This window comes from Lolium perenne, chromosome 1 (genome assembly GCF_019359855.2).
Source record: "Lolium perenne isolate Kyuss_39 chromosome 1, Kyuss_2.0, whole genome shotgun sequence".
NCBI classification, from domain to species: domain Eukaryota; kingdom Viridiplantae; phylum Streptophyta; class Magnoliopsida; order Poales; family Poaceae; genus Lolium; species Lolium perenne.
The window spans coordinates 64438393-64510481 of record NC_067244.2 but is presented as its reverse complement, the minus strand read 5'-3'; positions in this window follow the sequence as shown (position 1 = coordinate 64510481).

Here is a 72089-nt window from a genome sequence, read left to right as displayed (position 1 = left end):
ATTAAGGTTCCACCAAAAGACCAAACATAATTAATGCCGACTCATTTGGAAATGAGTGATGCGTTGAGACGCAAATGAATTACAAAATACATATGTTTCTGAGCGTGTCAGATCCGTTGACTAAAACCTCTCCCGTGAGCAATACATGATAAAGCACCGGAAGGCCAAGGTGTTATATCTTTACAAATGTAAACTAGATTATTGACTCTAGTGCAAGTGGGAGACTGTTGGAGATATGCCCTAGAGGCAATAATAAAGTGGTTATTATTTATATCTTTATGTTTATGATAAATGTTTATATATCATGCTATAATTGTATTAACCGAAACATTAGTACATGTATGATATGTAGACAAACAAAGAGTCCCTAGTATGCCTCTTAACTAGCTTGTTGATTAATGGATGATTAGTTTCATAATCATGAACATTGGATGTTATTAATAACAAGGTTATATCATTGTATGAATGATGTAATGGACACACCCAATTAAGCGTAGCATAAGATCTCGTCATTAAGTTATTTGCTATAAGCTTTCGATACATAGTTACCTAGTCCTTATGACCATGAGATCATATAAATCACTTATACCGGAAAGGTACTTTGATTACACCAAACGCTACTGCGTAAATGGGTGGTTATAAAGGTGGGATTAAGTATCCGGAAAGTATGAGTTGAGGCATATGGATCAACAGTGGGATTTGTCCATCCCGATGACGGATAGATATACTCTGGGCCCTCTCGGTGGAATGTCGTCTAATGTCTTGCAAGCATATGAATAAGTTCATAAGAGACCACATACCACGGTACGAGTAAAGAGTACTTGTCAGGAGACGAGGTTGAACAAGGTATAGAGTGATACCGATGATCAAACCTCGGACAAGTAAAATATCGCGTGACAAAGGGAATTGGTATCGTATGTGAATGGTTCATTCGATCACTGAAGTCATCGTTGAATATGTGGGAGCCATTATGGATCTCCAGATCCCGCTATTGGTTATTGGTCGGAGTGAGTACTCAACCATGTCCGCATAGTTCGCGAACCGTAGGGTGACACACTTAAGGTTTGATGTTGAAATGGTAGAACTTGAATATGGAATGGAGTTCGAATATTTGTTCGGAGTCCCGGATGAGATCCCGGACATCACGAGGAGTTCCGGAATGGTCCGGAGAATAAGATTCATATATAGGAAGTCATATTCCAAGTTTGGAAATGATCCGGTGCATTTATGGCAGGTTCTAGAAGGTTCTAGAAAAGTCCGGAAGAAATCACCATGGAAAGTAGAGTCTCGAAGGGACTCCACCATGCATGACCAGCCAACCCTAAAGGGGAGGAGTCCAAGGTGGACTCCCCTAGGGTGGCCGGCCAACCCCCCTCATGGAAAGGGGGAATCCCACCCCAAGTGGGATTCCCACCTTGGGTAGGTTTTCCTACATATGGGAGGTTTCATTGTTGGGGTCTTATTCGAAGACTTGGATACCAACACTTGGGGATTTCCACCTATATAATGAGGAGGAGAGGGAGGGGGCTGCCTACACTTGGCCGCACCACCTAGGGCTGCCCTTGGCCGGCGCCCTAGCCTCCCCCTCTCTCCCCAAACCCTAGCGGTCTCTCTCCTCCACCACATCCCGCACGCTTAAGCGAAGCTCCGCCGGATTTCTCCACCACCACCGACACCACGCCGTCGTGCTGTCGGATTTAAGAGGAGCTACTACTTCCGCTGCCCGCTGGAACGGGGAGGTGGACGTCGTCTTCATCAACAACCGAACGTGTGACCGAGTACGGAGGTGCTGCCCGTTCGTGGCACCGGAAGCGATCGTGATCAAGATCTTCTACGCGCTTTTGCAAGTGGCAAGTGAACGTCTACTGCAGCAACAAGAGCCTCCTCTTGTAGGCTTTGGAATCTCTTCAAGGGTTAGTCACGTTCATCCCCTCGTTGCTCCCATCTTCTAGATTGCATCTTGGCTTGGATTGCGTGTTCGCGGTAGGAAATTTTTTGTTTTCTATGCTACGAATCCCTACAATAATAACTCCAGTACCAAGAGCCACGATACGGAAAACCTTCCAGAGACGCCGCCGCCACCAATCCCATCTCGGGGGATTCAGGAGATCGCCTCCGGCACCCTGCCGGAGAGGGGAATCATCTCCCGGAGGACTCTACACCGCCATGGTCGCCTCCGGAGTGATGTGTGAGTAGTTCACCCCTGGACTATGGGTCCATAGCAGTAGCTAGATGGTCGTCTTCTCCTAATTGTGCTATCATTGTTGGATCTTGTGAGCTGCCTAACATGATCAAGATCATCTATCTGTAATACTATATGTTGCGTTTGTTGGGATCCGATGAATAGTGAATGCTATGTTATGTTGATTATCAATCTATCATCTATGTGTTGTTTATGATCTTGCATGCTCTCTGTTGCTAGTAGAGGCTCTGGCCAAGTTTTTGCTTGTAACTCCAAGAGGGAGTATTTATGCTCGATAGTGGGTTCATGCCTCCATTAAATGCAGGACGATGTGAGAAAGTTCTAAGGTTGTGGATGTGCTGTTGCCACTAGGGATAAAACATCAATGCTATGTCTAAGGATATATTTATTGATTACATTACACACCATACTTAATGCAATTGTCTGTTGTTTGCAACTTAATACTGGAGGGGGTTCGGATGATAACCTGAAGGTGGACTTTTTAGGCATAGATGCATGCTGGATAGCGGTCTATGTACTTTGTCGTAATGCCAAATTAAATCTCACACTACTCATCATAACATGTATGTGCATGGTCATGCCCTCTCTATTTGTCAATTGCCCAACTGTAATTTGTTCACCCAACATGCTTATTCTTATGGGAGAGACACGTCTAGTGAACTGTGGACCCCGGTCCATTCTTTTACATCGAATACAATCTACTGCAATACTCGTTCTACTGTTCTCTGCAAACATCATCATCCACACTATACATCTAATCCTTTGTTACAGCAAGCCGGTGAGATTGACAACCTCACTGTTACGTTGGGACAAAGTACTTTGGTTGCGTTGTGCAGGTTCCATGTTGGCGCCGGAATCCCTGGTGTTGCGCCGCACTACACTCCTCCGCCATCAACCTTCAACGTGCTTCTTGGCTCCTACTGGTTCGATAAACCTTGGTTTCTTACTGAGGGAAAACTTGCCGCTGTACGCATCACACCTTCCTCTTGGGGTTCCCAACGGGCACGTCGACTGCGTCCTAGCATCAGGTACCCATTATTAGTATACGTGGCTCGGCCCAATATGGAGAAAGGTCCAATATGGAGAAGGGTCAGGAAGGCAACCCGAAGTATTAGTCGACTAGGACTCTTGTAAAACCCTAGGCTGGTTGAATATATAAAGCCAGCCAGGGCACCCGATAGAAGGAGGAGAAAAGAGAGAGAGAGGAGATAGACAACATAACTCCGCTATGGCGGCACCTTGTAAACACACATATGATTATATACTGGATTGCTAGCAGCATGTAGGGATCCTCCACCGAGGGGACCCGAAGCTGGGTACGTCGTGTGCCTAATCTCGCTCCCGGAATCTTCATCGTCGCTCTCTCCCGAAACCCAAGTCTACAATACGTAGGCATTGGCGAGGTGATCCCTCGTCACTCACCGCCATAGTACCTCTTGCAGGTGATGTTCCGGTGATCCCCTGAGAAAAGCGAGACCACCATCGTGATCAATGAGTCGTAGGGGTTCAGAAAGTACTAACCGCGCATCTTAGGGGGGGGGGGGGGGCTAAACCAGCGGCGCAGTCACCGTCTGGCCACCGACGTCAAGCCGCCATCTACTCCCACATGGCAGCCTACGAGTCCACTGGCCCACTGGCCAGCTGCTAGGGTTAGGTCTGTACCGAGTAGGTTTAGTATTTCCATTCATTTAAAATACCAAAAAATATCTGAAACTTTGCAAATGAATATAAAATTCATTTCAACTCAGAAAAATACAAATGAGATATCAAAATTCTCATTAAAATAAACTCTATCCAATGAAAATATAATGTGAATTTTTTTATTTTAAATAAAAATTTAATTGTTTAACCTTTATTATTTACTCCTTTTCTTTTATCCTAAATTCAAATAAAATTCAATAATTAATAAAAAAAATCTAAAATGAATAAAAACATGTTAGTAAATAAATAAAATATTAAATGTAATTCTCTTTCATCATATGAGCTTCAATATTATTATTCTAGAATTTAAAACCCTAATTTGCATTTACTTATTTATGTTTTCTTTTAAATAATAAAAAAGAATATAAATGCCAAAGTCAAAAGTAACTTGAAATCAAGATTTATTTATTAACTCCCATTTTCTCGTCAATTTATTATTTAACATTTTATGAAAAATAGGAAACCCTAATCCATTATTAATAAAACTACAACCTCATAATTTCATGTATAAAACCTTAATTCTATTAGGAACCCTAGGTCCATAATTTCATGTTCAACTTAAAACCCTAGGAACCATGCAATGTAATCATACTACTTTAACATTCATCATAGGTACCTAATTAGTAACTAAGTGCATCTCCATGTTCTCATATGATAATAGAAGCCTTATCACTAATAAGTTTCTATTTCATGTATTCATAAAACCTAGATGATCAAGTAGGATCAATTAAACAAAAACCTTAGTTCCTATTACCAAGGCCATCATCAATAATTATCCATATTTAGTATCACACCATTTTGATGAACTCTAATAGAAACCATGTACAATATTTTGCATTATATGCCCATACTCCACTAAACCCTACAAGTACTAAAGAATTATGAACCCCTATTTAGGAACCAACTACTCCTTAATTATTGGATCCAATAGCTGACCCTAGAGACCATAAGCCTTATTTGAAATACTTCTTATTACTTAAGTAATATGTTCTTCAAAAGTTATTCTTTTGAAGTAAATAAAGAGTAGTCATCAACCCTGCGTAATAGGACCTATGGACCATAGCTATCTATCACCAGTAAGGTATAACCAACCATAATAGTAACCATGTATAATTAATTGCTTAAGATGCTTATGATTAATTAAAACCATAAAAGATCTAGATGCTGATGAATCCAACTTTGTTGTGATCCACCTAATACTTACTCAGGAAACTAAATTGAAACCCATAGTAAACCTTAGAACTCCACAACCCTATTTATCATACTTGTTCTTTATTAAGGAATATGTTCTTCAAAACTTATTCTTTTGAAATATATGATAAGTAATCATTAACCATGCCATATAGTACTAAAACTGACAACTGTTCATTACATGTTAGAATTATACCAAATATTATTATTGTGTGCTAGTAATGTTATTGTTGTGATGTATTACACTACTTGTTTATGCTACCAAGTTAATCCAAACCTTAATAAGAACCTTGCTTATGAACCATCTCTAAAAGTGCAACACACCCAATAGAAATTCTTACAACTCACTAAACCTAAATCATCTGGGTTAGGTCACGTTTAAAGCGATTGCATCTCATACTTATGCATTATAGCATTTTGCCAATCTTTTAAACATTGTCCTTACCAGACGATGATGCTATTTCAGATTTTGGAGTTATTCCGTATCGAAGACCTTGCATGCATAATATTGCAATCAAGAAAGGCAAGTTCATCACTTGCTCATGTCACTTTGAATATTTTTACCAAATTACTTGAAAAGTACTATACTTATCACTCATGCATTAAAAGAAAAGTATTATTTTCACAACTATGAATATGACTATGTGGTGGGCAATGGAACAATAGTATGAGTATGATGGAGGTTCCATTGCAATGGGTTTATATCCATCTAGGATTAACAACAAATGTCGTCCAGTATTTCGTGTGCCGTAATGCTCGTGTTAACCATAATATCTGGAGTGGGACGGAGTAATCAGTTGTATTTCTTCCTTTCGCACATCAACGGATGCGCTTACCGTAGCAGTTGTGTCATGTTGGGAACAACTGGATGGGCGGGGAACCCCTTAAGTCCCCACGGTAATGTGGTCTATGATGGGTTGCAGAAGACCGGCGAAGGTACCGAGGTCGGATGATACCCAATGGGGTATGCTGACCTACGGGGCTATTAGTCGAGGTCGGAACAGACCAGCGACGACCCAAGGTCGGAACTGTAACAAGGGTGGGTGTGCGGGGTCGTGGAGAAATGCAATGATTGGCTAGGACCTTATACCTGGCCTCACACCAAGGAAGTGTGGACGAGAACTAGACTCGGTTGGCAACAAGGATAAGTTCTCTTATGTGTAACGCAATACACCTCTGTAGAGTGTATCAAATCGTGGCTTGTCACTCCCTGTTCTGGGTTTCGGAACTGCGAACGCGGCCGGAAAGGAACTCCATGAAGTTCTAGACATCCAGTGAAGGCTGACGGACATAGTTCTTCAGAATAAAGCAACCTTTTGAAGAAATGTTTACAAAAACTTGCATTGCCTAGGACTTTCTGATCCATGGTTGTAGCTAGTGCATTAAACACATCTTTCCTATAATGAACTTGCTGAGTACTCTCATACTCATCCCTCCTTGAATCCCATGCTTAGATCTGAAGGCATTAAAAGAAGATCTACAGTACAACTCGAAGACTGAGGAGTCAACAACTACTTCAAGAAACAGGACTCTGCCAGACGAGTCAAACACCACATCCACCATGGAGAAAACCTAGATTAGCAGTAGAAGGGAAATAGCTTCCTAATCCTAGCTCCTAATTAGCTAGAATACAATCATAGCCTCTATAGCTAGTCAAATCCTCTATAAATAGAGTTAGTAATAAGTTAGACTACGTGTTGTTCTTCTAGAGTTTATTTGCAGTTTTACCTCATTATAAAGTAGGAGGCGGTGTTGATCTTTTGTAAAGAGTCTGTGTGTAATTCTATAGACATGCCTTGGACCCACTAATGTTTCTGTTGTACCACTCCGAGGGATGTAATACTAGTGAAACGGTGTTTCATTGGTGTTATATCAACGACTTGCATACTACACCATGCAGTGGTATGCTGGGTCACCACACTCCGCCATCCTGGAAGGTGTCGCATGGCCTCAATTGTTGTTGTTGTTGTTGTTGTTGTTGTTGTTGTTGTTGTTCATCCCCGGCTGCCTCCTACTTTGTGGACGTCCGCGTGGCAACCACTGCTTGGACAAAAATGGCAAAGCCTGGCTGTTGCAATGATAGTGCCCGCTGCTGCTTCCTCGGCGCCACCGAGCAAGACACTAACCCGGGCATCAAAAAAATCGACGGGAGAAGGGCCGTCTGTCGTGGCCAATCTGGAGCAGAATGCAATCACCAGTCGCAGCCATCTCCCATGCAACTCCTCTACCTGCCCGACAGCGATGGTCCGCTCCTCGGCGGCATAACAAATGGGCATCACTGACATGGGTATGCCATATCGGGTCCTGAATATTTCCATCCCTGGTACAAAGCTCAAGAAGGAGTAGAAGAAAGCCCACGACGCAATCCAGATGAAGCTAAAGATATCACTTTAGAAAAGTTAATCCCATATCGGGTGACCAGACTTGTAATGTAACTCAACCTCGAGGTGGACTCTGAGACCTAACCCGATATATAAGGGCTGGGAGGAGCCACCGAGAGGGGGGGATTCAATGAGACGAGACACCTTGTAACCCTAGTTTGACCTAATACAATCTCAGTGATTCGACCTTGATCTTAATATTCGTCGGCAACCGGTTTGTTGATTCGCCAGTGTCCTCCTTCCTGGAAATCCAAGTCCATCATCATGGGCATTGACAAAGTTAACCTTTTGTCACTTGTGCAATGTGCAAATTTTCCATTAAATCACTTGTTTTTCGTTCATGCAGTTCTCTAGGTGCTCTGCCATCGCTTGTGACCATGCTGGAGTCGAGTGCTGTAGATATCAAAACCTCCTCATTGCACGCGTTCAACGAGGGGTACGACAGATTTGTCGTCCAACGAGGAGGGCTGATGGGGAATATGGCAATTCCGTAATTCTTATTGCGATGGAAAACAAATGGCCAAAACATGGAGGCTCCGTTGTTGGCCGTGAGGTTTTTTTCGAAATGGGGAAATATCGCCCCAGCTTCTGCATCCAAAGGATGCACACGACTTTTTTTTAGATTATTCACGAAACCTTACAAGAAACAATACAAAAGATCAATCTCGAAGCAACCTTACTATGCCTACAGTGGGATGAAGAGGGTGACAATACACCAACTCACATCATCCAAAACTAAATGCCTTCCCAAACCACCCAATAGCAGGTGAGAAGCACATCCAGTCGAGCAGACTCTCAGCGCACGCCAACGCCCACGCCACAGGAGTTGCTCCCGCCGTCTTCCTCGAGTCCATCTTCAAGAGAGATCAACACATTAACCTTGCAAGACATGCCATCGATGCCACCATGACGCCAGACAGCTCCACCATCCTGCACCTATACATCATCCCGCATCTGTCGTTGATACCCTGCAGCACCATGCCACTGAGACTTAGCGCCAACAATGTGGTAGATGAACACCACTCCACCGAAAACTGCCAACATCCAGCAGCTGCTCCAAAAACGATGCCCCAAGAGGTAGAACGACGCAGGGCGCGTCGCCATCGTCTGATCCGGGAGACCCAGACCTAGGGTTTCCCCCGGAGCAGCACAAGTGAGAGACCGCAGACTGCGACGACGCTGCCTTCAAGAAGGTAGCGGCGCGACACGTCGCCACCGTCCGCCAACCGAGGTTGGAGCACGGTTTTCACCGGCAGTCGCGCATCCGCAACTCGCCGAGTGTAGTGCCAAGATGGGCAAAGATGACACCTTCGACAAGGTAACGACATCGACCGACGCCGCCATCATTCGCCAAGACCGAGGTCGAGGCTCGGTTTTCACCGGCTGCCATGACACCCCGGACTATATCACCATTGCCGGAAACCTTTGTGAGATCCCATGATCCCCCACAAAGGACTACCAGCCTGGCCGACCACCTCCGACGAAGAAGAAGGCCCCCTCCTCCGTCGAACCCGAGGATGCTGCCCCGGGCGTCCTCGTGCCGCGGGAAGATCCCAAGGTCACCACCCCGCACCAGCGAGAAAGGGAGGGGAAGGCGCAGCCCGTCCCCCACCAGCCACCACTGATGTGCCATCGACGGGAGGCGGGGGAGGCCGCGGCTGGCCACCATCGCCCCTCCTTCCTCCGACCGCCACCGCCCAGCCATCACACATGGGCAGGGGGTCTACCGCCGCAGCATGGAGGGGATCCCCCAGCCGTCGTCCTCGCCGCGTCAAGAGGGAAGCCCGACGCCACAGCCACGCCCCGCGGCCTTTGCTCGGTGGCACCAGTGGCGGCGGTGGCGGGAGGCGGCTAGGGTTTCTGGGGTGCGGGAGAGAGGGGGGTGCAGGATTGCCGGTTAGATACTCATGTTGGTGTCATTGGCCGTGAGGTGATTCATAGGAGGAGGCAAGATGGCCACCATCATCTTATGTTGGACTACTTTTGAGTGCCGCATTTTCCTTTGGGTGTATCTTGGACGTACTTTCACCGGTGGTTTAACATGGGCACAGATTTGTTCATCTACATTTTCAATGTGATCACAAAGAAAGACAACCACTGGTAGAAAAAGAGGCTTCCGTCCAGCCCCATTAGTCGCGAAAGTATAGGAACCGGGACTAATGGGGTCTTTAGTCGCGGTTCGGGAGGCGAACCGCGACTAAAGGCCTGGGCCCAGGGCGCTCGGTGGCCAGCTGGTGGACAGGAGGAGCTTTAGTCGCGGTTGGCCTGGCCAACCGCGACTAAAGGTGCCCGAATGCCTTTAGTCGCGGTTGGCCAGGACAACCGCGACTAAAGCCCCACCCCTATATATACCGTTCAGCCCACATCACTTAGCCGTTTGGTGCCACTTCTCTTCACAAACTTCACAAGGGGGTGTAGGTTTGCTTTTGGCTCCTCTTATGCACACAAAGTGTTTGATGAAATGCCCTAAGAGCATGAAACAAACATGATATGAAGTGTCGGAGCCACACTTGAGCTTCCTCATTTATTTTTTCCTCCTCGATCACGGTTAGCAACTTGAACCTTTCATATGTGTCATTGATAAAATATGCATGTGTGTAGTTCATTGTTTAATTTCTATTGTTTATAGCTAGTTAGTTTAACAAATGCATGATGGTTAATTATATATTTTATATTATAATAATGCAGATGAATCGGCAATGGATGTACGGTAACCGACTCTCCGGCGAGTTCACTACGGGTTTGAAAGATTTCCTCGTAGTGGCTAATGCGAACAAGCGAAGGGTTTTGTTATCTCATTCCATGTGTTAAGCGTAAGAATCAGAAGGGTTACTCTTCCTCAAGAGAAGTTCACCTGCACCTGCTTCGGCACGGTTTCATGCCAAGCTATAATTGTTGGACCAAGCATGGAGAAAGAGGGGTTATAATGGAAGAAGATGAAGAAGGGGATGATTTCATCGATGAAAACTATCTTGATTATTTCGGTGATACTTTCATGGAGGATGCTGAAGGTGAAGGGGAAGTTGAAGAAGAGGCACATGATGAGCCCGTTGATGATCTTGGTCGGACCATTGCTGATGCACGGAGACGCTGTGAAACTGAAAAGGAGAGGGAGAATTTGGATCGTATGTTAGAGGATCACAGAAAGGCGCTGTACCCCGGATGCGATAATGGTCTGAAAAAGCTGGGCTGCACACTGGATTTACTGAAATGGAAGGCACAGGCAGGTGTAGCTGACTCGGCATTTGAAAACTTGCTGAAAATGTTGAAGAATATGTTTCCAAAGAATAACGAGTTGCCCGCCAGTACGTACGAAGCAAAGAAGGTTGTCTGCCCTCTAGGTTTAGAGGTTCTGAAGATACATGCATGCATCAACGACTGCATCCTCTACCGCGGTGAATACGAGAATTTGAATGAATGCCCGGTATGCACTGCATTGCATTATAAGATCAGAGGCGATGACCCTGGTGACGATGTTGAGGGCGAGAAACCCAGGAAGAGGGTTCCCGCCAAGGTGATGTGGTATGCTCCTATAATACCACGGTTGAAACGTCTGTTCAGGAACAAAGAGCATGCCAAGTTGTTGCGATGGCACAAAGAGGACCGTAAGTCGGACGGGGAGTTGAGAAACCCCGTAGATGGAACGCAATGGAGAAAGATCGACAGAGAGTTCAAAGATTTTGCAGCTGACGCAAGGAACATAAGATTTGGTCTAAGTACAGATGGCATGAATCCTTTTGGCGAGCAGAGCTCCAGCCATAGCACCTGGCCCGTGACTCTATGCATCTACAACCTTCCTCCTTGGTTGTGCATGAAGCGGAAGTTCATTATGATGCCAGTGCTCATCCAAGGTCCGAAGCAACCCGGCAACGACATCGATGTGTACCTAAGGCCATTAGTTGATGAACTTTTACAGCTGTGGGGCAGACCTGGTGTCTGTGTGTGGGATGAGCACAAAGAAGAGGAATTTGACCTACGAGCGTTGCTTTTCGTAACCATCAACGATTGGCCTGCTCTTAGTAACCTTTCGGGAATGTCAAATAAGGGATACAATGCATGCACACACTGCTTACATGAGACTGAAAGTGTACATTTGCCAAATTGTAAGAAGAACGTGTACCTTGGGCATCGTCGATTTCTTCCGAAAATTCATCCAGTAAGAAAGAAAGGCAAGCATTACAACGGCAAGGCAGATCACCGGCCGAAGCCTGCGGAACGCACTGGTGCTGAGGTATTTGATATGGTCAAGGATTTGAAAGTCATTGATACGTCCAATTTGCATCACTATTTTGTATCATAATTTGCTGTTATTCATTGATATATTTCATGTTTGGACACAATACTTATGTTATTTCATCTATTTTGCATGTTTCATCATTATTGGAGGATCAAGCACCGGAGCCAGGATTCTGCTGGAAAAAGCACCGTCAGAACGCAATATTTCGGAAGATCAACCGTGGAAGGAAATTATACCAAAAATCCTATTTTTCCAGATGACGAAGGAAGCCAGAAAGGGGAGCCAGCTGGACCCAAGGTGGGCCCAGACCATAGGGCGGCGCGGCCCATGGCCTGGCCGCGCCACCTGGTGGTGAGGGGGCCCCACAGCCCCTTTCGCCTCCTTTTCTTCGCGAAATCCTTCGTCCCGAAGACCTAAGCCACAGAGGGTACCTCACAAAGAGTTACAGTCGCCTCTGCGGGGCGGAGAACACCAGAGAGAAAAGAGCTCTCCGGCGGCTGAAATCCACCGGGGAAATTCCCTCCCGGAGGGGGAAATCGACGCCATTGTCACCGTCATCGAGCTGAACATCATCTCCATCGCCATCACCATCATCTCCACCATCATCACCGCCGTCTCCACCGCTGGACATCATCACCGCCGTAGCAATTTGGGTTTGATCTTGATTGTTTGATAGGGGAAACTCTCCCGGTATTGATCTCTACTTGTTATTGATGCTATTGAGTGAAACCATTGGACCAAGGTTTATGTTCAGATTGTTATTCATCATCATATCACCTCTGATCATGTTCCATATGATGTCTCGTGAGTAGTTCGTTTAGTTCTTGAGGACATGGGTGAAGTCTAAATGCTAGTAGTGAACTATGGTTGAATAATATTCAATGCTATGATATTTAAGTTGTGGTGTTATTCTTCTAGTGGTGTCATGTGAACGTCGACTACATGACACTTCACCTTTATGGGCCTATGGGAATGCATCTTGTATTCGTTTGCTAATTGCGGGGTTGCCGGAGTGACAGAAACCTAAACCCCCGTTGGTATATCGATGCAGGAGGGATAGCAGGATCTCAGAATTTAAGGCTGTGGTTAGATTTATCTTAATTACTTTCTTGTAGTTGCGGATGCTTGCAAGGGGTATAATCACAAGTATGTATTAGTCCTAGGAAGGGCGGTACATTAGCATAGGTTCACCCACACAACACTTATTAAAACAATGAAGATTAATTAGCCATATGTAGCGAAAGCAGTAGACTAAAATCCCGCGTGTCCTCGAGAACGTTTGGTCATTATAAGTAAACAACCCAGCTTGTCCTTTGTGCTAAAAAGGATTGGGCCACTCGCTGCAATTGTTACTCTCGCAATTTACTTACTCGTACTTTATTCGCTTGTTACATCAAAACCCCCTGAATACTTGTCGGTGAGCATTTACAGTGAATCCTTCATCAAAACTGCTTGTCAACACCTTCTGCTCCTTGTTGGGATCGACATTCTTACTTATCGAAGATACTACGATACACCCCCTATACTTGTGGGTCATCAAGACTATTTTCTGGCGCCGTTGCCGGGGAGTGAAGCGCTATTGGTAAGTGGAATTGGTAAGGGAAACTTCTACTGTTTGTGCTGATTTTATTTCTGCCTGCTGCCATAATTCATTATGGAGAGATCTCCTTTAGAATGTTTATTTGGGAAATCCACTACTACTGCAAAGGTAGTGGATGAGGCGCCAGGTGAGGAAGAAATACCATACAAAATACCTATGAAAATTATTGAACGCGTAGTGAATAACCGTTATACAGGGGATGGAACTGTCCACCCTGGAGATCATTTACTTTTCTTGCATGAATTATGCGGTTTATTCAAGTGTGCAAGTATTGCTATGGATGAAGTGAGGAAGAAACTATTCTCTATATCACTGTCTGGTAAAGCGGCGCATTGGTATAAATTACTGGATAATGGGGATTCTCTTGAATGGAATGATATTGTGCCCCGGTTTTATTCTAAGTTCTATCCTCCAAGTGAAATTCACAAGGATCGGAACCGCATATATAATTTTTGGCCTCATGATGGAGAGAGTATTGCCCAAGCTTGGGGGAGATTGAAGTCTTTAATGCTCAAATGCCCCATTCATGAGCTTCCTGGTAATGTTATTATTGATAATTTCTATGCAAGACTTTCTTTTGAAGACAAGACCTTGCTGGATACTTCTTGTTCTGGATCATTCACGCGCAATAAGGAAGAGTTTAAAAGGGACCTTCTTAATCGGATCCAGGAAAATACTGAAGGATGGGAGATCGACAAAGATAGAGAATCAGGTATAAATTATGATTACAAATGCATTGAAGCTTTTATGGATACTGATAAATTCCGTAATATGAGTGCTACATATGGTCTTGATTCTCAAGTTGCTGCAAATCTTTATAAAGCTTTTGCCTCTCATTATGAATTGCCTAAGAAGAATTTTGATAAGTATCGTGAACCGTATAAAGATAAAATTGATTCATCTATTAATAAATGCGTTGTAGTTGAAACTGTTGATCATGTTATTCCTGAAGTTTATATTGAAAAAACTCCTTTCCCTGCTAAAATGAAGGAGTACTCTGTTATAAATAGTGCGGTTCATAAAAGTGAAAAGAAACCTATAGAACCTGAAGAACAAATAAAAGTTGAACCTGCTGTTGCAATAGTTAAAGATCTTGTGACTGAAAATGTGGAGGATGGTCATATTATTTTCTGTGAAGATGCTTCTAATATTGTTTCACATCCTAACAAACCCAAACAAGTTAGTGTTCCTATGCTATCTGTTAGAATTGGTGATCATTGTTATTATGGTTTATGTGATATTGGTGCAAGTGTTAGTGCTATTCCTTATGAGCTTTACACGGAGATTATGCACGAAATTGATTCTTGTGAACTTGAAGATATTGATGTGGTTATTCAGCTGGCTAATAGAGAAACTATTTCTCCAATTGGTATTGTTCGAGATGTGGAAGTTCTATGCGGTAAGATTAAATATCCTGCTGACTTCTTGGTACTTGGTTCTGCTGCTAGTGATTATTGTCCTATCATTTTTGGTAGACCTTTTCTAAATACTTGTGGAGCTATTATAGATTGCAAGAAAGAGAAAATTTTGACTAAATTTGCCGGTGAATCTTATGAGTTTAACTTCTCTAAATTTACCAAAACTCCTTATAAAGCTGATTTGCCTAGTAATGATTTTAAAATGGAACAGTGTGCATCTACTGTTCTTGTTCCTAATAATCCCTTGCAGCAACATTTGGAGAATAGCGAGAGTGAAGTCTTTAGGAAAGAAAGAGATGAGCTCGAGGAAATTTTTCTTCGCCAACCTATTCTCAAGCATGATTTACCGGTGGAAGATCTGGGTACAACACCGCCACCAAAGGAAGATCCTGTCTTTGATTTACAACCTTTGCTTGATAATCTTAAATATGCTCATATTGATGATAAGAAAATATATCCTGTTATTATTAGTTATAAGCTTACAGAGTTTGAAGAAGAAAGGCTATTGCAAATATTGAAGAAACACCGAGGTGCTATTGGCTACACTCTTGATGACTTGAAGGGGATTTCTCCCTCTATTTGCCAACATGCCATTAATATGGAAGATGATGTGAAGCCTGTTGTTGAACCTCAGCGTCGTCTAATTCCTAAGATGAAGGATGTGGTAAGAAATGAGGTATTACGACTTCTTGAAGCTGGTATTATATATCCTATTGCTGATAGTAGATGGGTTAGTCCTGTGCATTGTGTTCCTAAGAAAGGAGGAATGACGGTTGTGCCTAATGATAATGATGAGCTCATACCTCAAAGAGTAGTTGTAGGGTATAGAATGTGCATTGATTATCGTAAAGTTAATAAGGTTACTAAAAAAGATCATTACCCTTTGCCTTTTATTGATCAAATGTTAGAAAGGTTATCTAAGAATACTCATTTTTGCTTTCTTGATGGTTATTCTGGGTTTTCACAAATTGCTGTTAAAACTAAGGATCAAGAGAAAACCACTTTCACTTGTCCCTATGGAACTTATGCTTATAGACGTATGCCTTTTGGTTTATGTAATGCTCCTGCTACTTTTCAAAGATGCATGTCTGCTATTTTTCATGGTTTTTGCGAGAGTATTGTAGAGGTATTCATGGATGATTTTTCTGTCTATGGGAATTCTTTTGATAATTGCTTGCGGAACCTTGATAAAGTTTTGCAGAGATGTGAAGAAACTAACCTTGTTCTTAATTGGGAGAAATGCCACTTTATGGTTAATGAAGGAATTGTATTGGGACATAAAATTTCCGAAAGAGGTATTGAAGTTGATAGAGCTAAAGTTGAAGCAATTGAGAAGATGCCCTATCCTAGGGACGTTAAAGGTATTCGTAGTGTTCTTGGTCATGCTGGGTTTTATAGGAGGTTTATTAAAGATTTCTCCAAGATTTCAAAGCCTCTTACTAATCTTCTTCAAAAAGATGTACCATTTGTTTTTGATGATGATTGTAAGGAAACCTTTGAAACTCTAAAGAAAGCCTTAACAACTGCTCCTATAGTTGAACCTCCTGATTGGAACTTACCATTTGAAATTATGTGCGATGCTAGTGATTTTGCTGTGGGCGCTATTCTTGGACATCGAGTAGATAAAAAATTGAATGTTATTCATTATGCTAGTAAAACTCTTGATGCTGCTCAAAGAAATTATGCTACTACTAAAAAAGAATTGTTAGCTGTAGTCTTTGCTTGTGATAAGTTTAGATCTTATATTGTTGATTCAAAAGTTACTATACATACTGATCATGCTGCAATCAGATACCTTATGCAAAAGAAAGATGCTAAGCCAAGGCTTATTAGATGGGTACTTCTGTTGCAAGAATTTGATTTACATATTGTAGATAGGAAAGGTGCTGATAATCCTGTTGCTGATAATTTGTCTAGATTGGAAAATATTGCTTATGATCCTGTTCCTGTTAATGATAGTTTTCCAAATGAACAATTGGCTACGATAAAGGTGAGCTCGCGAGACAGTCCTTGGTATGCTGATTATGCTAACTTTATTGTTTCCAAGTACTTGCCTCCAACCTTTTCAGCTCAGCAAAGGAGGAAATTCTTTTATGATTTGAGGCATTATTTTTGGGATGACCCACACTTATATAAAGAAGGAGTGGATGGTATTCTGCGAAGATGTGTTCCCGAATATGAACAACAAGAGATATTGAGTAAATGTCATGGTAGTGCTTATGGAGGACATCACGCCGGAGAAAGAACCGCGCAAAAAGTTCTACAATCAGGTTTTTATTGGCCAACTCTCTTCAAAGATGCAAGGAAGTTTATTTTATCTTGTGATGAATGCCAAAGGGTTGGTAATATCTCCAGACGCAATGAAATGCCTATGAATTATACTCTTGTTATTGAACCGTTCGATTGTTGGGGATTTGACTTCATGGGACCTTTTCCCTCTTCAGAAGGTAACACTCATATACTTGTTGCTGTTGATTATGTTACTAAATGGGTGGAAGCCATACCTACAAAAAGTGCTGATGGTGAGACCTCTTTAAGAATGCTTTTAGATATTATTTTTCCTAGATTTGGAGTTCCTAGATATATTATAACTGATGGAGGTTCTCATTTTATTCATGGTGGTTTTAGAAAAACTCTGGCTAGATATGGTATTAATCATAGAATTGCTTCCGCTTATCATCCTCAAACTAGTGGGCAAGTAGAATTATCAAATAGAGAGATTAAATCTATCTTGCAAAAGACTGTTAATAAAACTAGAAAGAATTGGGCTAGTAAATTGAAGGATGCACTTTGGGCTTATAGAACTGCTTATAAAAATCCCATGGGAATGTCACCTTATAAAATGGTTTATGGAAAAGCTTGTCATTTACCTTTAGAACTAGAGCACAAAGCTTATTGGGCTGTTAGAGAATTAAATAAAGATCCTAAACTTGCCGGTAATAAGAGGTTGTTGCAATTGAGTTCTCTAGATGAATGGAGAAGTGAAGCTTATGAAAATGCTAAACTCTTTAAAGAGAAAGTTAAAAAATGGCATGATAGAAGGATTATCAAAAGAGAATTTAATATTGGGGATAAAGTCCTATTGTATCGGTCTCGTCTCAGATTCTTTGCAGGGAAATTACTCTCGAAATGGGAAGGACCGTATGTTGTTGAGGAGGTGTATCGTTCAGGAGCAATTAAAATTAGCTCTCTCCAAGGCAATGCCACACAAGTGGTGAATGGACAAAGACTCAAGCATTATATCTCAGGTGATTCCTATAATGTTGATGTTGATATTATCCAAGTGGAAACACCGGAGGCTTTCATTAAAGGACAAATTGACAGTCCGCCAGAACTCGACTTTGAATAGGTAACAGTACTGGTAATGAAAAGTTCGTAATTTACCTTCCGGACAATATTTTTGCTGTTTTTGGAAAATATGAAAAATTACGAGATCGAAACGGAGTGGAAAAGACGCACGAGGGCGTGCCACCATAGGCCGGCGCGGCCTGGCCTGGGCCCGCGCTGCCCTATGAGCTGGCCGCCTCGTCGCCCCTTTCCGACTCTGGTTCGACCTGGTACTTTCCTTTTGTCGTAAATTTTTTTGCTAGATAATCCCCCGGACCCCTGGAGGTCCGTATATCGTTTTCTCGACGTGTTTTGTTTCGAGCTGTTTCTGCCAGGATTTGTTTTCAATCTAGGAGCACCATGGCCTCCAACAACAAGGGCAAGGGGTTTCCGGAGGAGGAAGTGAGAAGGGTGTCGTCAAAACAAGAGCAGCAAGCCGTTGGGAGTAAGAAAATCTTGGTGGGATCTGTTGACACTCGACGTTCTTTCTCTCATAACTTGCAGGGAACCTTACCACCTGCCCTTAGCCTCGACTCTTTCCCCGTGTTGGAAGAAGCTCTGCGGACTACCGATGAGTTTTGTGATCGATACCGGGCTCTAAGAAGAGAAGTGGAGATACTCCAGGAAGAAAATTACCGTCTCCGTAGGATGCTGGAATACTATCCGATCCCCATCACAAGGTCAATATCGACAACTTCAGATAACAATGAACATCTTCGAGTCTTAGTGCAGAATTGCCAAGCTGAGAAACTGAAGCTGAAGGAGATCTGTAAGAAGCGCGGGAGGAGTTCATCACCACCATCGCCGAAGGAGTAATTCATCATCGGTATTGGCATCCCCTTGGTTTGTTCCGAGCTTGGGGGAGTGCCGCGGTATCACATCATCACTACCTTTTACTTTTTACTGTCAAGTAGTGTCATATCATGAGTAGGGAAGTTATCATATAAGATGGGTTGCAGTTTGGAAGTATCTCTCTTTTAGTTGGTTGTCTATGTATCCCTTGGTGTGAGTTATCGTTATGGAATATTAATGAGAAGTCTTATCATTTACATATTGCACATCTTATTTTAGTTTGCAATCTCTGTTATATGATTTATCTTGTTGATAGTATTGGTATCACTTTGGGAGCATTGAATAAATTTATTTGGTTTTGGCAAACTTAGCATTGGTCAATAGCAACAACACCTTGAGGTTTAAATAGAAAAGAGAAATACATGTAGTTGTTTCATTGTCTTTATTTCTTGTTAGCTCATAGCCTATTATTCTGAAGTTAAAATTGTTTGTGCTTACAAGGAAGATGCATGATTGTTTCTATCACATGTATATTTGTCTGTTTCCTTCAACTCCTATGCTTGCTAATTAACCTTGCTAGCCAAAGACCTGTACTGAGAGGGAATACTTCTCGTGCATCCAAACCTTAGCCCAAACCTATGCCATTTGTGTCCACCATACCTACCTACTACATGGTATTTTCTGCCATTCCAAGTAAATACTTCACGTGCTACCTTTAAACAATTCAAAATTTACTATCCCTTATTTGTGTCAATGTTTTATAGCTCATGAGGAAGTATGTGGTGTTTTATCTTTCAATCTTGTTGGGCAACTTTCACCAATGGACTAGTGGCTTCATCCGCTTATCCAATAATTTTGCAAAAAGAGCTGCCAATGGGATTCCCAGTCCCAAATTAACTAAACTAAATAGACACTCCTCCATGGTATGTGATTGATGGACGGCACCCGAGGATTCGGTTAGCCATGGCTTGTGTAAGCAAAGGTTGGGGGGAGTGTCATCATAATAAAACTAAAATAAAAAGGCATTCCTTTATGGTATGAGATTGTTGGCAGGCACCCGAGGATTCGGTTAGCCATGGTTTGTGAAAGAAAGGTTGGAAGGAGTGCCACACAAAATAAAAAATAAAATGGGAGCCGCTCTTTGAAGGTTTGTCTGGCGAGGGGGTTAGAGTACCCGCTACCAGTCGTTGACAACAACAAACACCTCTCAAAATGTTACTTTTATTCTCTTTATATGATTTCAAAACTGAAAAAGCTCTAGCACATGATTTAATCCCTGCTTCCCTCTGCGAAGGGCCTGTCTTTTACTTTATGTTGAGTCAGTAAACCTATTTCCCTCCATCTCAAGCAAGCATTTGAGTAGTTGTGATCAAACCATTATATTGTGATTTGTTTCATCATGTCTTTTACTTTTCCTTGTTTAGTACAAGTTTTATCTGAATGAATATAGCTTTGCAAGTTATCAATGATTATGAGGAGACTATTATGATTGAGTATGCAAGTTGTGCAATATAAACTTTAACATGAGAGCATTGCTCGATAGATAAGTATAATCTGTTAATTGTTCTCTGACCAAGAACGAAGTTTGCCATCACCAACTATGATTTCTTATGCACCTTTATTTGTGATTACCTTATACTTGTTTCAAGTTGAGTTATATAAGGAAGTTGTTTACTAGAATATCTTGTGTGAATGAATATGATGCTTCTTGTCCGTATTTTATTTATCGACTCTTCACTCCATAAACATGTGGTCCTGTTTACTGAGTTCAGTTTCGCTTGGGGACAAGCGAAGTCTAAGCTTGGGGGGAGTTGATACATCCAATTTGCATCACTATTTTGTATCATAATTTGCTATTATTCATTGATATATTTCATGTTTGGACACAATACTTATGTTATTTCATCTATTTTGCATGTTTCATCATTATTGGAGGATCAAGGACCGGAGCCAGGATTCTGCTGGAAAAAGCACCGTCAGAACGCAATATTTCGGAAGATCAACTATGGAGGAAAATTATACCAAAAATCCTATTTTTCCAGATGACGAAGGAAGCCAGAAAGGGGAGCCAGCTGGACCCAAGGTGGGCCCAGACCATAGGGCGGCGCGGCCCATGGCCTGGCCGCGCCACCTGGTGGTGAGGGGGCCCCACAGCCCCTTTCGCCTCCTTTTCTTCGCGAAATCCTTCGTCCCGAAGACCTAAGCCACAGAGGGTACCTCACGAAGAGTTACAGCCGCCTCTGCGGGGCGGAGAACACCAGAGAGAAAAGAGCTCTCCGGCGGCTGAAATCCGTCGGGGAAATTCCCTCCCGGAGGGGGAAATCGACGCCATCGTCACCATCATCGAGCTGGACATCATCTCCATCGCCATCACCATCATCTCCACCATCATCATCGCCGTCTCCACCGCTGGACATCGTCACCGCCGTAGCAATTTGGGTTTGATCTTGATTGTTTGATAGGGGAAACTCTCCCGGTATTGATCTCTACTTGTTATTGATGCTATTGAGTGAAACCATTGGACCAAGGTTTATGTTCAGATTGTTATTCATCATCATATCACCTTTGATCATGTTCCATATGATGTCTCGTGAGTAGTTCGTTTAGTTCTTGAGGACATGGGTGAAGTCTAAATGCTAGTAGTGAACTATGGTTGAATAATATTCAATGCTATGATATTTAAGTTGTGGTGTTATTCTTCTAGTGGTGTCATGTGAACGTCGACTACATGACACTTCACCTTTATGGGCCTAGGGGAATGCATCTTGTATTCGTTTGCTAATTCCGGGGTTGCCGGAGTGACAGAAACCTAAACCCCCGTTGGTATATCGATGCAGGAGGGATAGCAGGATCTCAGAATTTAAGGCTGTGGTTAGATTTATCTTAATTACTTTCTTGTAGTTGCGGATGCTTGCAAGGGGTATAATCACAAGTATGTATTAGTCCTAGGAAGGGCGGTACATTAGCATAGGTTCACCCACACAACACTTACCAAAACAATGAAGATTAATTAGGTATATGTAGCGAAAGCACTAGACTAAAATCCCGTGTGTCCTCGAGAACGTTTGGTCATTATAAGTAAACAACCCGGCTTGTCCTTTGTGCTAAAAAGGATTGGGCCACTCGCTGCAATTGTTACTCTCGCAATTTACTTACTCGTACTTTATTCGCTTGTTACATCAAAACCCCCTGAATACTTGTCTGTGAGCATTTACAGTGAATCCATCATCAAAACTGCTTGTCAACACCTTCTGCTCCTTGTTGGGATCGACATTCTTACTTATCGAAGATACTATGATACACCCCCTATACTTGTGGGTCATCAGTCATCTTTGGAAAGGGTCCTGGCGGACAATTAGTTCCGAAGGGAGCTGACGGGCACGCAGCCATGTGCAAGAAGAAATCTATATTCTGGGAGCCATGAGAGAGTGATGAGAGATTGTAGAGATGTGATAATGCTGGCCAAGCCGGGCTACATATATGTAGTGAGAAATGGCGGGAAAAATGGGAGCGGGAAGAAAGAGGAGGGAAGAAAGTGGCGGGAAGAAAGAAGCGGGAAGAAATTGGCGGGAAGAAAGAGGCGGGAAGACAGGGAAGAAAGAGGCGGAAAGAAAGAGGCGGGAAGACAGGAGAGAAATGGCGGAAAGAAAGAGGCGGGAAGAGGGGCCGGCGGAAAGATAGAGGCGGCCGGGAAGAACTGGTGGAAAGAGGGAGGCGGAAAGATTTTTAAATGAATTAGTTTTATTTTTCTGAATTTTTTGATATATTATTTGTATTTTTAACATTTAGAAATGAATTATTTTTATTTTTATGAATTTTTTGATATATTATTTGTATTTTTAACATTTAGAAATGAATTATTTTTACTTTTCGGAATGTTTTGATATATTATTTGTATTTTTAAGAATTTGAAATGAAATAGTTTTATTTGTCTGAATTTTTTGATATATTATTTGTATTTTTATGATTTTTAAATGAATTAGTTTAATTTTTCTGATTTTTTATATATTATTTGTATTTTTAAGATTTTGAAATGAATTAGTTTTATTTTTCTGATTTTTTTCATATATTATTTGTATTTTGAAGATTTTTAAATGAATTAGTTTTATTTTTCTGAATTTTTTGATATATTATTTGTATTTTTCAGATTTTGAAACTAAAAGGAATTTGAAAAAATACCTTTGGTCGCGGTTGGCCAGGCCAACCGCGACTAAAGGGTGTTTCCGCTGGAACCGCTGAAATTCAGCGAAACGACCTTTAGTCGCGGTTGGTGTGGCAAACCGCGACTAAAGGGTCACCTTTAGTCGCGGTTTGCCACACCAACCGCAACTAAAGGCCCCTGGCTATAAATTCGCGCGCGGCCCTCGCGCGTTTTCACTTCTTCTTCCTCCTCTCGAAACCGCGCCGACGCCTCAGACCCCCGCGCTCATCAACGCCTCCGACGCCTCGTTGCGCCCAACGCCGCCGGAAGACGCCTCCGCGCCGCCTCTCGCCGTGTCGCCTCGCCGTTTCTCGCCGCGCCGCCTCGCCGTACGTCGTCTCCCGCCTCCCGCCGCCGCCCGTACCTCCCGGCCATGTACCACGATGTCGACGACCGCGCGTGTGTCCCAAAAACGACGACGACGACGACCGCGCGCGCCCGCCGCCACCCTGCCAAACGTGCGCCGCCCGCACGCGTGCTTTGCGCCGCCGCCAGACGCGCGCACAGAGAGAGGGAGAGGAAGAATCGAGAGGGCCGGCCGAAAAAACTTTAATTTTTTTTCTTTTTTTTATGTTTTGTTTGTTATTTTGAATTTTAACTATACTTAACAAAAAACTTAAAACTTTGTAATTAACTTCACAAAAACTTTAATTAACTTAAGAAAAAAATTGTATTTCAAAAAACAGTAACTTATAACAAAATTGCTGATTTCACAAAAACTTTAACATATATAACAAAATTTTAAATTAACAAGAAATAACTTAACAAAATTTAACAAAAATAACTTAACAAAATAACTCAAAAGTTTGTATTAACAAGAAATAACTTAAAAAAATAACAAAATAACTTAACATATATAACAAAATTTTAACAAAAGTTTGTCAAAAAAATGAACTAAATTTTCCCTTTTGTATTTTTTCAATTTTAAAAGAACTCAAAAAAATGAACTAAATTTTCACTTTTGTATTTTTTCACTTTTAAAAGAACTCAAAATAACTTAACATATTATTTGTATTTTTTCACTTTTAAAAGAACTCAAAATTTGGCGAGGGTTATGTGTCGTCGGCACCGCCACCGCCCTTTCGCCACCACTTCGCTACCGCCACCGGTCTCTCGGTCACGCGGTCACTGCGAGGTCGATCGTCCGCATATACACATCTAATACACGCGTCCCCCCCTCTCGCCTCCCTCGTCGCCCTCTCTCTTTATATGTAGAAGAGATGTGATAATGCTGGCATATAAACAATTAATTAGTTTTTACTACATGTTTTCAGGACTGACATATGGCGGACGATAGAGCTGACCCGATTATGGCCAGCTATGATCCAGACGCTGAAGACCATATGTTCGGCATCATAAACGGCGATATTCTATATGTGCCGACCGGACAAGAAGAAGATGATATCTCTTCTTATCTGAACCTTGACGGTGAAGATGAAGGGCGCCGTCAGCAAGATGATGCCGAACAAACGTCGATAAACGACGATCTTCAAATGGAAGTAGCAACCACCTCCGGCGCCGAGGTATATATATACATTGAGCCTCTGGTGATACAAACTAACTGATTTGAATAAATATGTGTGTACTAACGCGCGCGACTCTCTTTCTTATTTTAGCCCTCGGCCGGATCGTCGAAACAATCGAGTACGTCGTCAAAGCGTGGCGCAACCAAGACGATGAAACAAGGAGAAACATGCACCATCGAGGTTGTCGACAGTGCAACCGGCAGGCCGCTGGAGCCCCGCAAGAACGCCACCAAGTTTGTCAGCCAATGCGGAGCCGTTGTTAGAGACAACGTCTCGATCACCGTCCAGGAGTGGAATGAGCCAAAGAAGGCACGAATTGGTTTCACTTTTTTCGATAAGAGAACAAAAAAAGATTGCTTCAAGAAGCTTATGAAACATTTCGTTCTACCTCCGGAATACAACAAATTCGATGAGGAGGGTAACAAGATTGAGGAAAACAAGGAGAGGAGGAGGCTAGTCAAACAGTTCGCTCTTCATAAGATGTCTGACGCATTCCGGAAATTCAAGCAAAATCTAGCCCATGACTTTGTCAAGCAGAACAAGACTCCGGATTTCAAAGGACAATATGAGAAACTGAAACATGATTGGCCAGAATTTGTGAAGCAAAAGAAATCGGAGCAGTTCATTCAAATATCGAAAAAATAAGGAAAATGCGGCTAAGAAGGAGTACAATCATATTATGGGGCCAGGAGGGTATCGCCTTTGGGAGCCTAGGTGGGAGAAGATGGAGAACGAGCTGAGAGCGCGAGGAATCCGTCCAGGTATGGAGGGATGGGACCCATGGGCCAAAAGCTGGTGGTACGGACATGGGGGAACGCTGAACCCGGAGACAGGGGAGTGTGTTTACCGGGGCAAAATAATTAAACCCACCCAAGCCCTTATTGACGCAATGAGGGATGCTCAAGAGGGGAAGATCAAGTTCAACAGAGAGAACGACACGCTGACAAAAGCCCTCGGGAATCCTGAACACGGAGGACGTGTACGAGGCATGGGGCACATTCCGTGGAAAATAGGGTTCTCCCAGAACGATGACCCGTACGGTTACAGAAGCCGTAAGAGAAAGATGGATCGGGAAGCAGATGTTGTGGCGTGGTTGGCATCGGAAATGGATGTGATGAAGAAAACCGTGAGTGTACTAGTAGCCGAAAGAGATGCAGCTCGGGCGCAGCATGAAGATCATTCATTGAATCTCGGAAGCCAGTAGCGGAGAAGCAGCGTGGCTTCCACGGAGGCCCCACCGGCTGGTGCACCGACGATCGAAATTACTGCACCGAAGCCTCTGGTGGTCGAAATTACTGCACCGGAGCCTCCTCGCTACCCCGTGGACGATATAAAGGAGATGAAAGAATGTCATCTGTATTATCCTATCGGGAACATGTCCATGAAGGTAGCCATCGGCAGTGCTTTACCATGTTTACCTGGAGCACTCCACCACAACAACCCCATTCCAGATGGCTATGCTCGTGTCACGGTGGAGGACATACTCCAAGGGTTTGAGGACCTGGACATTGACATTGCTACACCTGAAGGGGAGAGAATACTTGGAGATGTCAAGCGCCATTTCATTCTATGGCAAAAGAAGTTTATCAAGTTTCCAGGCGAGGCGCCAAGGACAACAAGTCCACCCCCCTACGGTGGTGGTGGTGGCGGTGGCGGTGGTGGCGGTGGTGGTGCTTCACCTACACCTCCTTCACGTCAGCCGACGCCGCCCCCCAATTCACCTCCGGCGGGTAAGCAGCCGCCGCCCCCTAGTCCGCCCCGGGCGGGTAAGTAGACGCCGCCCCCCAATCCACCTCCGGCGAAGAAGCAGAAGCAGTCCTGGAGTATTAACCCGGACCCTTATGTACCTAAGATAACAAAGGTACCGGAGCCATCACTGAAGCCTCTCCCCACGAGGCCTTGGGAACGTACTGCCGAGGAAGTCGACGCGGCCGCGACTGCTGATTATGAGAAATGGAAGGCGGACTGCAAGAAGAAAAGAGAGCCCGAGCCCAAGACAGTATTTTCTGATGTGCAAAAGAAGTGGGCTAAGTCATTTTTGAACGCACCGTCCCAAGCCGCGAAGAATCTGCCTGACGACTATGCACGTGAACTTCGTAAGCAGGCACTCATGTTGAAGGAGAAGAGAGAGCGGGAGGAGGCCGAGAAAACGGAATTAGAAAGTAAAAAAAAGCGGGAAACGAGTTGCCCAGCTCGGGGAACAAAGTAATCAATCGATTGCCCCGCTTATAGTGAAAGCCGCCGGTCTGGATGCCCCCGATATCATAGAAGCTGCGGCAGCATAGGGATTGATTGTAACGAGTGTCAGAGAACAAGCGGCCAACTTAGGTATTACTCTTCGTGAACTGTTAGGCCTTGATGAGGCGTCAGTGAAGGAGGTAGTAATTACATATGTGAAGAATGGGCCTCTCGTCGAGCCTGCGCAGGAAGAGGATCTACCTCCACAAATGAAAGGTCTGCTGAAATGGTACAAGGGTTACATAAAAAATAAAAACGCCAAAGAATATATTTATGCGGAAGTTAGATATGAGCATCACTTCAAACATTACTATGTACAAATTCATCTGAGTGAATTGTTCCAGCTTTTCAATCTGCGCGAGCTCGACAAATCTATTATCAGTTGCTACGTTCTGTAAGTGATTTATTTCTACCCCATCTCGTTCATATTGCCTGCACTATATATATGTCCTAACTATATTGTTGTGTCCGCTATTATACATGCAGAATGAAGATCTCGGAATGCAGAGTAAGGAACATCCATGATGTTGGGTTCATTGACCCACACATCGTTAATGGATATGTGTTAGAGCATCACCCCGCCGACGTGGAGGCAGACCTGTGGCAGTTTCTTACAAAGCAGGAACTCAAAAGTGATATTCTATTTCCTTACCATTTTGGGTGAGTGTTTCTGTCTTGAGCACATTCTCTTTTGTTTACTCCATGCATGGTATGTGGCCGGCTAATCGATGAGTTATGCATGACGTACTGTGCATGTATCGTGTCCGCAGGTTCCACTGGATTCTGCTAGTAATTAAAGTTGACGCCTCAGAATGTCTCGTCCACGACTCTCTGACTCTGGATTCAAATCTTTGGGGCGGCATGAGAAGAATGCTGCAGAAGTAATTATTTTCATTCATTTGCGCTCTATATCGATCGGCCTATTTCGTTCATTTCCAAAGCTTCAAGTAACTAATAACTCTCTTGTTCATTTAATTTTCTTTGCCTCGTAGGGTTTGGAGACGGTTCTCAGATCAAAAGGTCAGTGATTTCAAAAAATAGCTAGAATTCAAAAAGTCAGTGGCTAAGAATGGTGGCGATATTCAGCCACCGGGGACCAATCTATGTGGATACTATGTCTGTGAGATCATCCGGAGATACACCTCTGAGCGGGTTCCGAGTGATACCAATGCTCAGAGGAATAACCTCCGGAAGATGCTTAGTCCAGAAGCTCGCTTCCGACCACTTCAAGAGGAACTAGCTGGATGGTTCAGGAGGGAAGTCCTCCATCCTAAAGGAGAACACCATTACGATGACGTAGAACTTCGTATGCATTAAATTATGTATGGAAACTTGTTCAAAATTGTATATGGTCATCCGATGATATTGAATATATATTGCATATTCCTCTTGAATTCTTTTTTGTTCTAATTTCAAATTTGTTTGAAATTGTACATTCATATGCATGTATGTAGTACCGTAGAATATGTGAAACTCCTTCAAAATTAAAATAAAGCACAAAATAAATAAAACAATACAAATTAAACAGAAAATAGGTTTAGGGGGGGGGGGGGGGGGCTAAAACCCGCGACTAAAGGTCCTCCGCCCCGACGGCCGTCTGGCGCCCACGTGGACGGGCCTTTAGTCGCGGTTCTTAAGAAACCGCGACTAAAGGGGGGGGGGGGGGGGGGGCGTTTAGTCGCGCCCATTTGGTCGCGGTTGCGCAACCGCGACTAATGGCAGTTGCGAACCGCGACCAAAGGCCCTTTTTCCACCAGTGAACTTGATTTGTTACATTAAATTTGTGTTTCATCGACGAACATTGTGTTGTAATAATTATATACTATTTGTTTCCTTTTCTGAATTGTATTTGAAGCAATTTAAATTTAGGGCTTATTTGGGTAGATAGTTCACTAAATGAGCTAATACGTGTCACAAATGCACAACTACATGATAAAAAGTGAAATTCACTCGTAAATTTATAATAGAATGATTTTGCAAAAACTGTAAATGGAGGCCAAACTACACGTAGGTCTTTATTTCAAAAAGTTGAAAGTTTTATTTATAAGTTTTAAAAAATTCAGAAAACCTTTGTTTAGCCAATGATGTATGCTGCAGGAGTGTAAAATCTCAATGTGATTTTTTTACTATTAATTCTAGGCTACACAAAAATGATAAAATATTGCAAGTTTTATAGTTTTGAAATATGCACTATTCACTATACTCACATCCTTATATTTGTTATTTTCGTGTAGTCTAAAATACAATGAATTCCACATTAAGATTTTACAGGTTAGTAGATTTCATCATTGGCTACATCGAAGATATTCTTTTCTAGATTTTTTAAAATAAAAATGTAATTTCCGAATTTTTAAAAATAAAGATCTACAGCTCGGCCTCCCACGAATTTAATGATATATGCATGATAGAAGAGTAGGTCAAATCTTGCCAGTCTAGTCTTACCAAGTCCGGTTATAGGAAAGGTTGAAAAGCTAAAAGGGTTTTGCCAAACCTTCAATGTTTATGGCTAAAATCAGTTTGGCAATCCAGAATTTGGCAATGCTCCTGAAGATGCTGTTACCGCTCGCATCTCCTCTCCACACAAGTTAGTTCCTTTCTTTTACATTTACTACGGTCGTGCATGGAGTCAGGGCATCTCTAGCGGGGCGATACATTTCGGATGTGCAAACCGACGCGTCGTGTCCGTTTGCGTCAAATGGTCGAAATCGTTCGGGCATCCGTTTGCGTCAGGGTGGTTCCAGCGGCACGACGCATAATTTTTTTTTATTCATGAAGCCATAATTTGCATTAATAAAAAAACATAAAAAAGCAAGAAAGGCGTGGTAAAATTAGGTGCTGCCTACTGGTCGTCGTCGGTGACGAAGTCAATCAACTCCGGCGTCGGCCATGGAAGCTCGTACACCGGTGGCGGAGGAGGTACTGCCGCATGGGCAGGAGGCTGTGGCCAGGGATCCCAGCGTAGACTCACGGAGCTGGATTGCGAGCCCGTCCCACAAAGCGAGCTCGTTGAGCTCGTCCTTCTCGCTGTTGGCCAGTGCCATGGCAATGGCCTCCTCCTCAGAAATGTCCGGCGGCTGGGTCTTCGGATCCCACGCCGGCCCGCCGTGGTCGTGGTCATACTGTGCCATGGTCACGTCCTCGTCCTCGTCCTCGTCCTCGTCGTCGTCCTCGTCCTCGTCCTCCTGGTCGTTCTCTTCTTCTTCTGCGGCGATCCCGCGCTCGAAGTAGTCTACGTCGGCGAGGTAGCCAGCGCGGCGGCGCGCGTCGAACTCTGACGACCCGAATGAAATCCAGTTGTAGGAGTTCAGCGCGTACACCGGATCCTCCCGCAGAGGATCCGGCGGCAAGATCGATCTGCTGCGGCGCACCTCGTCCCGCCGCTCTCGTCCCTCGCGCGGCACGGGGGAACCGGCACGCATCTCGAGTTGAGGTACCAGCCCCCTCTCGGCAAGTTCGCGTCCGGCCATGATATCGACCGGTTTTCCTCCCATAGCTGCCGCGCGAAGTTGACGCGGACGTACCGGCCGACCCGTGCCTTCTTGCCGGACCGCGAGCCGCTAGACTCGTGGTCGTTCTTGGTCTTGCGGAACGGCCAGCATTTCTTCCCCATGGCGTCGGTGGAGTGGATACCGTGGGATGTGGCAATGGTTTGGTCGGGGAAATGGCCGCCGGCAGCGTCCCTTTAAGAGGCTCGGACACCATCTCGCCTTCAATGGCCTGCCACTGCAACGCTCGCACGCTCGCGGAAACCAAGGCACGCCATTAATGCGGCCCTGCAAAGGCTGCAGCGCGCCGCTCGCAAGTAATGCCGCGGAAGACGATGCAGTTGTGTCCCTGCCAGGCGGGCCCGTGCGATGACCGAGCGGACATTTTGCGCGTCCGCCGAGCGTCCGCAGAGACGCAAACCTGGCGCATATTTGGGCCAGGTTTGCGTCTCCGCGGACGGCCCGGTCACTATGCGTCGCCCCGCTGGAGGTAGTGCCAGACGCATTTCCGGTCACGCCGGACATAAACGGTCGCTCATCGTCCGTTTACGTTGTGCCGAGATGCCCTCATGGAGATATTACTTACAACATAGAGTTTACTGTGTCCAGATCGTCTTCTCTCGGGAGTAAATCTGTAAATACAGCATACATTGCTCTCTGTGCGCGCTGCCGATCAAAAGAATCTGCTACATTGCTCCTATTTTTTTTTGAACAAGCTCCTTTTTTTTTTTGAAAAGGTGCTACCGTGCTCTTGATGCTATAGTATCTTTTACCACTTCGCTACAAGTGAGGTAGAAACGTACTGTTTTCCTGCGTATCGGCTTCAGGGAAAGAGGTGAGTACACTTGACCACACTAGGACGCTTCAGGGAAAGAGGTGAGTACACTTGACCACACTAGGAGGCTTCAGGGAAAGAGGTCATGATAGGAGTACTTTTAGCAGTGGAACCCGTTTTGAATTGATGTACAGAATCGACGTTGCGTCATTATATTGCTCACTTCGGTACAACATAATTGTTTAAAATACACATCTAATTTTAATCGATTATTTTAAACTGGATGAATTACTTTGTTTTAAAACGAGGTACATTATTATACATTTAAGACTGCACAATAAAGAGAAGTGCGTCATTGAACGAATTGGTTCAAATCGTGTTTTTTAAGCATCTCCACCGGTGCCGCCTAAATAGTCGCCGGCAGGAGCGCCAACACCGTCATATGGAGACGTCGGCACAACATCCTCCATTTGGGGGAGCTGATCCCACACCGGCACGCCCCACACGACGATCACAATAGATGATTTGAATTTGAAAATTTGAATAAAAACACAGAAATTCGAATAAGTTCACGAATTTAAAATTTGAGCCAACACATGACCACCAAATTCAAATAGGTTTTCGAATATGAAGTTTGGGCCAACATACGGCCACCAAATCGCCGTCTCCGGCGCAAAAAAAGGGCTTCCAAGTCAGTTGATTACTCCTCATGCGACATGGTCGCCGACTTCTCCTTCGGCGCGACGGTGCGCGTCTTTGGCGGCGCCTTCGTTGGCGGCTTCGCTGCCTTCACCGGAGCCTTTCTCTTCGGTGCCATGGCGCGGCAGCGAGGGTTTTTCGGGTTGGAGGCTCGATGGGAGATGGAGCGGCGGGGCGGGAGAAATGAGCGGCGGATGGGACGGAGTTTTGGGGGAGATGATGTATATTTTGGGGATTTATGGCTGACAGGTGGCTCCCACGTGTTTGGGCATCCCGCGTGTTGAAGGCGACGGCCGGCCTTTTTTAGAGGAGCAGTCTGGTCGCTATGAGGCCAGATCTCTGCCATTCCGCAAGACAAAGAACTACCGTGAGGCGGTGTCCTTTGGCACCGCTAAAGAGAAGACCCCATGCAACTGCCGATACGTTTCCATGGAGTTTGTGCACCGGTTGTTCGAGTACAACCGGCCGGTCAGCTAGATGCGGGCCTGCCGAGCGGGGGCTGGTATCTCAACCACCACCGCGTCCCTGTGCCTCTGGTGCCGCACGAGGGATGCTAGCGTAAAGTATGAAATCTTTTGTCGCTTCATCATGCCGTCGGATCTCCGCGAAGATCCAAGATTCTCCCTCGACTCGTTTAACAGGTCCGACCTGGGAGTTCAACCCACGTGGCGAGATGGGTTAACATAGGGCATCTCCAGCGGGCCGATCCAAACGGTCCTGGGCTGTCTGTTTCGGTCCGCGCTGACAGACGGACAGCCCGCGCACGCTATAGTGGGGCGACAACGCGCGGGAGGCGTCCAGATCCTTCTGAGTCTGGTACAGCATGAAGTCGAGGTACTCTGCATGGTGCCTCAGCTCAGGGTGGGGCTGCAGCTCCATGGGCACTCCCATAGAATCACGCCTCACGAGATGCGCGAAGCGGGACGCGAGTATGCGCACCACATTCTGCCCGCACAGACGAGCAAGTGCCTCCTGAAGGGCACGTGCGAGTCCGTCGAGCCAGTTGCTCTCCCTGAAAGAGAAGAGGATCCTCTCCGAGGTGGGAGGCTCCATCTTGCCCCTCAAGTCAGCGGTGATGATCCACTGCAGCTCTCCTCCGGGCTGGTCGTTCACCTCGATTCCGTGGAATCAGGGTGAGGGCGTCCAAGAAAGTCCGAGAGGGCGTTGAGGTCGTGCTCGAAGATCAAGCTTCCTCCATTCCCAAGCTGGTAGAACTTGGTGTTGATGGGTTCATTCGGCTCCATCTGAAAGTGAAATGGATGAGTAAGTTAGAGAAGTGCAACAAGTGTGTTAAAATTTTATGTAGATTCATAAGATAGAGCATGCTTCATCAATTTTTGAAAAGATCTCAAAGACAAGAGTGTGAATAAATTTTCATAAATATTCTTTTCATTTGATTTCAAAGTTAAGTTTTTCTGAACGTCCATTCTAACTAGGGTCTTCTAAGGTCAAACAATGACTCTGATACCAACTTGTCAACACCCGGAATTTTACGTCCAGATGCCTATTATGCCATTCATCGCAATCCCAGGAATATTGTTGTTGTGAGACATAACAGTCGAATATCATAAGTTATCATTCATTACAAACCATATTGTCTTACAAATTTTGATCACACGATTCATATTACACAAATAGTTGATATATTGATCAACGAACACAAAGTTCATAGCGGAAGCGTAAATAGAATGGACTCTCTAGTCCACAGGCCAACGCTTGACGTTGGAAGACTCCTAGTTGTCGTAGGCGTCCTGCTGGTCATCACCTTGGTAGTTCTGCTCCTCTTCATAGTCTGGTCATTTGAATAGCCAGGGACACAGCCGTGAGTACTTTAAGTACTCGCAAACTAATACTAGTGTAAGTGCTGTCAATTCTAGTAAGGGGGTGCTAAGCTCTAGTTTATTTTGCATAAAGCCAATTTTAGTTCATAAGTATTTGATAAAGACTCTTCATGTGCTAACTAACTCAAGTGGGAACATTAGTGTCATTCCCACAACTCAGTTGTGATTGATACGTCTCAAACGTATCTATAATTTCTTATGTTCCATGCTAGTTTTATGACAATACTCACATGTTTTATATACACTTTATATCGTTTTTATGCATTTTCCGGAACTAACCTATTAACAAGATGCCGAAGCGCCAGTTCCTGTTTTCTGCTGTTTTTGGTTTCAGAAATCTTACACAGGAAATATTCTCGGAATTGGACGAAACAAAAGGCCACGTTCTTATTTTCCAGGGGCTTCACGGAGTCCGAAGGAGAGACGAAGGGGGGCCACGAGGAGCCCACACCATAGGGGGCGCGGGCTACCCCTTGGCCGCGCCACCAGGTGGGGAGCCCACCTCGGGACTCCACCGACATCGCCCCTTCGCCTATATATGCTCCTAGATGCGAAAACCCTACCACATCCAGCCATATTCCACGAAGAGTTCCGTAGCCGCCGTCATCGCGAAGACAAGTTTCGAGGGACAGAATCTCTGTTCCGGCACGCCGCCGGGATATGGGGAAGTTCCCCCGGAAGCCATCTCCATCGACAACACCGCCATCTTCATCGCCGTTGCTATCTCCCATGATGAGAAGGGATTAGTTCTCCCCCGAGGCTGAGGGCTCTACCGGTAGCTATATGGTTCATCTCTCTCTCCCATGTACTTCAATACAATAATCTCATGAGCTGCCTTACATGATTGAGATCCATATGATGAGCTTTGTAATGTAGATGTCGTTATGCTATTCAAGTGGATTTTACTTATGTGATCTCCGGAGACTCCTTGTCCCACGTGTGTAAAGGTGACAGTGTGTGCACCGTGTGGGTCTCTTAGGCTATATGTCATAGAATACTTGTTCACTGGGTGATGATTTGAGTTGGATGTCTCTATGAAATTGTGGTGTGTTAGTACCTCTTATGAATGCTCACAGTGACAGCGTGGGGTGTTTATTAGTACTTGAGAATACATCTTTAAGGTTTGCTTTTGCAGCCCTACACGGTGAATTAGTGTTCGTTATCTTGCCAGAGAGTAATTCAGAATAGCATAGTGAAGTGCTTATATTTATATTCCTTTATGATAACATTGTTGAGAGTGTCCACTAGTGAAAGTATGATCCCTAGGCCTTGTTTCTAAGCATTGAAACACCGTTTCCAACAAGTTCTGTTTCATGTTCGCTTGCTGCCATTTTTATTTCAGATTGCAATTACTACTTACAATCATCCATATTACTTGTATTTCACCATCTCTTCGCCGAACTAGTGCACCTATACATCTGACAAGTGTATTAGGTGTGTTGGGGACACATGAGACTTCTTGTATCTTAATTGCAGGGTTGCTTGAGAGGGATATCTTTGACCTCTACCTTCCTGAGTTCGATAAACCTTGGGTGATTCACTTAAGGGAAACTTGCTGCTGTTCTACAAACCTCTGCTCTTGGAGGCCCAACACTGTCTACAGGAATAGAAGCGTGCGTAGACATCAAGCTATTTTCTGGCGCCGTTGCCGGGGAGGTAAGGTAAAAGGTATTCATATCCTCCGACTACTAAGCTATTTCCTAGCACTATTGTCGGTGTGTGAGTGCTCGAAGCTATTTCCTTTAGATCCTGCAATTATATATTTTTGTTTCTTGTTTTTATTTTCACTAGTTAGGCTTAATGGAAAACAACAAAAAAAATTAGAGATCTTTATGAACTTTATCTTGAGTTAGGACATGAGGTGTTTGAAGAGAAAATTAAAAAAACCTATGGAACTCTATATGCATGCTAATGGAAATGTTATTAGTATGAACGCTTTGAACACCATTGTTGCTAATGCTATGGAAAATTCTAAGCTTGGGGAAGCTGGTTTTGATGAGCATGATATTTTTAGTCCCCCGAGCATGGAGGAGAAAATTTACTTTGATGATACTTTGCCTCCCATTTATGATGATTATAATGATAGTGGTATTTTGGTGCCACCTACTTATTGCCTGCCAAAACCCACCGGCGAGCAGCGACGGGCAACACGTAGAGCCGGGAGGCTCCCAGGACTGCTGATGGGCCCTGGTCCCTCGGGCGACGGCCCGCAAAGCTCCGGCACACGTCCTAGCTGGTGCAAGGGCGTGTCACCTGACCTATACCTGGTCAGGAAGGTGATGGATTCCTTCGATTAATTTCCTACATGGTAGACACGTAAACATTAAATACGAGCCTCGATCGTCTCTCAGGTTACCTGTGAATCGGATCAAGGAGCCGATCCACCCATGATTCATGTTGGATCTACGATAACATGGTGGTCCTGCTTGATCAATACTAAGTTAAAACGATCTACGACGATTTAGGGTTTTCACCACATAACCGGAACGTCTTACACGTAGTTGAGCCTGGCAGATACGAAAGATTATAGAAAACTAGCCCTAGCAAAGGCCTAAAAACCAACATAGAGTTGATTCCCGGAACATCTCTTTTAGGTTTAGCAAACCGTACCTTACGCACTACTGGATCATCCAACCCGTTTGCAAGGCCTAACCATATGGATATCAAACTAACCCTTGAAGAACAAGGAACAACCATAACAGATCGAATCTACTAAATAAAGACTAAGCAAGATGCTGCCCTTACGCCTAAGATAGGTGCAAGGGCAGCTAGATATCTAGGGATAACAAAACTAAGCAAATACATCAAGAAAGTATCGATGCTAGCCCAAAAAAATCTATGATAACAGTGCTACTCGCCATCAACAAGGCTTCAGCTTGCGATCTGGGCAGCATGGCGCTTACCCGGAAGAAACCCTCGAAACAAGGGGTGGCGATGCGCCTAGATTGGTTTGTTGTGAACGTGATCGTCCTATTTTCTCAATAACCCTAGGTACATATTTATAGTCCGTGGACTTTCTACTTTTGGAATAACCTGACCGTGTACGACTAAACTCTATCTCTTAATTCTAAATCTATCATAACGTACAGATACACGGGAAACTTAGCCCAGACTCTCGTAAGGAGGCCGAATTAGAAATATTCTACGTGTACACCTTCTAAGCCCATTTCAATTACGGCCCATCTCTTGACCCGGTTAAAATCTGACGATAACACATGCCCCCTAGTTTTGGTAATGGTAATTCCAAAACCACTCTGTTTTTCTTCGTCGGGTCACGTCGTGGCAGAGCAGAACCGCCACAGTATCCTTTCATCATGATGCCTTGCCTTCTCAACTTCTCTGTACTGCACGATTCGATAGTTTTTTGGCACCACCTCCTCGGAAACCGCTGCAGCATTGAATTATCTCTACTATATCCCCTTTATTTAACCGCATCGAGCAGTTCGCCTCTTCATCCTCTTGCTCCGCACTAGCCATCGAAAACCCCCCTCCTCTGCAACCATGTCTTCCTCCTCCTCCTCTGCTTCATCGGGTCTTTCCTTCCAGTCATCTTCCTCCAGCGAGCCGATGGAGGAGTACGACCAGATGGCGGCGTACAATAAGCGCGCTCCCGACCATTGGGACGAGAAGGAGTGAGAGTTCGACATCGAGAGAGACGACGCGCCCCTGTCCGTCATCGGGTCAGACGATGACGAGCCCCTGACGGACGGGGAGGACGACCTCCGGTTCCTCGTCGACGGGGACTTGGAGGCGGAGAGTGAGGACGACCTCTTCTCCTGGGGCGACTTCACCTCCTCCGACGAGGAGGAGGAAGAGGAGGATGACGCCTCCTCCGATGAGTATCCGCCGGCGAAACGCTTCCGTGCCGGGTCGGAGGACAACGACGACGAGGATGAACAAGAAGCTCCTGCCGAGGGCTACGGCACCAGCGACGAGGACCTCGCCGGAAGCAGCGCCGATGGCAGCTACGACGGCGACGGCGAGGGCAGCGACGGCCCTTAGATTAGCATCTACTAGAATAGGAGGAGTAGTAGTAGATTAAGTAGTAGATCCTTCTTTTGTTCTTCCTTTTGTAAGCAATCGGCTTTTCTCTGTAAAAAAGCCCTCTCCATTAATGAAGAATGTCCTTTTTAAATTGATTTTGCCGATAGTCAAACTAGGTCAACGCTCAAAGAGCCGATGGCAACGCATCGGTCCTTCACCATAAAGCGCGAGTAAGGCCAAACTCAATTGCCCATTCAAACGGTAACCCGCGACCCTTGTCTGAAAAAGCAAACTCAGATCCCCAAATCGCCCCTCGAACAGATCCAATTCATAACCGCGCGAGCCCAGATCCCAATCGTGTAGATCCAACTCCGCAGCGAATCTGATGGCGGAATCATCCAGCGCCAACGCTACGGTCTCTGGCCTAAAGGTAATCCTTAACTGCTCCTTATCATCCGAGCATAGTGTTAGAATTAATAGCAAACACCTGAATTAATGCCTTCCTTCACCATTAATTTTAGGTATCAGACATTCTGTTGCCGCATCCTTCTCTTCCAAATTCCCTTTGTCTCGGCCCTTGTTCTATGGAGAGTCCTGCTCATTTGATTTCTTGCGAGGCTAATAGGATTCCCTTCGTGAACCAAAACTTAGATCCAACTTCTTGGGCCGACTGCTTAAGAGCCTAGCCTAACCCTCCTAAAGATTGGGTGTCATGGTACAGTAGAGTATCCAAGACTCACCAAGCTAAATGGGAAACCATAGGAATAGCCGATGCTTTAGCTTTATCACTATCTCCCCTTGAGAAGCATGAAAACCTTCTAAAAACCATCGGTTACTTTTGGTCTGATGCTCTGAACTGTTTCATGTTTGGCCACGGCCCCATGACACCAACTTTGCTAGATGTGGCCATGATCACTGGTTTAGACATCTCATCCCCCAGCCCCTCTGCTTTTATGCTGCCAAAGGTCCCTTTCAAACTCTCTTCCAAAACAGAGTGCACAAACTGGGGTGCCTACCTTAGACGCCACATGAAAAACAAAGGCCCTGTAACAGAAAAAGAACACACGACCTTCCTGAATTTCTGGTTGGAGCACTTCATATTCTGTGGCCCTTCACTTGCCCCAACCAAAAACTACCTTTCCTTGGCCTATGAACTTGCCAAACGTACCCAGCTTGGCATCGGCAAACTGTTCCTAGGAGAGGTCTATCGATATCTCCAACTGATGTCTGTCAATCTGTTTTCCCAAAAGACAGTCAAAACAGGAGGTCCCTGGTGGTTTATTTAGTTATGGGCTCAGCTATATTTTCAGAATCGCATCCCAAACTTTCCACCTTTAGCCACCTGCACCTTTCCAGACACTAATGGGAAGCAAATCCGATGTACTAGCTATGAGCAAGCTTTATATGGCCTTTCAGGTAGCAAACTGATCCCCAATGAAGCATCAGAGTGGTTCAGAATTTTCTTCCAAGGCCTGGACAATCCTCTGTTCTTTCCTTACACTGAATCTGAAAATTTTGAAAATCCAGTGTCCTTCAGGCTAGACGGCTTTGCCGATGACCCCAGCACCCGACACTTGTATTCCATCATGATCCGTCCTTGCTTCCTCCCAGTTGGCATGAGTACCTCAAACAGGATCATCAAACCAGGTTATGAGTGTTATCAGCCGGTCGTAGCAGCCCGGCAGTTTGGCCTTGGACATGTGCATCCACACTTCTTTCTCCACCACTTGACAGAAAGCAGAGCTGATTTGCCCAATGTACTCATCGGTCAGAGATGTTACTCCTTCTTTGATGCTCTGGTCATCCCAGTCCCTCACAACCTCTCTTTCACTTCATCAACTGATGGTTTTGGGAGCTGGTGGCCAATGTGGAAAACACATGCCTTCAGAAGAGCTCTGGGACCGTTGCTGAAACAACTTGATGCTGAATATGACATCCCTGCAAAACAGGTACCACCACTCACAAATTTTCTTGCAGTGGCTCACAATGATGGTTATAACCTTGCTATGTCTGCCTGCAGCAACAAGATGGTCCAGAACCTGTACATGATGACGGCTCCCCCTTCAAATTCCTCCCACCAGCTCCGGTGGTCCTCTTCTGCAAAAACTCACCACCCTTAAAGAAGGTTGTGATGCAGAGCCAGCCGATTTCACCAAAATCGGCTCCCAAGAGCAAAGCATCTTCTGGGCCAGCTGCCCCCCGAGCCTCAATCAAGGCGAGAACGGCAGTGAGGAAAGTAGCTGCCAGGAAGACCTTGAAGCGCCAAAACCCAACTCTAGCTCAAGAAAGTTTGCACGTAAGCTGATCCATGCCTTGGCTGATTTCATCTATCCTTCTAGGCTTCTGCAACATGCACTAACTCTTCTTTTATAGGCCTCCACCGAAGAGAACTCTAGCGAGGAGACACAGTCCAGTCGAAAGGATTCAAGCTTGGGCAATTCCGGGAAAACCACCACGCAGAGCCAGCCAGATTTACCACCATCGGCTTCCAAGAAAAGGTCAGTCCTTGAACCTGTTGCCAAACAAGCTCCAATCACAGCAGGGCAGGGCGGTTTGCGCACAAAGAGCCGATGCATCAAAAGAGCTCGAAAGGAACCGCAAGACCCTTCATCAAACCAAGAGGCTTCAAATGTAATGACCCTCCATACTCCCCTCAGCTCATATTCCATGCTAACCCATTGCTGATCGCATTGGCTAACCATTTCCTTCGCAGATTGATGACACTTCTAGTGGGGAAGTCGAGGAGGTACTGATGCCATCCACCACCCTGGACCTGGCAACCTCTAAAAGTGTAGCTGACAAGGTTGCCAATTTGGCCAAGCCCACAGCAGAAACACAAGAGCCGATCACCTCATCATCGGCTGTCCCTCTGGTCTTAGGAGAGGTACACTCCTTTCTCTTGGCTCTACCCTTCTCTTTTGCTGCAGACTGACGCTACTTTTTGTTGTTTGTCAGGGTTGTGACCTCTCAGGCTTGCTGTCGTTCGACCCCGAATCCATCGAACCAGCTCCTTCGACAGCATGTGATGAACCTGGACCCATCGCTATCCTTGGTCAATTCCAGCGTCTCAAAGCCCTGCTCTCCTCCCCGATCGAAACATTGGTCGAAGACCCCGAGGAAGTGAAGAGTATTCTTGAAGAAATCCAGCCTCATCTCCCGGTGGCTTTGCAGGTGAAACTCTGGCCAGTTGTGACTCTGTCTGCCTATAGGTCAAGGGTGAAGTTGGCTCGTCAAAGAATCGACCTACGCCACGCCCAACTTCTGTTGAAAGCCGATATTGCAGACAAGTGTCAGCGGCTCAATGAGAAAAAGGCGGCCTTGGACGCCAAAACTGACACCTCTGTCAGCACTGCCGAGCTTGAGACCTTGCGAAAGGAATTGGTGGACCTTGAAGAGAGGGTCCGGGCAACCAAACAGCTTATCCATGACAAGGAAGCTTGTATTGCTCGCTCCCAAGAGGAAGCAGAAGGCCTCAAAGCTGAACTGAAGACTGATCTGGCCGAAATACGTGCCCTGAACAAACAGCTGGTCACGGGTAAGGACGAAGATGACGAGGCCGAGATCGCCGAGGTGGATCGTGTCCGTGCTGACGCCCTCCATGCCTTCGAGGCATTCCTTCAATAGCCTATCCATGTAACCTAATAACTGTTTGTAACTGTTTGTACCTCTAGAGTCGATGGCTGTGCATCGGCTTTTTATTCTGAAGTCGATGTCTGTGCATCGGCTGTGCCTTGTATGTATATTATTTATTGTTTTTATCGGCCGATTTCATGCATCGGCTCCCATATTTTACTGTCCGTCCTCCCACATGCTTGGGAAATATTTCTTGAGGTGCTGACCATTGACAGCTACTGGGAATTTCACACCGTTCAGCTCCTCGAGCATGTATGCGTTACCCTTTAAAACTTGGTCGACTCTGTACGGCCCATGCCAATTTGGAGACCATTTACCATACGCTTTATCCTTAGTCCCCAATGGCAGCACGGCTTCCCATACCAGATCACCAACTTGGAACTCCTTTGGCCTCACCTTCTTATTGTATGCGCGAGCTACCTTGGCTTTGTTCTCTTTAATCTTTTCCAACGACCAAAGTCTGAGTTCCGTTAGATCCTCGATGCTATCACTCATCAGGGCTGCATATTCTTCAGTTGTTAGATCATTCTGAAACGTAACACGCCTTGAACCAGCCGTAATTTCCCAAGGCAATACAACTTCTTGTCCGTAGACCAGATGGTATGGCGAGGTTTTTATTGCTCCATGACATGACATGCGATAAGCCCACAAAGCCTTTGACAATACCTCATGCCAACGTCTAGGGTGTTCGTCAACTTTCCTCTTAATCAACTTGATAAGGCTCTAGTTGGACGCTTCAGCTTGCCCATTTGCTTGAGCATAGTATGGAGACGATCGGATCAACTTGATTCCCATGTCCTCGCAGAACTTTCTAAACTCCTTAGAAATAAAGACCGAACCTCCATCGGTCGTGATGGTCTGTGGAATCCCGAATCTATGAATGACATGTTCTTCCATGAAATTGATAACATCTTCCGATTTCACCTTCTTCATAGGTATGGCCTCCACCCATTTAGTGAAGTAATCTGTAATGGTCAAAATCCACTCGTGGCCCTTGCTTGATGGAGGATGGATTTTGCCGATCATATCCATGCCCCAACCTCGAAATGGCGAAGGCTTGATGATGGGGTTCATTGCTGATGCGGGTACCGACTGAATTTTCCCAAACATCTGACACGCTTGACACCCTTTATAGTACTTAAAGCAATCCTCAAGCATGGTGGGCCAATAAAACCCAGATCGTCTAATCAACCATTTCATCTTATGAGCCGATTGGTGAGTTCCACAGGCTCCCTCGTGTACTTCGTGTAAGAGCTGATTTGACTCGGCTGGTCCCAAACATTTGAGAAGTAACCCTTCCAACGTCCTGTAGAACATGTCATCTCCTATAAGGACATACTTCATGGCCTTGTACCTTATCCGTTTAGGTGCCCCCCGAGCCGGATCTTTCAAGTAATTGAAGATATCGGCTCTCCAGTCATCCGGTTCCAGGAACTGTACCTGAACATCGGTTCCCTCTGCTACGTCCTTATAGCCTGACGCCATCTGTGCAAGATTGTTTGCCTCGGTATTTTGCGACCTCGGGATCCAATTGAAGTTTATGTATCTAAATTGTTCCATCAACTCACGGCATTGCATCCATAATGGGAAGAGCGATTCGCTCTCACACTTGTATTCTTCCGTGAGTTGGGAAATCACCAATTTTGAGTCTCCAAAAAGCTCCACTGCTTCTGCCCCGGCTTCCAAAAGTAACTCCATTCCCTTGTGTATTGCCTCATACTCAGCGACATTGTTGGTGCAACGGGTAGATAGCCTGATGGAGAAGGAATACGTTGCCCCCCTGGGCGACACGAGTAGAATGCCGATGCCGCAACCATCATCACAAGCCGATCCATCGAAAAACATGGCCCATGCACGTACGGATAGTGCTGCTATGTCAGTGTTGATTTGTTCAGCAATAAGATCGGCCAACGCTTGTCCTTTGACTGCTTTTGCAGGCTGGTACTGGAGATCAAACTCCGATAATGCAAACATCCACTTACCGAGTCGGCCTTTCAGCACAGGAGCCGACAGCATATGTTTGACGATGTCTGACTTGCATGTGATGACAATTTCTGCTGACAACAAGACGTGACGAAGCTTGGTGCAGGTAAAAAATAGGCAGAGGCACAACTTCTCAATCTCAGGGTACCTCGTTTCTGCATCCAACATCCTTCTGCTGAGGTAGAAAGCGACTCTCTCCAGACCATCATAAAGTTGCACCACCACTGAGGCGATGGAAGTGTCGGCTACTAATAAGTAAATATAGAATGGCCTGTCTTGCTGGGGTGGAACCAACACATGTGGCTTCGTCAGATATTCTTTAATCTCGTCAAACGCTTGCTGTTGCTCTGCCCCCAGCGAAACTCCTCATCAGATTTAATTTTTACCAGTCCCATAAACGGCTCGATTCGTCCTGGCAGGTTGGAGATGAACCTTCTGACGAAGTTGATTTTGCTGATGAGGGACTGGAGTTCTTTCTTTGTGGTAAGTGGCTGCATTGTTCGCACTACCTCCTGGATTTTCAGGCCGATCTCAATTCCACATTCATGAACCAAGAAACCCAAGAACTGACCGGCCGTTACACCAAAAGAACACTTCTTTGGATTCATTCTTAGCCCGAACTTTCTGGTTCGGTTCAGGATGCGTCGCAAATCCTCCAAGTGTCCTTCTACTGAAACAGACTTGACCACCACGTCATCGATGTATATTTCTACTAACTTGCCGATCAGATCATGAAAGATGTAGCATTTTTCAGTCCAAATGTCATGACTACGTATTCAAACAAACCTACCGAACCTGGTACTCTGAATGCAGTCTTGTGTATGTCTTCTGGAGCCATGAAAATCTGGTTGTAACCGGCATTGCCATCCATGAAACTCAAAACCTTATGACCAGCAGCTGCATTGATCAATGTCTCTGCTACCGGCATTGGATATTCATCCTTTGGAGTGGCTCTATTGAGATCCCGAAAATCTATGGCGACGCGCCATCGGCCATCCTTTTTCTGTACAGGTACGATACTAGAAATCCACTCAGCATACCTGCATGGCCTGATGAACCCAGCGGCCAACATTTTCTCGATCTCTTTCTTGACTTCTTCTAAAATTTCAGCCTTCATCTGACGTGCTCGCTGCTGGAACGGCCGAAATCCTTTCTTGAGAGGGAGCCGATGCTCATTGATGCTCCTGTCTAACCCGGGCATCTCTGTGTAATCCCAAGCAAAACAATCCGGGTATTCTTTCAACAAAGCTATCATCAGGTCCCTCAGACGCGGATCTAACTTTTTGCTGATAAATGTTGGCCGTGGCTTATCCCCAGGACCAATGTCGATCTCTTCTAGCTCATCAGCCGATGTAAACCCATATCCTAGCTTTCCATCGCCTGCTAGATCAATGCTGAACACAGGCAAAACGTATGGAGAGGATAATTTGGGTCGATTGCTGGAATCGGCCCCCATTTTGATTGCATTGCTCAATGAGGGTTTACAATTTATTTGTGCTCTACTACGACTACGTGACATGCTTGAGGTGAGATCATTGCTTTTTATTTTTTGGGGCTGATCGCAGGGATCGGCCTTGCCACGTACGTCCATTGACGTTGCTCTTGCTACTCTGTCAGGCCGGTGGATAAGACCAGCCTCACCCCGTTTTTTGTAGCTTCGATGCGTTCACAGCCGTCCAGATTGACTCCAGATATCGGCTTTTGGTCTTCCGCGTCCCAAATATTCATGCCAGCTATTGAGATCTCGACTGAGTCATCTGCATGGACGACTTCCACTTCGTCTCCATCCCACTGTATCATGCATTGGTGCATTGTAGATGGAATGCAGCAGTTGGCGTGGATCCAATCCCTCCCTAGCAGGACAGCGCAGGTGCTTTTGCTGTCGACGATGAAGAATGACGTAGGGATGGTTTTTCGGCCCACGGTTAGATCTACGTTAAGAACGCCTTGCGTTTCTGATGCTTGGCCGTTGAAGTCGCTTAGTGTGACGTTGGTTTTGATCAGATCTGCATTAGAGCGTCCCAAACGCCGTAGCATGGAGTATGGCATTATATTGACTGCCGCTCCAGTGTCAACCAACATCTTGTTGACAGGCTGCCCGTTGATGTAACCTCTCAGGTACATGGCCTTCAAATGTTGGTAGCCCTTTTCTCGTGGCTTCTCAAAGATGACTGGCCGTGGGCCACAATCAAGCTGCGCCACCGGTGCTCCTTCGGTTCCTGGCGCACAAAATTCCGATGGAAGTATGAACACCATATTTGCGCCAGCCGATGCCTTCTCATCGGCTTTCACTTGTTTGGGACGCCCTTCTTTCTTCTGCGGACGAGTCTCCGCGTCCAAAGTTTGCTGAATTTTCACGGCCAGATCGGGCCGCGCTTTTCTCAACGTGTGCAGGTATTGCCTCTCGGCTTCCTCCAAGCTACGTAGCCGCTGCACCCTACGCTTTTGGGAGTGACTGAGTCCATCAGGGCACCACCTTGGCCGGTGGTATCGATCCTCTTCTTCTTCTTCTTCTTCTTCCTCATCTTCTAACTCCTCGAGATCTTCAACCCTAGATGACTCAGCTCGCCTATTCTGAGATGGGAGAGGCCCTAGACGTTTGAACACTGACACATCACCTGCGTCCTCCTCCTTCTGTCTACATTCCGGGCAGTTATCGATCGTAGGCAATCGGCTCATCCCTGAATCCCAGCAATGTTTAAAGAAAGGACAATCCCAGTGTCTGTCCATATCTTCCTGCTCTCTTGGCCTCCCCTTAGCGCGGCACTCATATCCTTCGTCGTCTCTATCGTACCGACGATATTTTCTGTTGTCTACGTCAGATCGACGATATTTCTCGTCGTCTACATCGTACCGCCGGCGTCGATCGTACTAACGCTCATATTTTTTCAAGAGATTATCGGAGAGCGGTCGTTGGTACCGCACGTTTCTCACTTGCTCTTCTGTGATGTACCGCTTGTCATTATATCGGGGCCGGTCGCGTGGGCCGGCTTCCTCCTTTTCCTTACCACGAGAGCGACTGCTTTCTTCTTTATCCCTACCATGGTGGTACACAGGCCCTGCCATGTTAACGTCGAACGAGAAATCTAGCCGACGCGTTCCGGAGTGATTGAGCTCCACCATGTTAACGCCAGGAAACGGTTGAGTGTCCACTTTCATGGCAAACTGACCAAAGATCAAACGGCCTTGTTCTATCACCGATTGGATCTGCTGACGTAGCACTTTGCAGTCGCTGGTGCTATGGGTGAACGAGTGATGCCACTTGCAGTACGGTCTTCCGTTCAGCTCTTGCACCGTCGGGATTTTATGGCCTTTGGGTAACTTTAGCTGTTTCTCCTTAAGCAGTAAATCAAATATCTGCTCAGCTTTGCTTACGTCGAAGTCAAACCCTTTCGCAGGCCCTTGTTGTTTCACCCATTTGCAGGACACGGGGTTTGCCCCCCGAGCCCATTCAGCCACAACTACTTCCTGGTCTTCTGCAGAGTCTTCAGTTCCTTCTGTCTCGACCAGGCTCACAGGGCGTTTGAACTTATCTTGGTACAATTCTGGGTGCCGCTGCTCATATAATGTTAATTTCTGAGCCATGTGTGCCAGTGAATTGTATTCCACTTGGAAAGCCAGATCTTTGAACGGCGCGGCGAGGCCCAACACTGCCAGCTCGATTGCTTCTTTCTCATTCAACCAAGCCGAATTACATCGGTTCTTGACAGCCCTGAAACGCTGAATGTACTCTGACACGGTCTCTCCACGCCTCTGTCGCACTTGCGCCAAATCGGCAATACCAGCTGCTGGCGTGTAGTTGACGTGGGAGTTAGAAATCTTTGTGGTGTAACTTTTCTTCAGATCCCCGGCAACGGCGCCAGAAATTTAGCTTGACACGCGTACAACACGCGACCGTTGGGAACCCCAAGTGGAAGGTGTGATGCGTACAGCAGTAAGTTTCCCTCAGTTAGAAACCAAGGTTTATCGAACCAGTAGGAGTCAAGAAGCACGTTGAAGGTTGATGGCGGCGAGATGTAGTGCGGCGCAACACCAGGGATTCCGGCGCCAACGTGGAACCTGCACAACACAAACCAAGTACTTTGCCCCAACGAAACAGCGAGGTTGTCAATCTCACCGGCTTGCTGTAACAAAGGATTAGATGTATAGTGTGGATGATGATTGTTTGCAGAAAACAGTAGAACAAGTATTGCAGTAGATTGTATTTCAGTATAGAGAATTGGACCGGGGTCCACAGTTCACTAGAGGTGTCTCTCCCATAAGATAAACAGCATGTTGGGTGAACAAATTACAGTTGGGCAATTGACAAATAGAGAGGGCATGACCATGCACATACATATCATGATGAGTATTGTGAGATTTAATTGGGCATTACGACAAAGTACATAGACCGCTATCCAGCATGCATCTATGCCTAAAAAGTCCACCTTCAGGTTATCATCCGAACCCCCTCCAGTATTAAGTTGCTAACAACAGACAATTGCATTAAGTATTGCGCGTAATGTAATCAGTAACTACATCCTCGAACATAGCACCAATGTTTTATCCCTAGTGGCAACAGCACATCCATAATCTTAGAGGTTTCTGTCACTCCCCCAGATTCACGGAGACATGAACCCACTATCGAGCATAAATACTCCCTCTTGGAGTTACAAGCATCTACTTGGCCAGAGCATCTACTAGTAACGGAGAGCATGCAAGATCATAAACAACACATAGACAATAATTTGATAATCAACATAACAAGTATTCTCTATTCATCGGATCCCAACAAACGCAACATATAGAATTACAGATAGATGATCTTGATCATGTTCAGCAGCTCACAAGACCCGACAATTAAGCACAATGGGGAGAAGACAACCATCTAGCTACTGCTATGGACCCATAGTCCAGGGGTAGACTACTCACACATCACTCCGGAGGCGACCATGGCGGCGTAGAGTCCTCCGGGAGATGATTCCCCTCTCCGGTAGGGTGCCGGAGGCGATCTCCTGAATCCCCCGAGATGGGATTGGCGGCGGCGGCGTCTCTGGAAGGTTTTCCGTATCGTGGCTCTCGGTACTGGGGGTTTCGCGACGGAGGCTATTTGTAGGCGGAAGGGCAGGTCAAGGGGCGTCACGAGGGGCACACACCCTAGGTCGGCGCGGCCAGGGCTTGGGCCGCGCCGCCCTATGGTGTCGCCACCTCGTGGCCCCACTTCGTCTCCTCTTCGGTCTTCTGGAAGCTTCGTGGCAAAATAGGACCCTGGGCGTTGATTTCGTCCAATTCCGAGAATATTTCCTTACTAGGATTTCTGAAACCAAAAATAGCAGAAAACAGCAACTGGCACTTCGGCATCTTGTTAATAGGTTAGTTCCAGAAAATGCACGAATATGACATATAGTGTGCATAAAACATGTAGAAATCATCAGTAATGTGGCATGGAACATAAGAAATTATCGATACGTCGGAGACGTATCACCAGCCTCGTTAGCTTCTGAATGATATTGCATGTGAAACTGCTCTTCCAGCTGCTTCCACGTCCAGATTGAATCTGGCGGTAACGAGGTGTACCACCCAAAAGCTGGTCCGGTGAGAGATTGGGCAAAAAACCTCACCCGTAACGGGTCTGATGCTGAAATCATGCCTAACTGTGCCAAATATCGGCTCACGTGCTCAATTGAACTAGACCCTTCTGATCCATTAAACTTTGAGAACTCAGGGAGCCGATACTTGGGCGGCAATGGAATCAAATCATATTCGTTGGGGTACGGCTTGGAATAGCCGATTGCCCTCCTCTTTGGCACCATGTCGAACTGGTCCCTCAAGATTGCACTGATTTGTTCCACGGTAGGAACTGCAGGGGCTGAGCTTTGGTGACTCGTTCCGGTGGCATATTTGGCTAGCCACGCCTGTTTGTCAGCGTCTGCTCCAGAAATCCCTCCTGCTGTTCCAGAAATCCCTCCTACTGCAAACTGGTTTGTGCATGCCAAGTTATTGCAGTCCGGCACGTACGTGCACATGTATCCATGCGGGATTTCTCTAGGCAGTTCCTGCAGGAACTGGTAATCAGCAGGATCGCCTCCGATCTTGTAGACGACGTACGCCGGTGAACCTGGCAGTTCTGGAGCTGCAAGCGAGAATGGCAGCTGCGGTCTGGTCTGGAACGGTATTTCTCCCTGGTGAGTCCCTAGGGTAGGTCCTGACGGAGAGTACTGATGCTTCATGATTTCCTGAACCACGCGAACTGCAACGCGTTCGAAAGCGTTCACCAGGCTCTCAGAATGACGGTGTAGCGAATGAGCTACTGTGTAATTAATTTCCTGGTGCAGAGCTCTGGTGCATTCCTCTGGAGGGAGAGAAAGATCTAATCCATCGAGAGCGCCTTCAGGTGAGAACCCTTTCCACCTAATGCCATGTGTACGGGTCCTCTCGAAAGAGCCGATGAGATCGTCTTCGAAGATAGCTTTAAGCTCATCATACTTCTTCTTGAATTCCTCAGACAGCTCTTCGTATGTTACTGGTTCTTTCTCTGCCATCTCAGTTGCAGATGTTGACGCAGTTGATGTAGAATGTCCCACCGGGCGTGCCAGAATGTGTTGCCTACCAAAACCCACCGGCTAGCAGCGACGGGCAACACGTAGAGCCGGGAAGCTCCCAGGACTGCTGGTGGGCCTTGGTCCCTCGGGCGACGGCCCGCAAAGCTCCGGCACATGTCCTAGCTGGTGCAAGGGCGTGCCACCTGACCTATACCCGGACAGGAAGGTGATGGATTGCTTCGATTAATTTCCTGCATGGTAGACACGTAAACATTAAATACGAGCCTCGATCGGCTCTCAGGTTACCTGTGAATCGGCTCAAGGAGCCGATCCACCCATGATTCATGTTGGATCTACGATAACATGGTGGTCCTGCTTGATAAATACTAAGTTAAAACGATCTACGGCGATTTAGGGTTTTCACCACATAACCGGAACGTCTTACACGTAGTTGAGCCTGGCAGATACGAAAGATAACAGAAAACTAGCCCTAGCAAAGGCCTAAAAACCAACATAGAGTTGATTCCCGGAACATCTCTTTTAGGTTTAGCAAACCGTACCTTACGCACTACTGGATCATCCAACCCGTTTGCAAGGACTAACCATATGGATATCAAACTAACCCTTGAAGAACAAGGAACAACCATAACAGATCGAATCTACTAAAAAAAGACTAAGCAAGATGCTGCCCTTACGCCTAAGATAGGTGCAAGGGCAGCTAGATATCTAGGGATAACAAAACTAAGCAAATACATCAAGAAAGTATCGATGCTAGCCCAAAAACATCTATGATAACAGTGCTACTCGCCATCAACAAGTCTTCAGTACGAGCAACACACAAACAATGAATAAACGTATGCTACCCAGATCGCAAGATGCGATCTGGGCAGCATGGCGCTTACCCGGAAGAAACCCTCGAAACAAGGGGTGGCGATGCGCCTAGATTGGTTTGTTGTGAACGTGATCGTCCTCTTTTCTCAATAACCCTAGGTACATATTTATAGTCCGTGGACTTTCTACTTTTGGAATAACCTGACCGTGTACGACTAAACTCTATCTCTTAATTCTAAATCTATCATAACATACAGATACACGGGCAACCTAGCCCAGACTCTCGTAATGAGGCCGAATTAGAAATATTCTACGTGTACATCTTCTAAGCCCATTTCAATTACGGCCCATCTCTTGACCCGGTTAAAATCTGGCGATAACACTACTATGGAGGATAAAGTTTACTATGATTATACTATGCCTCCTATATTTGATGATTATGGTGATGAGAATAATAATGATAGCTACTTTGTTGAATTTTCTCCCACTATAATTAATAAGAATGACTATGCTTATGTTGGGAGTAGTAATTATTTTATGCATGAGACTCATGATAAGAATGCTTTATGTGATAGTTATATTGTTGAGTTTGTTCATGATGCTACTGGAAATTATTATGAGAGAGGAAAATATGGTTGTAGAAATTTTCATGTTACTAAAACACCACTCTATATGCTGAAAATTTTGAAGTTACTTGTGTTTTATCTTCCTATGTTTGTCACTTTGTTCTACATGAATTTATTTGTGTACAAGATTCCTATGCATAGGAAGTGGGTTAGGCTTAAATTTGTTTCATACTTTCTTTTAGATGCTCTCTTTGCTTTAACTCTCATCCTTATGTGAGTATCATTAAAATTACTGAGCCCATCTTAATGGCTATAAAGAAAGCACTTCTTGGGAGATAACCCATGTTTTTATTTTGCTACTGTTTTGTTGTGTCTTGGAAGTTGTTACTACTGTAGCAACCTCTCCTTATCTTTATTTTATTGCATTGTTGTGCCAAGTAAAGTCTTTGATAGTAAGGTTGATACTAGATTTGGATTACTGCGCAGAAATAGATTTCTAGCTGTCACGAATTTGAGTAGATCTCTCGGTAGGAAACTCAGAAAAATCTGCGAAAAATTATGAGTAATCCTCAGATATGTACGCAACTTTCATTCAATTTGAGCTTCTTCATCTGAGCAAGTTAACTGCCTCGAAGAAAATCGTCTTTACGGACTGTTCTGTTTTGACAGATTCTGCTTTTATTTCACATTGCCTCTTTTACTGTGTTTGAATGGATTTCTTTGCTCCATTAACTTTCAGTAGCTTTGGGTAATGTCCAGAAGTGTTGAGAATGACTGTTTCATCTCTGAACATGTGAATTTTTGATTATGCACTAACCCTCTAATGAGATTGTTTTGAGTTTGGTGTGGAGGAAGTTTTCAAGGGTCAAGAGAGGAGGATGATATAATATGATCAAGAAGAGTGAAAAGTCTAAGCTTGGGGATGCCCCTGTGGATCATCCCTGCATATTTCAAGAAGACTCAAGCATCTAAGCTTGGGGATGCCCAAGGCATCCCCTTCTTCATCGACAACTTATCAGGTCACATCTAGTGAAACTATAGTTTTATTCTGTCACATCTTATGTGCTTTACTTGGAGCGTCTGTATGTTTTTATTTTTGTTTGTGTTTGAATAAATTCGGATTCTAGCATTCCTTGTGTGGGAGAGAGACACGCTCCGCTTGTTCATATGAACACTGGTGTTCTTAGCTTTACTTTTAATGATCATGGCGAAGGTTGAAAACCGCTTCGTTTATTGCTATTTGGTTGGAAACAAAAAATGCTTCATGTGGTAATTAGTATATTGTCTTGAATAATTTGATACTTGGCAATTGTTTTGAGCTCTCAAATAGATCATGTTTAAGATCTTGCATCGTGTAGTTTGAACCTATTAGTGGAGAATTACTGTAGAGCTTGTTGAAATTTGGTTTGCATGATTGGTCTCTCTAAAGTCTAGATATTTTCTGGTAAAAGTGTTTGAACAACAAGGTAGACAGTGTAGAGTCTTATAATGCTTGCAATATGTTCTTATGTAAGTTTTGCTCTACCGGTTCATACTTGTGTTTGCTTCAAACAACCTTGCTAGCCAAAGCCTTGTACTGAGAGGGAATGCTTCTCGTGCACCCAAAACCTTGAGCCAAAACCTATGCCATTTGTGTCCACCATAACTACCTACTATGTGGTATTTCTCTGCCATTCCAAAGTAAATTGCTTGCGTGCTACCTTTAAAACTTCATTCCTTGTCTTTTCAATATATAGCTCATGGGAAAATAGCCTTAAAAACTATTGTGGTAAAGAATATGTAGCTTATGTATCTTATTTTTTATAAGATGTTTGTTGAGCGGTAACCATGTTTCTGGGGACGCCATCAACTATCACACTTTTGTTGAATATCATGTGAGTTGCTATGCATGTTCGTCTTGTCTGAAGTAAGGGTGATTTGTCATGATTAAATGGTTTGAGTATGCATATTGTTAGAGAAGAACATTGGGCCGCTAACCAAAGCCATGTATCATGGTGGAAGTTTCAGTTTGGACATTAATCCTCAATCTCTTATGAGAATATTATCTGTTGTTGAATGCTTAAGCATTAAAGAGGAGTCCATTATTTGTTTTCTATGTTGTCTCGGTATGGATGTACTCAAGTTGAGATCTATCAAAAACGAGAAATCAAATGCGATCTATCTCCTTGGACCTTTGTACAGGCGGCATAGAGGTACCCCTTTGTGACACTTGGTTGAAACATATGTAATGCAATGATAATCCATGGAAATCCGAGCTAATTAGGACAAGGTGCGAGCACTATTGGTATTCGATGCATGAGGCTTGCAACTTATAGGATGTTTTATGCATAACACATATGAATTATTACTACCGTTGACAAAATTGTTTCCATGTTTTCTAAATAAAAAGCTCTAGCACATAAGTAATCTCTGCTTCCCTCTGCGAAGGGCCTTTCTTTTACTTTATGTTGAGTCAGTTTACCTACTTCTTTCCATCTTAGAAGCAGACACTTGTGTCAACTGTGTGCATTGATTCTTACATACTTGCTTATTTGCATTCATCATATTACTTGGTGTTGACAATTATCCATGAGATATACATGTTGAAAGTTGAAAGCAACAGCTGAAACTTATATCTTCCTTTGTGTTGCTTCAAAACCTTCTATTAAGAATTTATTGCTTTATGAGTTAACTCTTATGCAAGTCTTTTTTATGCTTGTCTTGAAAGTACTATTCATGAAAAGTCTTTGCTATATGATTCAGTTGTTTAGTCATTATCTTCACCATTGCTTTGAATCACTTGATTCATCTCATATGCTTTACAATAGTATTGATCAAGATCATGTTGGTAGCATGTCACTTTAGAAATTATCCGTTTTATCGTTTACCTACTCGAGGGCGAGTAGGAACTAAGCTTGGGGATGCTTGATACGTCTCAAACGTATCTATAATTTCTTATGTTCCATGCTAGTTTTATGACAATACTCACATGTTTTATATACACTTTATATCGTTTTTATACATTTTCCGGAACTCGCCGAAGCACCAGTTCCTGTTTTCTGCTGTTTTTGGTTTCAGAAATCTTACACAGGAAATATTCTCGGAATTGGACGAAACAAAAGGCCACGTTCTTATTTTTCCAAGGGCTTCACGGAGTCCGAAGGAGATACGAAGGGGGGCCACGAGGATCCCACACCATAGGGGGGCGCGGGCCACCCCTTGGCCGCGCCACCAGGTGGGGAGCGCACCTCGGGACTCCACCGACATCACCCCTTCGCCTATATATGCTCCCAGATGCGAAAACCCTACCACATCCAGCCATATTCCACGAAGAGTTTCGTAGCCGCCGCCATCGCGAAGACAAGTTTCGGGGGATAGAATCTCTGTTCCGGCACGCCGCCGGGACGGGGAAGTGCCCCCGGAAGCCATCTCCATCGACAACACCGCCATCTTCATCGCTGTTGATGTCTTCCATGATGAGTAGGGAGTAGTTCTCCCCCGAGGCTGAGGGCTCTACCGGTAGCTATGTGGTTCATCTCTCTCTCCCATGTACTTCAATACAATGATCTCATGAGCTACCTTACATGATTGAGATCCATATGATGAGCTTTGTAATCTAGATGTCGTTATGCTATTCAAGTGGATTTTACTTATGTGATCTCCGGAGACTCCTTGTCCCACGTGTGTAAAGGTGACAGTGTGTGCACCGTGTGGGTCTCTTAGGCTATATTTCACAGAATACTTGTTCACTGGGTTATGATTTGAGTTGGATGCCTCTATGAAATTGTGGTGTGTTAGTACCTCCTATGAATGCTCACAGTGACAGCGTGGGGTGTTTATTAGTACTTGGGAATACATCTTTAAGGTTTGCTTTTGCAGCCCTACACGGTGAATTAGTGTTCGTTATCCTGCCAGAGAGTAATTCAGAATAGCATAGTGAAGTGCTTATATTTATATTCCTTTATGATAACATTGTTGAGAATGTCCACTAGTGAAAGTATGATCCCTAGGCCTTGTTTCTAAGCATTGAAACACCGTTTCCAACAAGTTCTGTTTCATGTTCGCTTGCTGCCATTTTTATTTCAGATTGCAATTCCTACTTACAATCATCCATATTACTTGTATTTCACTATCTCTTCGCCGAACTAGTGCACCTATACATCTGACAAGTGTATTAGGTGTGTTGGGGACACAAGAGACTTCTTGTATCTTAATTGCAGGGTTGCTTGAGAGGGATATGTTTGACCTCTACCTCCCTGAGTTCGATAAACCTTGTGTGATTCACTTAAGGGAAACTTGCTGCTGTTCTACAAACCTCTGCTCTTGGAGGCCCAACACTGTCTACAGGAATAGAAGCGTGCGTAGACATCAGTGATTCAAAAATTAAGTCACCATTCACTTCATCAACATTTTCAAGAAACATCTGACACCGGAAACTGTATGGCCTTTCCTACCGTCCGTAACCGTGGACACAGCTATTCAAATAGGTTTACACTCTGCAGAGGTTGCACACTTGTGCCACAACATTTGATTTCATCCGTCGAGGATAACCCCGAATCATCGTAAGGGCATCTCCAGCGGCGCGACGCAAACGGTCGTTGAGCGACCGTTTTCGTCCGCCGTGACCGGAAATGCGTCTGGGGCCTGTTCCAGCGGGGCGATGCAAAGTGACCGGGCCGTCCGTGGAGACGTAAACCTGGCCCAAATATGCGCCAGGTTTGCGTCTCCGCGGACGCTCGGCGGTCGCTCCGAGTGTCCGCCGAAAAAGACGTAGGACCCGCGCGTCAGTTGCTGGAGGGCGATATTATTCCCGCCACTGGCCATTCCCCCGCGCCAAATTGGAAACTAGACCGGCGCGATCAGCCCAGAAGCGATGGACGTTCTCGCCGCCGCAACTACCGCCATGGATGCGGAGCTAACCCTCGCACCCGCCACCGCCCCACACTCCCCCGTAGCCACGGCCATAGCCAGAATGGACACTGCAGCTCCGGCGGAAGCAAAGCGGGCCGCCGACGGCGGCGGCCAGGAGGCAAAGACGAAGGCGGCAAAGAAGGTGCTCTCCGCGGAGGAGAAAGTCCTGGAGGCCGCGAAGCGTCGCGGGCGGCGCAAGAACCAGAAGATCAAGACTATCGCAGCCGCCAACCAGCAGGCCTGGCAGATGCAGATCAAAGCCGGCGTCGTGCAAGTAGCCCTCCATCCGACCTTAGCGGAGGGCTACATGATCGTCAAGAGAGAGGGGATCGCCGGCATCGCTCCTCCGGCCTCTTCGGTCAGCTCGGTAAGTTCCCAGCTGCGCCCTGGAACTCCCGCTCCCTTGCAGGGCCACGCGGCGCCGCGGTTCGCCTCCGGCCAGCCGCCGGTGAAGTTGACCGGGGCAGCGGTTCCCGACCTCAACCGGACGCCTAGAAGCGGTAACTCCTGCCCGGGCGTGACACAGAAGACGCGCCAGGTGCCGGAGGAGAGCATGCCGCAGCCCCGCATCTTGTTCGACGAAATGGCGTCGCCTGCCCCGACGATGGACGACCCAGTACGTGAGCTCTGTCAATGTGTGCGAGTGCCCTGTATCATGCGTCTGATGTCCAGTCGTTCGTAGGACTATTGGAAGGACCGCCATGATTTAGACATCCAGGAAATTATCTACGGCGGCGGCTTCGTTCGCGATGATCCGGCCGGGACAGGCGTGCATGATGACTGGCCACCAACGCAAGATGCGGAGGACATCGAGACCGCACGGCTGTTCGGCACCCAGCAGACGCAGCCAACACCTGTGTGCGTCGACGACTTCGACGACGCGCCAACACAGCCTATCCCCACGGACATTGCCACCAAAAAGAAGGGGGAGAGCCGTAGGACACAAGGCCTCGTCGACGACGAGGACAAGTGTTTGTGTGAAGCGTGGCTGGCAATGACCCAAGATTTTATCAATGGCGCCCAGCAAAAGGGCAAGGTCTATTGGGCCAAGGTCTTGCAGCAGTACAACGAGACCAGGATGCACCCGCCCTACCATATCACAGGCCCTCAGACGGAAGAGTCCCTCCGGAAAAGATGGAACTACATCAAACAAGTGACTGCCAAGTTCTGCTCGGCGGTCGAACATGCTATTAACAACCCCGTAAGCGGCACTGGTGTCATGACAGTGGTAAAGACGATAGAACCATCATCATTGTAGACAATTTGCGTCATTGCATCAATTTGCGTCATTGTACATCATTGGCGGCTATGATTGCAGGTATCCCGCGCCTTGCAGAAGTTCAGGGCGACGCACAAGAAGGGCTTCCATATGGTCCATTGTTGGGAGGTGCTCAAAGACAACAATACGTGGATGATAAGCTTTGCGGCCTACAACGAAGCTGTGAGGAATGGGACAGCGGTCAACCTCGACGGTGAAGACGACGATCAAGGTCGTCCAGTCCTTCCACCTCGTCCACGAGGCCACAAGGCTACCAAGGCCGATCTCGTCCGGGAGGCGCAGGCCATTGCTGTCACGCAGAGCATGGAGAAGATAATGGCCGACAACCGTGCCGCCATGGCTGCTAGGGACGAGAAGAGGCGTCTGGAAAAAGAGGCCGCAGCTGCCATCTACCAGAACATCGCCAAGGAGGTCCTCGATGTCCAAAGGCTGGACATCGAGGCCAAAAAGGCAGACACCGAGGCCAAATTGCATGCAGAAGACACAAGGATCATGCTTGACGACTTGAGCGGCGTCGACGACGACACCAGGGCATGCGCCGAAATCCGCGCGCGAGACGCCTAATCGCCGGCGCCATGCGCCCAGCACCTTGGCCTCCATTTGGACTTTTTTTTATTGCTGTTCAGGCCTTGTTGTGCCCTTTTTGCTCCACTTTGCGCCTACGAGCTGCAAAGTGTGATGAACTTGTTTCAACCCTCAATTTGTGGCTGTAATTTCATGCAAAGTCGACGCTATTTCATCGTTTTTTGAATTCTGGCCTGCGCCCAAAATGCGTCGCCCCGCTGGAGCCAATCCCAGACGCAAACGGACACACGACCATTTCCCCGTCTGCCAGGCGACGCAAACGGACGCCCGCGGACAATTTGGGCGTCCGAAATGCGTCGCGCCGCTGGAGATGCCCTAACACAGTACGCGGATCATCAACCATAACCTTTCACTTACATACCCTAGTATAGGTACCTCTCCCCATGAGCTTGGCCTCCCAGTGAAGACCAACTGTCAACCTGGGAACTGCACAGGGCTTGGGCCATGCATTCACCTCAATTCACATCATTTCACATACAATGGAGGAAGCCTAGGCATAACCTCTATGATGCTTGTTTAGAGGGAACCCATACTAAGATGTATAAATTTCCAGTTACGCCCTACCCATAATCAGGTATTGTGGGGGTACTCAAAAATTGGAAAGGTATCACATCCAAACCAATATCAGTTTTACTCAAAATTCACCATCTCATTCAAGTCATATTCACCTTCAAAAATCTTTCAATAGAATGACTCATCATTCCAAAGTTTCAAATTCATTTCAAAAACACAAGTTCCCATCTAGAGTAGTCACCTTTAGTTCTTAGCACTAGCACTAAGCATGAGGGGTGCTACCTTGCTTGGCCATCTTTGAGACTAACTTTGCAACTCTAGTAACATTCTAAACTTAGACCAACGTTAACTATAAAAGTAACTTCTTCATAAATCAAGTAAAAACTTGCAAGGTAAAAACTTGGGATGGGATCATTGTAAGTAAGGTAAGACTAATGGTGCCTGCTGGCGCAAAGTTGACGTGGGAGTTAGATATTCCTGTGATGTAACTTTTCTTCAGGTCCCTGGCAACGGCGCCAGAAAAAGAGCTTGATACACGTACAACACGCGTCCGTTGGGAACCCCAAGAGGAAGGTGTGATGCGTACAGCGGCAAGTTTTCCCTCAGTAAGAAACCAAGGTTTATCGAACCAGTAGGAGCCAAGAAGCACGTTGAAGGTTGATGGCGGCGAGATGTAGTGCGGCGCAACACCAGGGATTCCGGCGCCAACGTGGAACCTGCACAACACAACCAAAGTACTTTGCCCCGACGAAACAGCGAGGTTGTCAATCTCACCGGCTTACTGTAACAAAGGATTAGATGTATAGTGTGGATGATGATTGTTTGCAGAGAACAGTAGAACAATTGCAGTAGATTGTATTTCAGATGTAAAGAATGGACCGGGGTCCACAGTTCACTAGAGGTGTATCTCCCATAAGATAAATAGCATGTTGGGTGAACAAATTACAGTTGGGCAATTGACAAATAGAGAGGGCATGACCATGCACATACATGATATGATGAGTATTGTGAGATTTAATTGGGCATTACGACAAAGTACATAGACCGCTATCCAGCATGCATCTATGCCTAAAAAGTCCACCCTCAGGTTATCATCCGAACCCCTTCCAGTATTAAGTTGAAAACAACAGACAATTGCATTAAGTATGGTGCGTAATGTAATCAATAACTACATCCTCGCACCTAGCATCAATGTTTTATCCCTAGTGGCAACAGTACATCCATAACCTTAGAGGTTTCTGTCACTCCCCCAGATTCACGGAGACATGAACCCACTATCGAGCATAAATACCCCCTCTTGGAGTTACTAGCAAAAACTTGGCCAGAGCCTCTACTAATAACGGAGAGCATGCAAGATCATAAACAACACATAGATATAAATTGATAATCAACATAACATAGTATTCTCTATTCATCGGATCCCAACAAACACAACATATAGCATTACAGATAGATGATCTTGATCATGTTCGGCAGCTCACAAGATCCGACAATGAAGCACATAAGGAGAAGACAACCATCTAGCTACTGCTATGGACCCATAGTCCAGGGGTAGACTACTGACACTCGTACAGCACGCGACCATTGGGAACCCCAAGTGGAAGGTGTGATGCGTGCAGCAGTAAGTTTCCCTCAGTTAGAAACCAAGGTTTATCGAACCAGTAGGAGTCAAGAAGCACGTTGAAGGTTGTTGGCGGCGAGATGTAGTGCGGCGCAACACCAGGGATTCCGGCGCCAACGTGGAACCTGCACAACACAAACCAAGTACTTTGCCCCAACGTAACAGCGAGGTTGTCAATCTCACCTGCTTGCTGTAACAAAGGATTAGATGTATAGTGTGGATGATGATTGTTTGCAGAAAACAGTAGAACAAATATTGCAGTGGATTGTATTTTAGTATAGTGTGGATGATGATTGTTTGCAGAAAACAGTAGAACAAGTATTGCGTCTCTGGAAGGTTTTCCGTATCGTGGCTCTCGGTACTGGGGGTTTCGCGACGAAGGCTATTTGTAGGCGGAAGGGCAGGTCAAGGGGCGTCACGAGGGGCCCACACTATAGGTCGGCGCGGCCAGGGCTTGGGCCGCGCCGCCCTATGGTGTCGCCACCTCGTGGCCCTACTTCGTCTCCTCTTCGGTCTTCTGGAAGCTTCGTGGAAAAATAGGACCCTGGGCGTTGATTTCGTCCAATTCCGAGAATATTTCCATACTAGGATTTCTGAAACCAAAAACAGCAGAAAACAGCAACTGGCACTTCGGCATCTTGTTAATAGGTTAGTTCCATAAAATGCACGAATATGACATAAAGTGTGCATAAAACATGTAGATATCATCCATAATGTGGCATGGAACATAAGAAATTATCGATACGTCGGAGACGTATCAGCATCCCCAAGCTTAGTTCCTGCTCGTCCCGAGCAGGTAAACGATAAACAAAGATAATTTCTGGAGTGACATGCCATCATAACCTTGATCATACTATTTGTAAGCATATGTAGTGAATGCAGCGATCAAAACAATGTATATGACATGAGTAAACAAGTGAATCATAAAGCAAAGACTTTTCATGAATAGTACTTCAAGACAAGCATCAATAAGTCTTGCATAAGAGTTAACTCATAAAGCAATAATTCAAAGTAAAGGCATTGAAGCAACACAAAGGAAGATGAAGTTTCAGCGGTTGCTTTCTACTTGTAACATGTATATCTCATGGATATTGTCAACATAGAGTAATATAATAAGTGCAATATGCAAATATGTAGGAATCAATGCACAGTTCACACAAGTGTTTGCTTCTTGAGATGGAGAGAAATAGGTGAACTGACTCAACAATAAAAGTAAAAGAATGGTCCTTCAAAGAGGAAAGCATCGATTGCTATATTTGTGCTAGAGCTTTTATTTTGAAAACAAGAAACAATTTTGTCAACGGTAGTAATAAAGCATATGTATCATGTAAATTATATCTTATAAGTTGCAAGCCTCATGCATAGTATACTAATAGTGCCCGCACCTTGTCCTAATTAGCTTGGACTACCCGGACCATCGCAATGCACATGTTTTAACCAAGTGTCACAAAGGGGTACCTCTATGCCGCCTGTACAAAGGTCTAAGGAGAAAGCTCGCATTGGATTTCTCGCTATTGATTATTCTCAACTTAGACATCCATACCGGGACAACATAGACAACAGATAATGGACTCCTCTTTTATGCATAAGCATGTAGCAACAATTAATTTTCTCATTTGAGATTGAGGATATATGTCCAACACTGAAACTTCCACCATGGATCATGGCTTTAGTTAGTGGCCCAATGTTCTTCTCTAACAATATGCACGCTCTAACCATAAGGTGGTAGATCGCCCTTACTTCAGACAAGACGAACATGCATAGCAACTCACATGAAATTCAACAAAGAGTAGTTGATGGCGTCCCCAGGAACATGGTTATCGCACAACGAGCAACTTAATAAGAGATAAAGTGCATAAGTACATATTCAATACCACAATAGTTTTTAGGCTATTTGTCCCATGAGCTATATATTGTAAAGGTGAAGAATGGAAATTTAAAGGTAGCACTCAAGCAATTTACTTTGGAATGGCGGAGAAATACCATGTAGTAGGTAGGTATGGTGGACACAAATGGCATAGTGGTTGGCTCAAGTATTTTGGATGCATGAGAAGTATTCCCTCTCGATACAAGGTTTAGGCTAGCAAGGTTATTTGAAACAAACACAAGGATGAAGCGGTGCAGCAAAACTCACATAAAAGACATATTGTAAACATTATAAGACTCTACACCGTCTTCCTCGTTGTTCAAACTCAATACTAGAAATTATCTAGACTTTAAAGAGACCAAATATGCAAACCAAATTTTAGCATGCTCTATGTATTTCTTCATTAATAGGTGCAAAGCATATGATGCAAGAGCTTAAACATGAGCACAACAATTGCCAAGTATCACATTATCCAAGACATTATAGCAATTACTACATGTATCATTTTCCAATTCCAACCATATAACAATTTAACGAAGAAGAAACTTCGCCATGAATACTATGAGTAGAACCTAAGGACATATTTGTCCATATGCAACAGCGGAGCGTGTCTCTCTCCCACACAAAGAATGCTAGGATCCATTTTATTCAAACAAAACAAAAAACAAAAACAAACCGACGCTCCAAGCAAAGCACATAAGATGTGATGGAATAAAAATATAGTTTCAGGGGAGGAACCTGATAATGTTGTCGATGAAGAAGGGGATGCCTTGGGCATCCCCAAGCTTAGACGCTTGAGTCTTCTTGATATATGCAGGGGTGAACCACCGGGGCATCCCCAAGCTTAGAGCTTTCACTCTCCTTGATCATGTTGTATCATCTCCCTCTCTTGATCCTTGAAAACTTCCTCCACACCAAACTTAGAACAACTCATTAGAGGGTTAGTGCACAATCAAAATATACATGTTCAGAGGTGACATAATCATTCTTAACACTTCTGGACATTGCACAAAGCTACTGAAAGTCAACGGAATCAAAATATCCATCGAACATAACAAAACTGGCAATGCGAAATAAAAGGCAGAATCTGTCAAAAACAGAACAGTTCGTATTGAAGAATTTTATTGGGGCACCAGACTTGCTCAAATGAAAATGCTCAAATTGAATGAAAGTTGTGTACATATCTGAGGATCACTCACGTAAATTTTCATAATTTTCTGAGTTACCTACAAAGAATTTTGCCCAGATTCGTGACAGCAAAGAAATCTGTTTCTGCGCAGTAATCCAAATCTAGTATGAACTTTACTATCAACGACTTTACTTGGCACAATAAAACACTAAACTAAGATAAGGAGAGGTTGCTACTGTAGTAAAAAACTTCCAAGACACAAAATAAAAACCAAGTACTGTAGTAAAAACATGGGTTGTCTCCCATAAGCGCTTTTCTTTAACGCCTTTCAGCTAGGCGCAGAAAGTGTGTATCAAGTATTATCGAAGGATGGTGCATCTTCAGCGGGGTATAGAGTTTTCTCAACCAAACATAGTATATTAGATACATAAATTTTAGCGTCTCCCTTTTCATTAGTCTTGGTCTTGCTACTCTCATCAAACAAATTTTCAGGAACAAGCCAAGCATAGTTATTTTCTAGTGCATCATTCATCGCTAGGAGCTTACATGGTATTGGTGCTTTGATCTCCCCACCATCATTAATATTATTAGTGTGCCTTATTCTCTCCATGTCCATATTTTCAAGGAGACTAACAAAATTAGTGCAAGAACCAAGCATATTATATTTAGTAAAGACCTTTCTAGCCTCTCTTGCTAGACCACCAAATTCTCTAAGAAGGGTTTCTAAAACAAAATCTTTCTTTTCCCCTTCTTCCATATCGCCGAGTGTAAGAAACATGTGTTGGATTATATGATTGAGATTAACAAATTTAGTTTCCAACATGCGAACTAAATGAGCAGCAGCAATTTCATAAGTAGGAGCAAGATCTACCAAGTGTCTATCTTCAAAATCTTCAATGGTACTAACATGGTTGAAAAATTCTTCTATATTATTTCTCCCAATTATAGACCCGCGTCCTACCGGCATGTTTTTTACGGTAAAATTAAGAGGAAACATGATGCAATAAGTAAAGTAAATACAAGTAACTAATTTTTTTTTTGTGTTTTTGATATAGCAAACAAGATAGCAAATAAAGTAAAACTAGCAACTAATTTTTTTGTATTTTGATTTAGTGCAGCAAACAAAGTAGTAAATAAAACTAAGCAAGACAAAAACAAAGTAAAGGGATTGGGATGTGGAGACTCCCCTTGCAGCGTGTCTTGATCTCCCCGGCAACGGCGCCAGAAATTTAGCTTGACACGCGTACAGCACGCGACCGTTGGGAACCCCAAGTGGAAGGTGTGATGCGTACAGCAGTAAGTTTCCCTCAGTTAGAAACCAAGGTTTATCGAACCAGTAGGAGTCAAGAAGCACGTTGAAGGTTGATGGCGGCGAGATGTAGTGCGGCGCAACACCAGGGATTCCGGCGCCAACGTGGAACCTGCACAACACAAACCAAGTACTTTGCCCCAACGTAACAGCGAGGTTGTCAATCTCACCGGCTTGCTGTAACAAAGGATTAGATGTATAGTGTGGATGATGATTGTTTGCAGAAAACAGTAGAACAAGTATTGCAGTAGATTGTATTTCAGTATAGAGAATTGGACCGGGTCCACAGTTCACTAGAGGTGTCTCTCCCATAAGATAAACAGCATGTTGGGTGAACAAATTACAGTTGGGCAATTGACAAATAAAGAGGGCATGACCATGCACATACATATTATGATGAGTATAGTGAGATTTAATTGGGCATTACGACAAAGTACATAGACCGCTATCCAGCATGCATCTATGCCTAAAAAGTCCACCTTCAGGTTATCATCCGAACCCCCTCCAGTATTAAGTTGCTAACAACAGACAATTGCATTAAGTATTGCGCGTAATGTAATCAGTAACTACATCCTCGAACATAGCACCAATGTTTTATCCCTAGTGGCAACAACACATCCATAATCTTAGAGGTTTCTGTCACTCCCCCAGATTCACGGAGACATGAACCCACTATCGAGCATAAATACTCCCTCTTGGAGTTACAAGCATCTACTTGGTCAGAGCATCTACTAGTAACGGAGAGCATGCAAGATCATAAACAACACATAGATATAAATTGATAATCAACATAACATAGTATTCTCTATTCATCGGATCCCAACAAACACAACATATAGAATTACAGATAGATGATCTTGATCATGTTCGGCAGCTCACAAGACCCGACAATTAAGCACAATGAGGAGAAGACAACCATCTAGCTACTACTATGGACCCATAGTCCAGGGGTAGACTACTCACACATCACTCCGGAGGCGACCATGGCGGCGTAGATTCCTCCGGGAGATGATTCCCCTCTCCGACAGGGTGCCAGAGGCGATCTCCTGAATCCCCCGAGATGGGATTGGCGGCGGCGGTGTCTCTGGAAGGTTTTCCGTATCGTGGCTCTCGGTACTGGGGGTTTCACGACGAAGGCTATTTGTAGGCGGAAGGGCAGGTCAAGGGGCGTCACGAGGGGCCCACACTATAGGTCGGCGCGGCCAGGGCTTGGGCTGCGCCGCCCTATGGTGTCGCCACCTCGTGGCCCCACTTCGTCTCCTCTTCGGTCTTCTGGAAGCTTCGTGGCAAAATAGGACCCTGGGCGTTGATTTCGTCCAATTCCGAGAATATTTCCTTACTAGGATTTCTGAAACCAAAAATAGCGTAAAACAAAGAATCGGCACTTCGGCATCTTGTTAATAGGTTAGTTCCAGAAAATGCACGAATATGACATAAAGTGTGCATAAAACATGTAGATATCATCAATAATGTGGCATGGAACATAAGAAATTATCGATACGTCGGAGACGTATCAACTACTCACTCATCACTCCGGAGGCGACCATGGATCATGGCTTTAGTTAGCGGCCCAATGTTCTTCTCTAACATTATGGATGCTCTAACCATTCTAGCGGTAAATCTCCCTTACTTCAGACAAGACGGACATGCATAGCAACTCACATGATATTCAACAAAGAGTAGTTGATGGCGTCCCCAGGAACATGGTTATCGCACAACAAGCAACTTAATAAGAGATAAAGTGCATAAGTACATATTCAATACCACAATAGTTTTTAGGCTATTTGTCCCATGAGCTATATATTGCAAAGATAGAGGATAGAAATTTTAAAGGTAGCACTCAAGCAATTTACTTTGGAATGGCGGAGAAATACCATGTAGTAGGTAGGTATGGTGGACACAAATGGCATAGTGGTTGGCTCAAGGATTTTGGATGCATGAGAAGTATTCCCTCTCGATACAAGGTTTAGGCTAGCAAGGTTATTTGAAACAAACACAAGGATGAACAGGTGCAGCAAAACTCACATAAAAGACATATTGTAAACATTATAAGACTCTACACCGTCTTTCTTGTTGTTCAAACTCAGTACTAGAAATTATCTAGACCTTAGAGAGACCAATTATGCAAACCAAATTTTAGCAAGCTCTATGTATTTCTTCATTAATAGGTGCAAAGTATATGATTCAAGAGCTTAAACATGAGCACAACAATTGCCAAGTATCACGTTATCCAAGACATTATAGCAATTACTACATGTATCATTTTCCAATTCCAACCATATAACAATTTAACGAAGAAGAAACTTCGTCATGAATATTATGAGTAAAGCCTAAGGACATATTTGTCCATATGCAACAGCGGAGCGTGTCTCTCTCCCACACAAAGAATGCTAGGATCCATTTTATTCAAACAAAACAAAAAACAAAAACAAACCGACGCTCCAAGTAAAGCACATAAGATGTGATGGAATAAAAATATAGTTTCAGGGGAGGAACCTGATAATGTTGTCGATGAAGAAGGGGATGCCTTGGGCATCCCCAAGCTTAGACGCTTGAGTCTTCTTGATATATGTAGGGGTGAACCACCGGGGCATCCCCAAGCTTAGATCTTTCACTCTCCTTGATCATGTTGTATCATCTCCCTCTCTTGATCCTTGAAAACTTCCTCCACACTAAACTCAAAACAACTCATTAGAGGGTTAGTGCATAATTAAAATTTACATGTTCAGAGGTGACATAATCATTCTTAACACTTCTGGACATTGCACAAAGCTACTGAAAGTCAATGGAATCGAAAAATCCATCAAGCATAGCAAAACAGGCAATGCGAAATAAAAGGCAGAATCTATCAAAACAGAACAGTTCGTAAAGATGAATTTTATTGAGGCGCCAGACTTCCTCAAATGAAAATACTCAAATTGAATGAAATTTGCATACATATCTGAGGATCACTCACGTAAATTGGCATAATTTTATGAGTTACCTACAGATAATTAGGCCCAGATTCGTGACAGCAAAGAAATCTGTTTCTGCGCAGTAATCCAAATCTAGTATGAACCTTACTATCAACGACTTTACTTGGCACAACAATGCACAAAACTAAGATAAGGAGAGGTTGCTACAGTAGTAAACAACTTCCAAGACTCAAATATAAAATAAAGGTACTGTAGTAAAAACATGGGTTGTCTCCCATAAGCGCTTTTCTTTAACGCCTTTCAGCTAGGCGCAGAAAGTGTATATCAAGTATTATCAAGAGGCGAAGTGTCAACATTATTTTCAAAATTTATCCCATTAGGTATCTTAGATGCTCCCTTATCTATAGTGTTTTTAAGATCTTTATCAATTTTAGGCCTATAATAGCTTTTTGGTTTAGGCCCCTTAGAGACATACATGAACTTTTGCTCCTTACCCACATAAGCTTTCTCTCTAAACTTTATAGATGAAAAGGTTGAACCCAATGTTTCCATAGCCTCTTCAAGTTCACTAATCCTTTGGGTTTGATTATCATGAATAGCACAAGCTTCTAATATGGCAATTCTCTCATTAATTCCACCTAGAGATTTATCAAGTTTATCAGTGCTATCAAGTAATGCTACCAAATTAGTCTCAATACTTGGAAGATTTTGCTCTATGGTCTCCAACTTTTTCATGACATCTTCAAGAGAGATTTCAATTTTAACTTCATTAACAGGTGGTATTCCAAATAGACTCTCAATAATGCAACTAGCTTCTAAAGCAGGGGTACTTAGAAAGTTACCTCCCGCGAGACGATCAAGAACATACCTATTCCAGCTAGAGATACCAACATAAAAATTCCTGAGTAGGATAGTGGTGGAGTGTTTCTTAGTGCACCTGTTATGGACATCACTAATTCTATACCAAGCATCTTTTAAACATTCTCCCCCTTGTTGCTTAAACGAACGAACTTCAACTTCAGGATTACTCATTAGCAATAGTAAATAAAACAAACTAGATAAAGTAAATGCAAGTAACTAATTTTTTTGTGTTTTTGATATAGCAAACAAGATAGCAAATAAAGTAAAACTAGCAACTAATTTTTTTGTGTTTTGATATAGTGCAGCAAACAAAGTAGTAAATAAAATAAAGCAAGACAAAAACAAAGTAAAGAGATTGCGATGTGGAGACTCCCCTTGCAGCATGTCTTGATCTCCCCGGCAACGGCGCCAGAAAAAGAGCTGCTGGCGCAAAGTTGACGTGGGAGTTAGAGATTCCTGTGATGTAACTTTTCTTCAGGTCCCCGGCAACGGCGCCAGAAAAAGAGCTTGATACGCGTACAACACGCGTCTGTTGGGAACCCCAAGAGGAAGGTGCGATGCGTACAGCGGCAAGTTTTCCCTCAGTAAGAAACCAAGGTTTATCGAACCAGTAGGAGCCAAGAAGCACGTTGAAGGTTGATGGCGGCGAGATGTAGTGCGGCGCAACACCAGGGATTCCGGCGCCAACGTGGAACCTGCACAACACAACCAAAGTACTTTGCCCCAACGAAACAGCGAGGTTGTCAATCTCACCGGCTTGCTGTAACAAAGGATTAGATGTATAGTGTGGATGATGATTGTTTGCAGAGAAGAGTAGAACAATTGCAGTAGATTGTATTTCAGATGTAAAGAATGGACCGGGGTCCACAGTTCACTATAAGGTGTCTCTCCCATAAGATAAATAGCATGTTGGGTGAACAAATTACAGTTGGGCAATTGACAAATAGAGAGGGCATGACCATGCACATACATGATATGATGAGTATTGTGAGATTTAATTGGGCATTACGACAAAGTACATAGACCGCTATCCAGCATGCATCTATGCCTAAAAAGTGCACCTTCAGGTTATCATCCGAACCCCTTCCAGTATTAAGTTGAAAACAACAGACAATTGCATTAAGTATGGTGCATAATGTAATCAATAACTACATCCTCGGACATAGCATCAATGTTTTATCCCTAGTGGCAACAGTACATCCATAACCTTAGAGGTTTCTGTCACTCCCCCAGATTCACGGAGACATGAACCCACTATCGAGCATAAATACCCCCTCTTGAAGTTATTAGCAAAAACTTGGCCAGAGCCTCTACTAATAACGGAGAGCATGCAAGATCATAAACAACACATAGATATAAATTGATAATCAACATAACATAGTATTCTCTATTCATCGGATCCCAACAAACACAGCATATAGCATTACAGATAGATGATCTTGATCATGTTCGGTAGCTCACAAGATCCGACAATGAAGCACATAAGGAGAAGACAACCATCTAGCTACTGCTATGGACCCATAGTCCAGGGGTAGACTACTCACTCATCACTCCGGAGGCGACCATGGCGGTGTAGAGTCCTCCGGGAGATGATTCCCCTCTCCGGCAGGGTGCCGGAGGCGATCTCCTGAATCCCCCGAGATGGGATTGGTGGCGGCGGCGTCTCTGGAAGGTTTTCCGTATCGTGGCTCTCGGTACTGGGGGTTTCGCGACGAAGGCTATTTGTAGGCGGAAGGGCAGGTCAAGGGGCGTCACGAGGGGCCCACACACTAGGTCAGCGCGGCCAGGGCTTGGGCCGCATCGCCCTAGCGTGGCGCCGCCTCGTGGCCCCACTTCGTTAGCTCTCCGGTCTTCTGGAAGCTTCGTGTGAAAATAGGCCCCTGGGCGTTGATTTCGTCCAATTCCGAGAATATTTCCTTACTAGGATTTCTGAAACAAAAACAGCAGAAAACAAAGAATCGGCTCTTCGGCATCTCGTTAATAGGTTAGTGCCGGAAAATGCATAAATATGACATAAAGTATGCATAAAACATGTAGATATCATCAATAATGTGGCATGGAACATAAGAAATTATCGATACGTCGAAGACGTATCAGTGCCTTGCCCCAAGGGGCTTTGCACTTTGCAAGAATATTAGCATGCCTTGGTGAGGGTAGTGATCAAAGTTCTCTTCCTCCTCTTCTTGGTAGAAGCCTTCCTCCTCTTGGTATTCTCTGGTACTAGCGTCTAAAAACGAATACGAGATACAATCACCCAACAAGGTTCAAGAGCTCTACTAAGCACACCATGGCTTCACACAAACTATTCTATTATTATGGCACACATAACATATTGGTTGCATTTGGTTTTCTTTCTTTAAGAAAAAATAATTTCCTCCCATTACATATGTAAATGATAGTCTCCATTTAGTTCTTTGAGGAAATAATTTCCTCTCATTGAATCTTCTTAAGATTTAATTTCCTCAAACAATCATGCATGAAATCATGTTGACCTAAGTCAACCATTCATCATCATTATTTGGGAAAATGATTTAAATGAGGTAGAATACCTCATACCATTTAACAATACCAATTATGATTTAATATCACCAAGTAATTTCATGTGAGAGTATTTAGACCAGGGTCACAACTTCATATGAAAGTACTTGGGACAAGATTTAAATGAAGCAAAACACCTCATATGATTTACATAATAGTTTTGGACAATATCATTTGACTAAAATAGCCATATAGTCCTTTATTTAAAGGGATTTCTATTTTCGTGCCCTCGGTTCTTTAGTTGTGCTCATTTTTCCCCAGCTCCTTAGTTTTTCCTCAGTTTTCCCCAAGTCCTTGTTTGAAACCCGCAGAAGCAGCTCCGACGGCAGGAATCCGTTAAGTTGACCGTTCCGTGCTGACGAGTGGGGTCGTGTTGTTTGTGGGGTCGCGTCGTGTGGGGCTAGTAGGAAGGAACCGCGTGGGACAGGACGAGACCATGTTTGTGTGGCCGTGTGGGGCCATAGTGTGTGGAGCCGTGTGGGTCCGGGACGTGGGCACGAGTGGTTTCTGTCTCTTTCGCCCAGATTAGCAGTTTTCAATGTACCTTTTTCCTCTCTCTCGCTCGATCTCATTCCTATTTGATAGCCCAAATTGGTAGCAAATCTAGAGCAGCTTCTCCTTCTATTTTTAACGCCATTCATTTCTTTATGCCTTCATTTTTACCCAATCAGGTAGGAAATCTAGGGCACAAATCCAGAGAAAATATAGGATAAGCTTGCATAGAGCAGCCAACATAGCATAGATATATTCACGACAGATCCAACAGTAGTACCGATAGAACCCTACAACATAAGCTACATTTTACATGAATTTAAGCTGCTCTACAGATAGAGCAGTCACATACAGAGAGTGTAGTAGGCATGTTCAACGCCTCCAGGTTGCGCTTGTGACTCGCCTGGAGGTTGCGCAGGTGAATCCCAAGTGCTTTGTGTTTGGCCATGAACGCATGCACGTTCACCGTCGTTCCAACTCTAGCGCCGCATCTGCCAATGGATTCAGCATGGTTCACTAGGCAGTTGAAGTCAGTGGCGCGGAGCTTCCTGTTGCAGAAGGGGCACTTGTAAATGCCTCGAGCAAAGGGGCCATCGTAATGGCCGGACTGCAGCCTCCTGAGGACGTGACGAGTCTTGGTGTGGAAGGACTCGTCGTAGCTGTCGACGTTGCTGCTCTGCACCTGTCACGTAGCACCAAAGATCGTGCAAAAAACATGGAGTCAGTTGCAACGATGATGGAACATAGAGTGAACAAAGATCATGCATGATAATATGGGCTCGAAAAAAAGAGGTAGCCTCAGTTACATTGGACACACTTATATCCAGGATTTGAGTCAGTAAACCAAAGATCATGCACAACAAATTTGAACACACCAATTGTTTACTGACCAAACCCTGAATCAATTTGTGCGCAAATATTCATCATCATCGGCACAAATCTTAAACAAAAGCAAAT